General features: G+C 44.3%; 1 protein-coding gene across 1 annotated transcript; it reads left to right on the top strand.

Annotated features, from left to right (window-relative positions):
• Window positions 1–26001: 26001 nt before the first annotated feature.
• C4H15orf40 (chromosome 4 C15orf40 homolog) lies at window positions 26002–55318 on the top strand. Its single transcript, XM_069766087.1, has 4 exons — window positions 26002–26191; window positions 39434–39560; window positions 42462–42589; window positions 54926–55318. The coding sequence occupies exons 1-4, from the start codon at window positions 26084–26086 to the stop codon at window positions 55019–55021; spliced, it is 459 nt and encodes a 152-aa protein (XP_069622188.1). The 5' UTR covers window positions 26002–26083; the 3' UTR covers window positions 55022–55318.
• Window positions 55319–72089: the final 16771 nt, after the last annotated feature.

Raw genomic sequence — 72089 nt, 5'->3', positions numbered from 1 at the left:
GGGCTCCATGCAAGATCTCACCCCATGGGGTAAAAATGATCACAGGAAAGGTGAGCAAAAATCCCAGAACCATAAGGGGGGCCTAGTGAATGACGTGTATAGAGCTGGGACCACCGTAACAAAGGCTACCATCAGTAACACACTACGCCGCCAAGGACTCAGATCCTGCAGTGCCAGACGAGTCCCACTGCTTAAGACATGTCTGGGCTCATCAAAAGTTTGATGGAGAGCATTTGGATTATCCAGAAGAGCATTGGGAGAATGTCATATGGTCTAATGAAACTAAAGTAGAACTGTTTGGTAGAAACAAAACTCGTCATATTTGGAGGAGACAGAATGCTGATGTGCATCCAAAGAACACCATATCTACTGTGCAGCATGGGAGTGGCAACATCATGCTTTGGGGCTGTTTCTCTGCAAAGGGTCCAGGATGACTGATCTCCGTACGTGAAAGAATGAATGGGGCCATGTATCGTGGGATTTTGAGTGCAAACCTCCTTCCAACAGCAAGGGCATTGAAGATGAACCGTGGATGGGTCTTTCAGCATGATAATGATCCCAAGCACACCACCAGGGCAATGAAGGAGTGGCTTTTTAAGAAGCATATGAAGGTCCTGGAGTGGCCTAGCCAGTCTCAAGATCTTAACCCCATAGAAAACCTTTGGAGGGAGTTGAAAGTCTGTGTTGACCAGCGACAGGCCCAAACATCACTGCTCTAGAGGAGATCTACATGGAGGAATTGGCTAACATACCACCCACAGTGTGTGCCAACCTTGTCAAGACTTACAGAAAATGTTTGACCTCTGTCAATGCCAACACGAGATATAAACACGTGGTCAAAATTGTTGGTACCCCTCGTTTAAAAAAAATAAAAATCATGAAAAGGGCCTGGACAACAATGATGTCCAAAGGGACATGTTAAATCAAGGTGTGTCCACTAACTAGCATCACAGGTGTCTACAATCTTGGAATCAGTGAGTGGGCCTGTATATAGGGCTACATATACTCACTGTGCTGTTTGGTGACATGGTGTTTATCACACTAAACATGGACCAGGCGAAACAAAGGAAAGAGTTATCTCAGGAGATTACAAAGAAAATTATAGAGAAAATAGGTAAAAGCTATAAGACCATCTCCAAGGAGCTTGATGTTTCTTTGACTACAGTTGCACATATTATTCAGAAATGTAAGATCCATGGGACTGTTGCCAACCTCCCTGGACGTGGCCGTGGGAGGAAAATTGATGACAAATCAAAGAGACGGAAAATATGAATGGTAACAAAAGAGCCCAGAAAAACTTCTAAACAGATTAAAGGTAAACTTAAAGCTCAAGGAACATCAGTGTCAGATCGCATCATCCGTCGTTGTATGAGCCAAGTGGACTTCATGGGAGATGACCAATGAGGACACCATTGTTGAAAAAAAATCATTAAAAAGCCAGACTGGAATTGGCCAAACTACATGTTGACAAGCCACAAAGCTTCTGGGAGAATGTCCTGTTGACAGATGAGACAAAAATTGAACTTTTTGGCAAGGCACATCAGCTCTATGTACACACACGGAAAAATGAATGATATCAAGAAAAGAACACTGTCCCTACTGTGAAGCATGGAGGAGGCTCTGTTATGTTGTGGGGATGCTTTGCTGCATCTGGCACAGGGTGTCTAGAATCTGTGAAGGGTACAATTAAATATCAAGACTATCAAGGGATTCTAGAAAGAAATGTGCTGCCCAGTGTCAGAAAGCTTGGTCTCAGTCACAGGTCATGGGTCTGGCAACATGATAATGACCCAAAACACACAGCTAAAAACATTCAAGAATGGCTAAGAGGAAAACATTGGACTTTTCTGAAGTGGCCTTCTATGAACCCTGACCTAAATCCTATTGAGCATCTTTGGAAAGAGCTGACACATGTCTTCTGGAAAAAGCAACCGTCAAACACGAGACAACTGAAGCAGTTTGCTCTTGAGGAGTGGGCCAAAATACCTGTTGAGAGGAGCAGAAGTCCATTGACAGTTACAGGAATCGTTTGATTGCAGTGATTGCCAAAAAAGGTTGTGCAACAAAATATTAAGTTAAGGGTACCATCATTTCTGTCCAGACCTATTTCATGAGGCTTATTTTTTTAAATTCTGTGGACGCATGGTTGAAAAACAATAAACTGACTTTCATTTGTTCATTTTCATAGATTTTTTTATTATTACTTGTGTCAGATTCAATTTATTTCTGTGACCGTTGGTTTTTTTTCTGTCATTAAACGAGGGGTACCAACAATTTTGACCACGTGTGTATAACAAAATATTGAGATGAACTTTTGTTAATGACCAAATACTTATTTTCCACCATAATTTGCAATATAAATCTTGCCAAATCAGACAAGGTGATTTTCTGGATTTGTTTTCTCATTTTGACTCTCATAGTTGTGGTCTACCTATGATGTCAAATACAGGCCTCAATCATCTTTTTAAGTGGGAGAACTTGCACAATTGGTGGCTGACTAAATACTTTTTTCCCCACTGTAGCTGATCAGCGGTCATATAATGGGGTAATCCTGGCCTTAGTTTACATGGAATCATTGTTTGTTTCAATTAGGTTAATGAAAATTCTGTTTGTGCCAGTAAAATGTCAGCAGATCTTCATATAATGGGACCGAGGGTAAATGCCATATTTATTGCTGTAAATATTTGTTACTTTGCTACTTACATGCTGTACTGTAAATATATCTCTCACCCCCCACTAGGGCCACTGATGATGGCGACAAGATAACTGCCATTGTGATTTCAGACATGTGATCAGCAGGTGACAAAATGGCTGCATAACTTGGAGAAGAAATTAGCTAGTTTATTTCTGGTTATTATTATTCGTGTCTGTTGCCAAGAGCTATGTGAACTGGATGACAGCTTTCGAGGCTATAAATAAGCCTTAAGACACATGTTTCTTTGTAATACACATACCGGGCCTCATATATAAAAGCTAGTACAGACAAAAAGTGGTGCAGTTGCTCGAAGCAACCAGATTCCAGCTTTAATTTTTAGACTTGCTTTAGAAAAATAATTTAATTTAATTTTCCATAAGGGTTAATAGGCAGACACATTCCAGGCCCTTTTAAGAAAAATGTCTGAATTGCTATCTATAGGTTCTTTCAATATACCCTTGTCATCAAAGGGCATAGAAGATGTCAATTTTAGGGGCTCTATCTCAAAAGCCAGAATCTGACGCCTCTAATAAGTATTTACTTTTAACATTTTTTGCAATACTTTCTATCTTGTTTCTTCCATTCACTGTGAAGTAAAACCTTCATATTTTTATGAATAGGGAAAGATATTTTCTCTCTGCCATTTGGACGTTCAAACATTATATCTTGAATTGAACAAGACTCTTTAACGCCTTCAATTTTCCTAGTCACTGGCTGTTATGAGCTGGGTGTGAGGTGCTCATAAAGGGTTCCAATGTGTCAACATGAAAAATCCAGCTCTCAAATGAGATTGCAAATGTAACATAGTAACATAGTAACATAGTTAGTAAGGCCGAAAAAAAGACATTTGTCCATCCAGTTCAGCCTATATTCCATCATAATAAATCCCCAGATCTACGTCCTTCTACAGAACCTAATAATTGTATGATACAATATTGTTCTGCTCCAGGAAGACATCCAGGCCTCTCTTGAACCCCTCGACTGAGTTCGCCATCACCACCTCCTCAGGCAAGCAATTCCAGATTCTCACTGCCCTAACAGTAAAGAATCCTCTTCTATGTTGGTGGAAAAACCTTCTCTCCACCAGACGCAAAGAATGCCCCCTTGTGCCCGTCACCTTCCTTGGTATAAACAGATCCTCAGCGAGATATTTGTATTGTCCCCTTATATACTTATACATGGTTATTAGATCGCCCCTCAGTCGTCTTTTTTCTAGACTAAATAATCCTAATTTCGCTAATCTATCTGGGTATTGTAGTTCTCCCATCCCCTTTATTAATTTTGTTGCCCTCCTTTGTACTCTCTCTAGTTCCATTATATCCTTCCTGAGCACCGGTGCCCAAAACTGGACACAGTACTCCATGTGCGGTCTAACTAGGGATTTGTACAGAGGCAGTATAATGCTCTCATCATGTGTATCCAGACCTCTTTTAATGCACCCCATGATCCTGTTTGCCTTGGCAGCTGCTGCCTGGCACTGGCTGCTCCAGGTAAGTTTATCATTAACTAGGATCCCCAAGTCCTTCTCCCTGTCAGATTTACCCAGTGGTTTCCCATTCAGTGTGTAATGGTGATATTGATTCCTTCTTCCCATGTGTATAACCTTACATTTATCATTGTTAAACCTCATCTGCCACCTTTCAGCCCAAGTTTCCAACTTATCCAGATCAATGTGTATTTATTTATGTAGTCCAAAGTGTGTAAAAGCACGATAACTTAAAGGGGATCCTCACTAGTTGGACAACCCCTTCCCAATCCCTATATTTCCTCTTTGTAAAATTGTCAAGGTGAAAATATATATCTTTATATATTTTTTGTACTTTTATATATTTTTATGCTGTGAAACAATAAGTTTTTCCCCTTATGCTTGCTAATGCAAATTTAACTGTATTTAACATGGCTGCCAGTATTCACCTTTGCCCTAAATTCTGATTCTGCTGAAGAAGCAAGTTCCACATTCCAGAAGGACAAGTATCATTTCTCTTGAAATGATACTTAAAGCGACGTGGAGAAAGGAAGATTCATCAGATGATGTCAGAGCCAACCAGAAAGACTGAATACTAGATACATTGCTTAAACCCTGCCTATCCCCGCCCTCTGCACACCTTCCCCCAATAGATCATATAATGTTGTGTATTAGAAAATAAAGTCAGTTGCTGTGACGTTGCTACACTATGTAGACACACGAGCATGCAATGAGTTTGAACCAGCCTTTGTCTGACTCATTCTTATCCGGTACCAATGCTTTTATTCTGATTTGGAATGACTGGTGAAGGAAGGGTATTGTCATGACGACCCTGACAATTTGGCGCCCAACGTGGGGCGTGGCCCGCGATCCGAGACCCCCTGGACCCATGCCAGGACGTCCGTGGACGACACCCGTAGTGGCTGACCTCGAGGACTGATCACCCTCTAAACACGGTAAGTGGAGATCACATACTATGTGTGTGTCACACTTGCTAGTGTTTCAGCCATTATTGGTTAGTCTGTGGTCTCCTTGGGTCTGGGGAGTGACCGGTCGAGTGGTGAGACCGAGCGCGATCCTGTGCCACGCTTCGAACCAGCAACTGAGAGACGTCGCATTCTGCGCGTCCTCGTGTACACCACACCTCCTCCACCAGGTCATTGTACTCCATTCAACCACCCTACCCGTGACTATTGCCTAGTAGTGATAGAGTGAAAGGTTGAGGAAGTTTGTGGATTGGGGCGGCTTTGAGAAAGGGATAGGAGACGCAGCCTCTGTGATATTGTACCAACTAGGTAATTAAGACGTCCCGAGAGGGGACCACCTGTTTTTCTGTGGAGGGTTCTCACTAGGAGACCGCCTCCCAACTGTTTAGAATATCGTGACAGGGTAGACTGTTAATCACTGGTGTTCAGGTTAGGGACAGGCTCTTTATTCATAACACGTCGAACGCGAGGCTCCGTGTTGTTTTTTTGTTGGGAACACAGTGTTGTTAGCGCTGTCAGCGATCCTGGGCTGCAGCAGGGCGTAGTATTCTGTGAGTCATGTTGCGTCTCTTGAAGCAGAAGAAGTCCGTGCCCCACAGGTTAGATGAGGATGCTGTGGAAGTCAAGACAATAGTAGAGTCACGGGAGGGGAAGAAAGCAGTCAAGAAAGTTGAGAGGTTGTACAAGCATGTAGGATTGCCTTCGTCAGGGTGATTGCAGCCGTCTACATGGCACCATCTCATAGAGAACAAAAAGGGGCATATTGAAAGATAAAGGACTGTTAGAACAAGCGCAAGCTCATCTGCGAGTTGCGCGAGGTTTAAAGAACGAGGAATGGAAAAAGGTTGATGGAGAGGAAAGATGAAAGGATGCAGAGCCCGTGTTTGGTTATAAAATACCTCAATCATTAGTTTTTCTAGGGTGTTCTGGCATATGAGTTGTGTGAAGGTTTTGTAGAAATTAATTAAGTCTGAGAACTGCTGTATTCCGTTACTCTGTGTGGTTTTCCGAGACACCCGATGGGAGGGGTCAGACAGCTGCGCTGTGCCTTTCTTCTTTTGTGTTGAGGAATGCTGTAAATTCTTATCTCTGTGTTTCTGGTATGGAGGGGGCGAGTCGCTGCGTTCCCTCGGAATTTTCTATCCTTGTGTAGTATGCGCTATAGTACAATGTTGTATTGAATTAGAAAGAATTATTGTAAGTTTAAAGTGAAATGTGTTTTGTTTTAGGAGATTGTTTGGTTATCAGTGTAATTGAAAAATTGGTAAAAGATTCACCTGTTTCAAGTTGAATGGTTGATATATAGCAAATTAAGGATTAACAGAGAAAGTGAATTCGGATCTGTTTTGTTACGTTGAAAAAAAAAAAGGAAAGTTGTCTATTGCTATGACAAAAAAACTGGATGTTTTGTGGTGCAAGAAGGAACTGAGAAAGTGACTGAGATTAATGTGTTGGGAAAGCAAACAATAAGAAATTTGGTACAGGGGGGCTCCCTGTTAGGTCATATGGTCCCTCCCCAGGAAATTAAGTCTCTTCTCCCGACTGTAAGCTCTGTGCCCCTTAACCCCAAGGCACCAATATATCCTAGACTGCCGAGAAGTTCTATGGGCGTCTTATGGTAGTGTTTAAAGATCTGGGGTTTTCACTGTATAATAAAGCCCATTCACACGTTTTTGTGGTAGTTTTGATGTCAGAGTTTTAAATCTGAATTGAAAGAGGCAATAATGTCAGTTAGACCTGACATCGAGAATTCCACTCCGGACATGCATTAAAAGTAGTACAAAGTTTCCAGAAGAACTTAACCCATTCTGTATCAGCAGCTGCGCTCTGTAGCCCCCACCGCAGCTTCAAGGAGCAGGAACGGCAGCTTCAAGGACGCAGCTCCATTCCTTATCAGTGGCCCACTAGACTCCAGCTCCAGCCCCCCTCCCTTACACAAATCTAGTCTCATACTCCAATATCCATTTTAACCTCTCTGGAAATCTCCCTCACCATGTTAATTCTCAGACCAAGACAAGACAGATGGACTTGTAAACATTGCGGTCAGACAAACCCAGACTGCAGAAATACTTGTATAATCTGTGCTGCAACCCAACTTAAGTGAATTACACTGAATCCTGTCCAGACAAGATCACATGTAGTGACATAAGAAGCTGATACAGGATTGTGAAGACACAAAAGAGAATAGTAAAACCAAAAACACTCAGTTTGAAAAAATGTTGCAGTAATCCGCAAGTGCTAGTAAAAGATGTAAAAAACAGGGTATTTGGTTGATACGTTTTTTGCAAAAAATGTATACTAAGCTGCTCTACCAGGTTTCTTGGTGGTGTGTGAACATGATCATACAGACTTGTTCACTGTGCAAGTAGCCCATGTGTTCCTGTTCCTGTTCCTGTTCCTGATACAGGATTGTGTTTAGTGGGTAGTGGGGACATTAACTTTTGGGAGTAAGCTGACAGTAATCCTTTTGGGAAGGAGCTGTAGACCAGCATGTCATGTCACCCCCAACCGGTCATCTAGTTACCCCCACCACCAGAGAACCAACCACATCAGGTAGTGTAAGACAGATACAGGAGTATTATCCCTGGAAGCCCTCTGACTAGCTAGCTACGCTAAAATAATTGGCTGACCCTGAGAACAAACCTTTCCCATTTTACAGACAAAGACAATATGATGGACGTATAAGTGCACCTGGGCAGACCTAGAGAGTTGGTGAGCCAAGATGATGGTCAGATGGTCCTTACGTTATATAACCCCTATGCAGATGAATATAATGAGATGTGTATCTTACACGCCCTTTCCCAATCAGTTTGCAAAAAAATATGGGAGAGTGTGTTTAACCCTGTCAGTTAGAATATCCTTATGTCACGCTGCTTCAGTATGTGGGTAATCTTTTGTTGTGTGCACAGACAGAGCAGGAAGCCATTGTTGCCACTGTTAGTTTTCGCAAGTATCTGGCAGATCTGAACTGTCGGGTTTCGGCCTCGAAACTTCGGTTCTGCCTTGGTCAAGTGATATTTTTGGGTCACTGTCTCCTTCAGAGTGCCAGGCACCTCACAGAAGAAAGAAAAATAGCCGTCAGCTACAAAAGATGAGACTGAACTCCAGCGTTTCCTTGGACTATGTACTTATTGTTGTCAGTGGATACCGGACGCATCCCGCATAATGCTACCTCTCTACAAGGCCCTGAAAGACAGTTCAAGATATGATGATTTTAGCAGACTCCACACAGGATACGCTGTTACTATGGAAGACACTGTAGTGCACGGAGCTGCACTCCCTCCCTCACTGTCAGCACAAGAAGCAGAACTTCAGGATCTGTCTACTGCATGTGTTCTGGCCAAAGACAGGCGGGCTAATATATACGGACTCACAGTATGCATTTGGTATTGCTCATGGTTTCGGAGCCCTATGGACCAATCGAGGGTTTGTTACTACCGCCGGGACTCAGTGAAGAATGCTGAAGCTGTTAAAACCCTCATGGACTCAATCGAATTACCTACTCAGGTGGTCATTATCAAAGTTAAGGAGCACGGTACTATGGAACAGTCCACAGACTGGTGGTAACGCCTTTGCGGATATGCAAGCAAAAGCTGCTGCTCTCCTACCCGTTGAACAGACCATACCAGCTATGGTGACCACATGCTCTCAGTGTAAACAGTTACAAGAAACACTGACTCTACAGGAACCTGATGATCTATGCCAGACTGAGGTTTTCTGCCGGACCCCGCGAGACCGCTTAATGACGATGCAGAGAACGTCTCCAAAGGAAGAAGTGAAGCACTGGAAAGCTGATGGAGCACATATGGACAATGGTCTCTGGAAAAAGGACCAACTTGTGTGTCTCCCTAGGCGGATGTACCCTGCTATTGCCACGTGGGCGCATGGGCCCACACATCGAGGTATCTGTCAGACCTGCAATCCCGGTCAACTTCAACGTGTAACCCCGAAGCACCTTGCTAAGCCCGACTATCCTTTCCAAAGGCTCCAGGTGGACCTCATCACGTTGCCTAAGTCTGGAAGGTATGAATATTGTCTGGTGGTTGTCGATATGTTCTCCAGTTGGCCAGAAGTATTCCCCGTTACCAACGTGACTGCAAAGACCACAGCAAAGAAACTGGTGATGGAAGTCAAATGCAGATATGGTGTTCCAGAAGTTGTTGAAAGTGACCAAGGCCCGGCCTTCTCTTCTCATGTGTATCAGGAGGTTCTGACAATGCTTGGATCCACTGTAGCCCTCCATACTCCATACCATCCACAATCTAGTGGGAAAGTTAAGAGGCTGAACAGCACACTGAAGGGACAATTGACCAAATTGATGCAGGAGACTACGGCTCCATGGCCAGGGCTCTTACACATTCGTACTACCCCTATTGCAAAACATGGCCTTTCCCCATATGAGATATTGTTTGGTGCTAGGCCCTCAGTTGCAAATTTTCAGTCTCAGTAGTTGTCAGAAGAAACTGACCGTGCTGTTCAATATGTTATTCAACTTAGTAAAAATGTTGCTAACACCCATGTTTTAGTTTATTCTTCCCTTCCAGATTCAGCAGAAACCAACACTTGTCACAATTTGAAGCCTGGTGGTCTTATGGTCGTGAAAAGCTATGTCAGTAAAACTTGAAGGAAAGAGCACCTGGATCCACGCTTCACACTGTTAAAGAGACCGGACCAGCGCTTACTCACAGTGGTGATCGAAGGAAAATGTTGCTGTTGTTTTTGGTCCTGAGGCTGGGGGCCATCTTCGCCCCTACTTTTCCGGCCCCTATTGTAAATAAGAATTCTGGTGCCACTATTCTCTGGGTAAATCTAACAGCCCCGGTAAATATCTGGCGATTTGATTTCTGCGATGTAGTCAAGTGCCTCGAGACTCAACGGATGGTAGAGGGAATCATCCAGTATTATATATGTGTTACCAGAGATAACAATTGTACTGGGAAGATATTTTCATAATGTGTTTAATGGTGGATACTATGGGAATTTAGGCTATATACAGCTCCAGGATATTAGCCTCAGACCAACCAAGGCCCCCGTTACCAGTACAGCTAAAATAGGCCCAGGTGAACGTTTGCAAAATGTAGTTAACGAAGTAATCCCCATTCCAGGTCTTAGTTGGCAAGAAGTCTTCTCTATAGAAACACAAACAGCCCCAAGGAAAAATGTATGGTTAGAATGGGTAAGATACAATGTAAGAGTCCAGAATATCTCTGTAGGATGTATTGCTTGTGCTACAGCGAATACATATCTATACACACATGCATTGTTTTTTCCTGATGACAATACCACTGTCTGTGTTATGAATCTGTTGAAGGGTCTAAAGCCCACTGATTGCTCAGATTATGTCCCACTAATTCATGAAGAACCCACACTAAAGGTCCCAGGAGGGATAACCGTATTAGCTGATAATTATATCTGCTATAATTCCCACGACACTACAGGTACACCAGTAGGGGTCTTCGAGACAGGTTTCTGCAAAGAGAACAGTTCCCTAGATACTGATTTGCTAGCTAATCATACACAGTATATGTACGACATTTATTGGTTATGTGGAGATGGTAAGCTCCGTCCTAGGTTGCCTAATGCCTGGACAGGTCAATGCACCCTTGTTAAACTAGCTATGCAGTTCAAGATTTTATCTTGGGATCCGGAGACACCTGATGAATATACCAGAAAGAGGAGAAGTCTCGATCAGCTCCACATGAGTTATGAAGAAGATCCATTGGTATATGTCGATGGCATTGGAGTGCCAAGGGGGGTGCCTGACCAATTTAAAGCCCAGAACCAGATCTATGCTAGCTTTACTTCTTTAATCCACAAGTGCAGATTAATAAAAATGTTGATTGGATCAATTACATGTATTACAGTGAACAAAGGTTTGTCAATTTTACCTGTGATGCTTTCTAAGGTATAGTTGAGGAATTGGGCCCTAACACTAGAATGTCCCTCCAAAACCGACTAGCCTTTGATATGATCTTAGCTGAGAAAGGAGGAGTCTGTGGGATGGTGGGAGAGGAGTGTTGTACCTATATCTCTCAGAACTCTGGGGTAAATGGAAAGACCATGATAGCCCTTAAAAAGATAAATGGGTTAGCAGCAGAATTAAAAACTAATGCTGGAGTAGACACATCATTCTTTTCCGGCTGGTTGGGTGGGCTCAAAGGATTTCTTCAACAAGCTTGTCTAGTACTGATTGCTCTTCTTGTAGTTAGATCGATAATCCTCTGTTGTGTCATTCCCCTGTATAAAAAGGTTATCACTGAGGCAACTCCGACTGGCACCTTCCTCAACCAAGAAGTAGACTCACTAGAGTACGATGGCACTGATCCAGGGGAGATACCTAAGTATGTCCCCCTCAAGAAGTTAGACAATACCCTTTATTCTCAGATGATGCTAAGAGATTTAGTTTAGGGACAGCGGGAGAACTCCATCTGAAGCTAGTGAAGGGTTCAGCTGCCTGGAGGCCTCTCACAAGGGGAGAGCTTCTGAGGTGTCTGGATGAAGAAATCCACCTCCCCTTTCCCCATCACATGGACAGTCTCAAAGGATGTTTCTTTTTAGGGAAAAACTTAGTGTTTAGGGGGGATTGTCAAGGTGAAAATATATATCTTTATATATTTTTTGTACTTTTATATATTTTTATGCTGTGAAACAATAAGTTTTTCCCCTTATGCTTGCTAATGCAAATTTAACTGTATTTAACATGGCTGCCAGTATTCACCTTTGCCCTAAATTCTGATTCTGCTGAAGAAGCAAGTTCCACATTCCAGAAGGACAAGTATCATTTCTCTTGAAATGATACTTAAAGCGATGTGGAGAAAGGAAGATTCATCAGATGATATTAGAGCCAACCAGAAAGACTGAATACTAGATACATTGCTTAAACCCTGCCTATCCCTGCCCTCTGCACACCTTCCCCCAATAGATCATATAATGTTGTGTATTAGAAAATAAAGTCAGTTGCTGTGACGTTGCTACACTATGTAGACACACGAGCATGCAATGAGTTTGAACCAGCCTTTGTCTGACTCATTCTTATCCGGTACCAATGCTTTTATTCTGATTTGGAATGACTGGTGAAGGAAGGGTATTGTCGTGACGACCCCGACAAAATAATGACACATATACTCACCTCCTGTGTCTTTCCAGCAATGTGAGCACTGGCTCTCCCAGGGATTGCATGACATTGCTATGCCTTGTGATCCATGGGGCCAATCAGTGATGGCTTCACTCTCTCCACCTTTGGACAAATCACATACATATGGAAGAAGAGAGAGAGCAGCAGCAGTTCTCACTTCAGCCAGATGTATATGCTTTGTCCAAAGGCGGGGAGAGTGAAGCCGTCGCTGATTGGCTGCTAGGATCACATGGCATAACAATGTCATGCAATGCCTGGGAGAGCCAGTGCTGAAACAGCTGGAAATGCACAAGAGATGAGTATAAGGCCGGCGTCACACTTGAGAGTGTGATGTGAGAAACTCACGTGAGTCTGTTGCATCAATACCCGGCACTGCCGCCGGTTCTCAGTTCCGGAGTGTGCGGCTGCATAGAAATACATGCAACTGCACGCTCCGGTCCGAGTGCCGGGTAATGATGCGCGAGTTTCTCGCATCACACTCGCAAGTGTGACTCCGGCCTAAGTGGTATTATTTTACGAAGGGGAAACATAGGCGTTGAGAAGGGTTTGTCTGAATAGTGGACAACCGCTTTACAAACTTCATTAGGCACACAAATGTAAAATGACAATGAGAGAAAATATAATAGAAAGAAGAAAATATGTAAAATATATCCTTTTTTATGGCATTATAGCTGAAATAATATAGTGTAGTGTAGATGCGGTAAGATACTCACTGATGACCATCTTCTCCAGTTTTCCAGGGTCAGAATGAGGCTTTATAGACTTAAATTGTAATAACAACTTCTGGCTCACACACACAGCCCTGTGTGATTTGACAAGTCGAAATAGAAGTCACATGACCTAGAAAAGGATCAAAGCGGTGCTGGGAATTTGGAAAGACAGCGATTAGTGAGTATATTACTGGACTTATACTACACTGCATGTACATTTAGACAGGTTTAGGCAATAAAAGTTTTTGACGGAGTGCTTCTTTAACCCCTTCATGACCTTGGGATTTTTCGTTTTTCGGTGTTCGTTTTTCACTCCCCTCCTTCCCAGAGCCATAACTTTTTTATTTTTCCGTCAATTTGGCCATGTGAGGGCTTATTTTTTGCGGGACGAGTTGTACTTTTGAACGACATCATTAGTTTTAGCATGTTGTGTACTAGAAAACAGGAAAAAAATTCCAAGTGCGGTGAAATTGCACAAAAAGTGCAATCCCACACCTGTTTTTTGTTTGGCTTTTTTGCTAGGTTCACTAAATGCTAAAACTGACCTGACATTATGATTCTCCAGGTCAGTACGAGTTCATAGACACCTAACATGACTAGGTTATTTTTTACCTAAGTGGTGAAAAAAAATTCCAAACTTTGCTAAAAAAAAAAAAATTTGCGCCATTTTCCGATACCCGTAGCGTCTCCATTTTTCATGATCTGGGGTCGGTTGACGGCTTATTTTTTGCGTGCCGAGATGACGTTTTTAATGATTACATTTTGGTGCTGATACGTTCTTTTGATCGCCCGTTATTGCATTTTAATGCAATGTCGCGGCGACCAAAAAACGTAATTCTGGTGTTTCGCATTTTTTTCTCGCTACGCCGTTTAGTGATCAGGTTAATGCTTTTTTTTAATTGATAGATCGGGCTTTTTTTTAATTGATAGATCGAGCGTTCAAAACAGCTGACATGTCCCGGCTTTGGTGCGGGCTCACCGCGGGGCCCTGCATCAAAGCAGGGGATCTGACCTCGGACATACTATCCCATCCGAGGTCAGAAAGGGGTTAAAAAAAAAGCAAGTGACGTTTTCAAAAATTGAAGAAGATTTCATGTAACTTGTTGATTTGGAGAAATTTCCTCCTGCACGAGAATGAACGGTCCTTGCTGCTTAACAATGGCTCTTGTAAAAGTAATATTTCTGTATCGGTCAGGATTCTGTTGCTTCACTTTGTATAAAATAGGGAAACTTAGCAAACAAGGCAGAAACAGCTCAGGTTGTAGGTCAGCGGTACACAAACATTTCTGGCCCAATGGCCACACTGCCAAATCGCACATCAAAGAGCCACAAAATACCATAAGGCCGAGGTCACACTACTATGGAATATGGACTAGTGTTATGCGAGAAAACATCGCATAGCACTCGGACCAGTGTTAATCTATGGGGCAGCTCACATCACCGTATTTTTTCTCAGGCGTGTTCAGCTTGCATGTAAAATCGACACAGGCTGCGAATGTACACGTATATCATCTGAGACTCGCCAATGCAAGCCTATGGGTGTGAGGAAAAAATTGCACAGCACTCGGACCATGCGAGTGCTGTCCCATTTTTAGAAAAATATTTAGAATTGAGAGTCCTCAGTGGTTGATACCTTTTAATGGCTAACTGAGGTATCAACCACTGAGGACTCTCAATTCTAAATATTTTTCTATCCACTGGCTAACACGGTACCAAGATATATTTCTTTCCTGTCCCATTTTTATGCACCAGTGTCTTTTGAAAAGCCGTTAATTCATGTGCTGTATACAGTAAAATCACACTGACAGGTTAGAATAGAATAGATACATACACATAGAATACATATACAGCTCTGGCAAAAATTAAGAGACCACCACATTAAAACAATGTCATGGGCAACCCAATCTCCAGACCTGAACCCCATTGAAAACCTCTGGAATGTAATCAAGAGGATGATTGATAGTCACAAGCCATCAAACAAAAACGAACTGCTTACATTTATGCTCCAGAAGCAGAGTGAAAGACTGGTGGAAAGCATGCCAAGACGCATGTAAGCTGTGATTAAAAAATCATGGTTATTCCACAAAATATTGGTTTCTGAACTCTTCCTGAGTTAAAACATTAGTATTGTTGTTTCTAAATGATTATGAATTTGTTTCCTTTGCATTATTTTAGGTGTGAAAACACTGTTTGTTTTTTAATTTTGACCATTTCTCCTTTTCAGAAAAAAATACAAAATTTAAGTCAGTAACACACACATATACAGCTCTGGCAAAAATTAAGAGACCACTGCAAAATGTTCAGTTTGTTTGATTTTTCTCTTTATAGGTATATTTTATTTTGTGGAATAACCATGATTTTTAATCACAGCTTTCATGCGTCTTGGTATGCTTTCCACCAGAAAGAAGAAAAATAAGCCAGCTCACCCGTGATGCATAAACCAATTTCCTGGAGCACGGACCTGCTGTGTCCAGGCGTATAAAGTCCAAAAAAGAAAAGAATGTCCAGCTTCACCGAATCCGTAAAAAAGAGTTTTCTTTATTCACAAACTTTGAACATAGAGGATACAGACTTCAGCACGAACCATATGGGTAAGAATCTCAACGCGTTTCTGGAGACTAAGCTCCCTTAATCATGTCATGATGTCATGTCATGTCATGATTAAGGAAGCTTAGTCTCCAGAAACGCGTTGAGATTCTTACCCATATGGTTCGTGCTGAAGTCTGTATCCTCTATGTTCAAAGTTTGTGAATAAAGAAAACTCTTTTTTACGGATTCGGTGAAGCTGGACATTCTTTTCTTTTTTATGCTTTCCACCAATCTTTCACACTGCTTCTGGCGCAAAAATGTAAGCAGTTCTTCTTTGTTTGCTTGTGACTTTCCATCATCCTTTTGATTACATTACATAGATACATATAGTGGGTACGGCAAGTAGTCAGACCCTTTTACATTTTTCACTCTTTGTTTCATTGCAGACATTTGATAAATTCAAAAAATTTAATTTGTTTTCTCATTAATGTATACTCTGCACCCCATCTTGACTGAAAAAAAAACAGAAATTTAGTAATTTTTACAAATTTATTAAAAAAGAAAAACGGAAATATCACATGGTCATAAGTATTCAGACCCTTTGCTCAGTATTGAGTAGAAGCACCCTTTTGAGCTAATACAACCATGAGTCTTCTTGGAAATGATGCAACAAGTTTTTCACACCAGGATTTGAGGATCCTCTGCCATTCTTCCTTCCTTCCTTGCAGATCCTCTCTAGTTCCATCAGGTTGGATGGTGGACAGCCATTTTCAGGTCTCTCCAGAGATGCTCAATTGGGTTTATGTCAACGGCTCTGGCTGGGCCAGTTTAGAATGGTCACAGAGTTGTTCTGAAGCCACTTCTTTGTTATTTTAGCTGTGTGCTTAGGGTCATTGTCTTGTTGGAAGGTGAACCGTTGGCCAAATCTGAGGTCCAGAGTATTCTTGAAGTGGTTTTCATTCAGGATATCTCTGTACTTGGCCGCATTCATATTTCCTTCAATGGCAACCAGTCGTCCTGTCCCTGCAGCTGAAAAACAGTTGATGAGTTGATGGGCAGTTGATCAGTAGTGCCTGGTTTTCTCCACACATACCGCTTAGAATTATCACCAAAAAGGTCTATCTTCGTCTCATCAGACCAGAGAATCTTATTTCTCATAGTCTGGGAGTCCTTCATATGTTTTTAGAAAACTCTCTGCGGCCTTTCATATGTCTTGCATTGAGGAGAGGCTTCCGTCGGGCCACTCTGCCATAAAGGTCCGACTGGTGGAGGGTTCAGTGATAGTTGACTTGGTGGAGCTTTCTCCCATCTCCCTACTTCATCTCTGAAGCTCAGCAATAGTGATCTTGGGGTTCTTCTAGTTAGCAAGTTCTCCTGCTCGCAGTGCCGTCTGATTGGCCATGAACTCGCAGGACCTATGAATTCACTTCACTTATATGACGTTGGCGTGAGCACTGTGGGAAATTTTACCACGGCGCTCACACTGACGTCAGAAAGGTGAAGTGAGTTCACTGGCTGTGAACTCCCGGGACCTGTCAGATGGCACTGTGAGCATGAAAAAGTTCTCCTGCTTACGGTGCCATCTAACAGATCCTGGGAGTTCACAGCCAGTGAACTCACTTCACCTTTCTGATGTCAGTGTGAGCACTGTGCCCTCAGACAATGAATAGCAGTTCACAGAGAGACACTGAGCACACGGTGCTCAGTCCATCTGCTGGATGACAAGCTGTAAGGACGTATCATGGATTCATGCAGCCTGCCATCTAGATGTAGCAGAGTTGGACCCGTCATGGGACAAATGGATTACAAGCATCTCTGCGGAAAGGTGAAGAATACTGTTGTTTGTTTTGTTTAACATCTTTTGCAGATGACGGGTACATCGGGGAATGGGCGAGGTCGTAAGCATGGTTTAATTAAGAATATTAAAGGAGTCTGTGTCCTTATTTCAATTAAAGGACTTTTTTCTGGGTGTCTGTTTTCTAACAATGTCACTATGGGGTTAGTAAAGGAGGTGTCTTATTGACGCCTCTCCATTACTAACCTCTAGGCTTGATGTCACCTGACAATGCAAAGGTGACACCAACCCTCCCAACTATCACCCCACTTGCCACTGCTATAGGGAAAGTGGGAAGAGCGAGGCTAAGTGCCAGAATTAGCGCATCTTAGAAATGCGCATTTTCTGGGATGGCTGAGAGCTGATGTTTTTAGCCTGAGGTTAGCCAGTATCAATGGCCCCTTCCTGGCTATTAATAGAAGCCCGCACATGTCTACATAGTCTTTGCTAGTTATTAATTATGCAGGGACCCTATGTAATTTTTTTAGGGTCCCCCATTTTAATAGCCAGTAAAGGCTATCTGTGAGCTGATATTAATAGCCTGGGAAGCTCCATGGGTATTACCCTCTTCCCAGGCTATAAACATCCAGCTGTCACCTTTTCCTCTGCTGGTTCCAAAAATTGTGCGGGAGCCCACGCCATTTTTCCCCGAAAAATAATCTTTTATTAATTAAATACATGTACAGTAATTTGCACACACACTGTACTAATTGTATTTGTCACTGACATCTATATATCTACCTATTCTATTTGTTTTTACTATACGTAATCCATCCCTTCTATCCTGTCGGCTCCTGCAGTGATTTTACAGAACACGGCAGCTGAATTACTGACTTTTCTTCTATGTAATATAAATACACACATATACATATATATACATATATACATATATATATAGAGAGAGAGAGAGAGAGAGAGAGAGAAAAAAAAAGAGAAAAAAAACCAACCAGCACTCCCAATGTGAACACATGCAAGCTGCATCATATAGATATAAAGAAACACAGCAGCACATATATATGAATCTAGGCCATGTGAAAACACAGACAAATATTCGATATGAATCATACTACTCAAAAATATTTTTTCATAAAAAAAATTTTTCAAAATTTTTTTCATAAAACTTACAGCTATAGATAAAATGAAGATTCTTAGCGCATAAATTGGCCAATTCATGTGTGCCCATCAACCACGGCAAGGTGATCTCCCTCTGATGGGTCCCAACTCTACTGTACATGCCACTCTTGGGCCACCAGCCTACAACTTAGGACAAACATGTCACTCTGGGCTAAACCTACAATTTATGGGCAAGTAGAGATGATTACCGCCACCTGCAAGGTCAATGGGAGGAGTGCAAGATCAGTCTGGATGCAGCCACATCCATACACTAAACAAAGAGAAAAAAAACCAACCAGCACTCCCAATGTGAACACATGCAAGCTGCAAGCTGCATCATATAGATATAAAGAAACACAGCAGCACATGTATATGAATCTAGGCCATGTGAAAACACAGACAAATATTCGATATAAATCATACTACTCAAAAAAATTTTTCAAAAAAATTTTCATAAAATGTACAGTAGAGTTGGGACCCATCAGAGGGAGATCACCTTGCCGTGGTTGATGGGCACACATGAATTGGCCAATTTATGCACTAAGAATCTTCATTTTATCTATAGCTGTAAGTTTTATGAAAAAAATTTTGAAAAATTTTTTTTATGAAAAAATATTTTTGAGTAGTATGATTCATATCGAATATTTGTCTGTGTTTTCACATGGCCTAGATTCATATACATGTGCTGCTGTGTTTCTTTATATCTATATGATGCAGCTTGCATGTGTTCACATTGGGAGTGCTGGTTGGTTTTTTTTCTCTTTGTTTAGTGTATGGATGTGGCTGCATCCAGACTGATCTTGCACTCCTCCCATTGACCTTGCAGGTGGCGGTAATCATCTCTACTTGCCCATAAATTGTAGGTTTAGCCCAGAGTGACATGTTTGTCCTAAGTTGTAGGCTGGTGGCCCAAGAGTGGCATGTACAGTAGAGTTGGGACCCATCAGAGGGAGATCACCTTGCCGTGGTTGATGGGCACACATGAATTGGCCAATTTATGCGCTAAGAATCTTCATTTTATCTATAGCTGTAAGTTTTATGAAAATTTTTTTGAAAAATTTTTTTTATGAAAAAATATTTTTGAGTAGTATGATTCATATCGAATATTTGTCTGTGTTTTCACATGGCCTAGATTCATATACATGTGCTGCTGTGTTTCTTTATATTTATATGATGCAGCTTGCATGTGTTCACATTGGGAGTGCTGGTTGGTTTTTTTTCTCTTTGTTTAGTGTATGGATGTGGCTGCATCCAGACTGATCTTGCACTCCTCCCATTGACCTTGCAGGTGGCGGTAATCATCTCTACTTGCCCATAAATTGTAGGTTTAGCCCAGAGTGACATGTTTGTCCTAAGTTGTAGGCTGGTGGCCCAAGAGTGGCATGTACAGTAGAGTTGGGACCCATCAGAGGGAGATCACCTTGCCGTGGTTGATGGGCACACATGAATTGGCCAATTTATGCGCTAAGAATCTTCATTTTATCTATAGCTGTAAGTTTTATGAAAATTTTTTTATGAAAAAATGTTTTTGAGTAGTATGATTCATATCGAATATTTGTCTGTTTTCACATGGCCTAGATTCATATACATGTGCTGCTGTGTTTCTTTATATCTATATATATATATATATATATATATATATACAGACACAGTACAGACCAAAAGTTTGGACACACCTTCTCATTTAAAGATTTTTCTGTATTTTCATGACTATGAAAATTGTACAAGTAAGAGAAAGCAAACACGGCACTCTGTAGGAGTATGGGTATTGGTGCTCAAGTAGGGTATCCCACCCTTGATAGCAAGTATCCAAAATAACTCGGCACTCAAATATTGATGAAGAGAAGAAAATTCAATTAATTTTGCATCCAGACATGGAACCAGTTTGTTGAACGTTTTCGGTCCAAGGTGGACCTTCCTCAGAACAGTTCAATTTATCTGTAATATTAGGACAACACGTATGGCCAGATGGGAAATCCCTCTGATATTTTTAAGCTGTCGCCAACACTTTGTGCAGTATATAGACCCGGGGATGATAGCGTACTATGTTGCTTTAGTTATCCGGTGGTCAGCACGTTGTGGAGCTCCAGCGCTGGTGGTGTTCTATGTCACCTAGGGAAGCGCGTTTCACAGGTGTGCCCTGTCAGGTTTAATAAGTGGGATTCCCTGCCTTATAAATGGGGTTGGGACCATCAGTTGTGTTGTGCAGAAGTCTGGTGGATACACAGCTGATAGTCCTACTGAATTGACTGTTAGAATTTGTATTATAGCAAGAAAAAATCAGTTAAGTAAAGAAAAATGAGTGGCCATCATTAAGAAATGAAGGTCAGTCAGTCTGAAAAATTGGGAAAACTTTGAAATTGTCCCCAAGTGCAGTGGCAAAAACCATCAAGTGCTACAAAGAAACTGCTCACATGAGGATGCCCCAGGAAAGGGAGACCAAGAGTCACCTCTGCTTCTGAGGATAAGTTTATCCTAGTCACCAGCCTCAGAAATCACAGGTTAACAGAAGCTTGGATTAGAGACCAGGTCAATGCCACACAGAGTTCTAGCAGCAGACACATCTCTACAACAACTGCTAAGAGGAGACTTTGTGCAGTAGGCCTTCATGGTAAAATAGCTGCTAGGAAACCACTGCTAAGGACAGGCAACAAGCAGAAGAGACTTGTTTGGGCTAAAGAACACAAGGAATGGACATTAGACCAGTGGAAATCTGTGTTTTGGTCTGATGAGTCCAAATTTGAGATCTTTGGTTCCAACCACCGTGTCTTTGTGCGACGCAGAAAAGGTGAACGGATGGACTCTACACGCCTGGTTCCCACCGTGAAGCATGGAGGAGGAGGTGTGATGGTGTGGGGGTGCTTTGCTGGTGACACTGTTGGGGATTTATTCAAAATTGAAGGCATACTGAACCAGCATGGCTACCACAGCATCTTGCAGCGGGCATGCTATTCCATCCGCTTTGCGTTTAGTTGAACCATCATTTATTTTTCAACAGGACAATGACCCCAAAGACACCTCCAGGCTGTGTAAGGGCTATTTGACCAAGAAGGAGAGTGATGGGGTGCTACGCCAGATGACCTGGCCTCCACAGTCACCAGACCTGAAGCCAATCAAATTGGTTTGGGGTGAGCTGGACCGCAGAGTGAAGGAAAAAGGGCCAACAAGTACTAAGCATTTCTGGGAACTCCTTCAAGATTGTTGGAAAACCATTCCCGGTGACTACCTCTTGAAGCTCATCAAGAGAATGCCAAGAGTGTGCAAAGCAGTCATCAAAGCAAAAGGTGGCTACTTTGAAGAACCTAGAATATAAGACATATTTTCAGTTGTTTCACACTTTTTTGTTAATTATATAATTCCACATGTGTTGATTCATAGTTTTGATGCCTTCAGTGTGAATGTACAATTTTTATAGTCATAAAAATACAGAAAAAACTTTAAATGAGGTGTGTCCAAACTTTTGGTCTGTACTGTATCTACGAGGTTGAGGGGAGGTCAGTGTTTCAGGCACTCCCCTTATATTTAGATTATTTTCCTTGAGTTGTACATCCTTGAGTTAAGTTGCAACCCTGGGGAGGGGGAGAGTTCGGTTTAGCATTTCCATTAGCCCTAAAGTGGATCATTTTGTAATAATCTTCAAAGAAATGATGGGAACTCAGTCTGTTGTTTAAATGTTTGTTGTAAACTACATTATGATGCCGCTTTATTGTAATCCAAGTTTAATTTTGGAGATTGGTCCTTTGTCAAATGAATTACTAGTAAAAAAAGGCAGATGAATGTTTGTAGTGTGAATATAAAAATAGCTATTTTGAGTCCATAATGAAATATACAGAATGTATACAGACCATTACAGAGCAGCCTTTCTTGTCATATATTTACAGTCAATGCTCATTGTGACACAATCTGAGAACTGTTTACTTATTATCTGAAGCCCTTACACCTCACAAACAGTTTTAAGTTTCTGTTTATTATTGTAAAACATTAGGGTACCGTCACACAGTGGCATTTTGATCGCTACGACGGCACGATTTGTGACGTTCCAGCGATATATCCGTGACGTTCCAGCGATCTCGCTGTGTCTGACACGCTCCTGCGATCAGGGACCCCGTTGAGAATCGTACGTCGTAGCAGATCGTTTGAAACTTTCTTTCGTCGTCTAGTGTCCCGCTGTGGCGGCATGATCGCATGGTGTAACAAAGGTGTGCACGATATTGTATACGATGTGCGCATAGTAACCAACGGCTTCTACATCGCACATACGTCATGAAATTATCGCTCCAGCGTCGTACATTGCAAAGTGTGACAGCAGTCTACGACGCTGGAGCGATATTGTTACGACGCTGGAGCGTCACGGATCGTGCCGTCGTAACGATCAAAATGCCACTGTGTGACGGTACCCCTAAGGTTTATTTAACCTTTGTCTGTTGTGATTTTATCTGACCCTTGTGGGCTTTTTATTTATCTATGGGTTTATGGCCCATTGTCTGATGATTCCATATCTCAGTTTCATCCCACCTTGAAAGCTGGCCACTTGAAGGGCGGGATGAAACCAGAGTTACATAGTGCAAATCACTATAAGACCAGAGAAACATGACTAAGGCCGGGCTCACATTGCGTTAGTGCAGTCCGTTCAATGCATATGTTAAACGGACTGCGTTAACGCAAGTGCCGAAAAAGATGGCGTTTATGCGATTGCGCTAGCGCAGATGCTCTATCAGTGCTAGCGGTGACGGACCCGAAAACACTGCAGACTGCATCTGAGGGTCCATCACAGCATGACGGCACATCGCTAACGCATGCCGATTATTACATGCGTTAGCGATTCGCTACATAATGGCAGTTAATGGGTGCCCTAACGCATCCGTTACATAGCGTTAGTGCCGCTATGTAACGGATGCCGTCAGCGCATTGCCATTAACGCAATGTGAACCCAGCCTAAGACAGAAGCATATACTGGGGTACCTGTACACGTGTAGTGTTGTGATACCTGCATAAGTGGGGACGCCCGTGCACTGTTGTGAATTTTCCAGGGTTTCTCTGTCATGGTGTTGCTTCTCTGATTTTCCAGACGGATGATGTTTAAAAGCCCCTTGGTGATGGATGATGTGAGTATATGTACTTAATCATTTATATGAATGTAATCCTTATATGTACTTAACCTTTGTATCTTAAAATATACAAAAGTGTACGCAATCATACTATTCAATCATACTACTCCTTTAATTTTGTACTTTGAAATAAAATTGCGTTATATCGCAAGTAGTAGCCTTCTTTAAAGCCGTCTCCGAACATTAGTGTTAAAAACTTGGCAATACAAGAAGGATGACATTATATGGAGCTGGTAATTTTTTTGCATCTGTGGTCATGTCCATTAATTTGTTCCTTACGTCAAAGAATTTAAAAGTTACAAAACGTCCCTTGGTACCTTGTCAGGTAAATAGCGAGGTTTCGTAATTCTATATGCATTGACAATAGTATCTCCATCAGGTAAATCTGGAACAAACTGGGTTGTCAATTTCGAGATAGATGTATGCGGCTGAGGGGAGGTCACTCCCCTTATCGCTATACAGTTTTTCCTTGAGTTATTTAGGATTATAGAATTGAAGATTCAACCCGTAATTCTCAAATTTTATTGAAACACATGTATAAATAAATCTAACAAAAAGGAGAAAAATATAAATATCTATATACATACAAACGTGTAACAATGAACTGTAGAAAACATAGAATTAAGCTAAGCTGGAGATAAGTGACGATGAGAGCAAAAAGGCACAGGAGTAACATCACCCTTCCTCCCCATCAACATGCAGCAATTGTGCAGCCCCATGCATGTGACATCAACACCTTCCCTGTGCAACATCACCCCACACAAGTAACATCAGCCCTTCACTGCACAGGCAAGCAGCCCCACACAAATAACAATCCCCAACCCCGAGCAGCAGCCCGGCAAACAGACCCACGCGAATTACATTGCCCGCCTTCACTGTGCAGGCCCCGACACCAGCATGCAGACCCACGTATGTAACATCACCCCCTTCTCCATGCGCACCCAGCCCTACACGACTGACATCAATTATCCTTTTCACCATGGAGCCCCACGTGAGCAACATCACTCCCTTCACCACACAGCCCCCAGCGACTGACATTATCTCCTTGCCCAAATAGCCAGCCCAGCATGCAGCCTCATGAAAGTAACAGTACCACCTTCCCAACGCAGGCCCAAGTAAGTAATGCTTCCCCTCACAGCTGTCCAGCATGCAACATTATCTCCCTCCCTGTGCAACCCCACAATATCCTCCACATCATCATCCTTCTCCGCACAGCTCCTCCTCATCCCCTTCTCTGCACAGCTCCTCCTCATCCCCTTCTCTGCACAGCTCCTCCTCATCCCCTTCTCATCATCCACTTCTTTGCACAGCTCCTCCTCCTCCTCATCCTTCTGCGCACAACTCCTCATCATCTTTCTCCACACAGCTCCTCCTACACTTCTCAGCAGTTACACCTCATCCACTTCTCTGCACACCTCATCATCCTTCTCCGCACTGCTCCTCCTCCTCAGCCTTCTCCACAGAGCTCATCATCATCCCCCTCCACACAGCCCCTCATCATCCTCCCCTCTACACAGCCCCTCATCATCACTTCTCCACTGCCCCTCATCATCCCTTCTCCACTGCCCATCATCATCATCTCTTCTCCACTGCCCCTCATCAACATCATCCCTTCTCCACTACCCCTCATCAACATCCTCCTTTCTACACAGCCCCTCATCATCATCATCCTCCCTTCTACACAGCCCCTCATCATCCTCCCCTCTACACAGCCCGTCATCATCATCCCCCCTCTCCACAGCCCCTCATCATTCCCCCTTCTTCACAGCCCCTCATCATCGTCCCTTCTCCACTGCCCCTCATCAACATCATCCCTTCTCCACTGCCCCTCATCAACATCATCCCTTCTCCACAGCCCCTCATCATCCTCCCCTCTACATAGCCCCTCATCATCATCAACCCTTCTCCACAGCCCCTCATTATCATCCCATTTTCCACAGCCCATCATCAACCCTGTCACCACAGCCCTTCATCATCATCCCCTTCCAGCCTTCTCCACAGCCCCTCATCATCATCATTCCCCCCTTCTCCGTACAGCCCATCATCATTCATTCCCCACCAGCCGTCTTCACCTTCGCCATGCAGCCTCACCCAAGTAACAACCCCTTTCCTGTGCAACTCCCCCCCCACAAATACGCAGCCTCATATATGCAGCACCCATATCCCTGTGCAGCCTTCCTACATGCACCCCTCATATAATAATATCATGATCATCCAAGCTTCTTTGCCCCAAAAACATATCCTCAGCCGCCCGCTCACACTAGTCCTGTGGCCTCGTTCCCATCTCCCCACAGCTTCTTGGTGCGGCTCCTCGGGTCTCAGGATCTCCTGCACACAGCTCTCCAGCAGCCTCAGCTGAGCACATAGCACATAGCACAACGCTGCATTATGGAGGGAAGGAAGCCCCGCCCCTTCATGTGACATCAGCCCCTCACAGAGCACCTGCAAGCTAGACTCTACCCTCTGAGGAAGGAGGGACAGCGCCCCCCAGTGTTCGGGAGCAGATCCATGCTACTGGTGCGCTCACTGCGCTGCACGGCTCTCGGTGTGACCGCTCCTCTCAGGGCCGCGGCTGCCCCAGCTCACACCATGCCGCCCAGGAAGGAAAGCAAAGAGGTGACTCTGCGGCCGGGCCTGCTCCGGGAACAGCGGCTACTCGAGCCCCGCTCCTCCCCGGCTCAGGCAATATACTACGTGACTGTGCAATATACTACGCGACTGGGCAATATACTATGTGCCTGGGCAATGTACTACGTGGGCTGTGCAATATATTACGTGGGCTGTGCAATATACTACGCGACTGGGCAATATACTACGTGGCTGGGCAATATACTACGCGACTGGGCAATATACTACGCGACTGGGGAATATACTACGTGACTGGGCAATATACTACGTGACTGGGCAATATACTACGTGACTGGGCAATATACTACGTGACTGGGCAATATACTACGCGACTGGGCAATATACTACGTGACTGGGCAATGTACTACGCGACTGGGCAATATACTACGCGACTGGGCAATATACTACGTGACTGGGCAATATACTACGCGACTGGGCAATATACTACGCGACTGGGCAATATACTACGCGACTGGGCAATATACTACGCGACTGGGCAATATACTACGCGACTGGGCAATATACTACGCGACTGGGCAATATACTACGCGACTGGGCAATATACTACGCGACTGGGCAATATACTACGCGACTGGGCAATATACTACGCGACTGGGCAATATACTACGCGACTGGGCAATATACTACGCGACTGGGCAATGTACTACGTGACTGGGCAATGTACTACGTGGCTGTGCAATATATTACGTGGCTGTGCAATATACTACGCGACTGGGCAATATACTACGTGACTGGGCAATATACTACGTGGCTGGGCAATATACTACGTCGCTGGGCAATATACTACGTGGCTGGGCAATATACTACGTGGCTGGCCAATATACTACGTGTCTGTGCAATATACTACGTGACTGGGCAATATACTACGTGGCTGGGCAATATACTACGTGGCTGGGCAATATACTACGTGGCTGGGCAATATACTACGTGGCTGGGCAATATACTACGTGGCTGGGCAATATACTACGTGGCTGGGCAATATACTACGTGGCTGGGCAATATACTACGTGGCTGGGCAATATACTACGTGGCTGGGCAATATACTACGTGGCTGTGCAGTATACTACGTGACTGGGCAATATACTACGTGGGCTGTGCAATATACTACTTGACTGGGCAATAAACTACGTGGCTGGGCAATATACTACATACCTGGGCAATATACTACGTGGCTGGGCAATATACTACGTGGCTGGGCAATATACTACGTGGCTGGGCAATATACTACGTGACTGGGCAATATACTACGTGGCTGGGCAATATACTACGTGGCTGGGCAATATACTACGTGGCTGGGCAATATACTACGTGGCTGGGCAATATACTACGTGGCTGGGCAATATACTACGTGGCTGGGCAATATACTACGTGGCTGGGCAATATACTACGTGGCTGGGCAATATACTACGTGGCTGGGCAATATACTACGTGGCTGGGCAATATACTACGCGACTGGGCAATATACTATGTGGCTGGGCAATATACTACGTGGCTGGGCAATGTACTACGTTGACTGTGCAATATACTACGTGGCTGGGCAATATACTACGTGGCTGGGCAATATACTACGCGGCTGGGCAATATACTACGTGACTGGGCAATATACTACGTGACTGGGCAATATACTACGTGGCTGGGCAATATACTATGTGGCTGGGCAATATACTACGCGGCTGGGCAATATACTATGTGGCTGGGCAATATACTATGTGGCTGGGCAATATACTACGCGGCTGGGCAATATACTACGTGGCTGGGCAATATACTACGTGGCTGGGCAATATACTACGCGGCTGGGCAATATACTACGCGGCTGGGCAATATACTATGTGGCTGGGCAATATACTACGCGGCTGGGCAATATACTACGCGGCTGGGCAATATACTACGCGACTGGGCAATATACTATGTGGCTGGGCAATATACTATGTGGCTGGGCAATATACTACGCGGCTGGGCAATATACTACGCGGTGCGTCGCTGTTTGGTCGCTGGAGAGCTGTTACACACAGCTCTCCAGCGACCGTTACCGCCGCTATTAACCCTGTGTGTCCCCAACCTTTTACTATTGATGCTGCCTATGCAGCATCAAGAGTAAAAAAATGTAATGTTAAAAATAATCAAAAAACCTGCTATACTCACCCTCCGTTGTCCGCTGAGCCGCTCGCGCCTGCCGCCATCTTCCGTTCCCAGCGATGCATTGCGAAATTACCCAGAAGACTTAGCGGTCTTGCGAGACCGCTAAGGCATCTGGGTAATTTCGCAATGCATCCTGGGAACGGAAGATGGCGGCAGCCGCGCGCTTATCGCCGGAGCTCCGCTGGATCCCAGGAGGTGAGTATATAACTATTTTTTATTTTAATTATTTTTTAAACAGGGATATGGTGCCCACACTGCTATATACTACATAGGTAGTGTTATATACTCCGTGGGCTGTGCTATATATTACGTGGCCACTGTTATATACTACGTGGCTCTGCTGTATACTACGTGGCTCTGTGCTGTATACTACGTAGCTGGGCAATATACTACGTGACTGGGCAATATACTACGTGGCTCTGCTGTATACTACGTGGCTCTGTGCTGTATACTACATCGCTGGGTAATATACTACGTGTCTGCTGTATACTATGTGTCTGTGCTGTATACTACGTCGCTGTGCAATATACTATGTGGCTGGGCAATATACTACGTAGCTGGGCAATATACTACGTGTCTGTGCTGTATACTACGTCGCTGGGCAATATACTACGTGACTGGGCAATATACTACGCGACTGGGCAATATACTACGCGACTGGGCAATATACTACGCGACTGGGCAATATACTACGCGACTGGGCAATATACTACGCGACTGGGCAATATACTACGCGACTGGGCAATATACTACGCGACTGGGCAATATACTACGCGACTGGGCAATATACTACGCGACTGGGCAATATACTACGTGACTGGGCAATGTACTACGTGGCTGTGCAATATATTACGTGGCTGTGCAATATACTACGCGACTGGGCAATATACTACGTGACTGGGCAATATACTACGTGGCTGGGCAATATACTACGTCGCTGGGCAATATACTACGTGGCTGGGCAATATACTACGTGACTGGCCAATATACTACGTGTCTGTGCAATATACTACGTGACTGGGCAATATACTACGTGGCTGGGCAATATACTACGTGGCTGGGCAATATACTACGTGGCTGGGCAATATACTACGTGGCTGGGCAATATACTACATACCTGGGCAATATACTACGTGGCTGGGCAATATACTACGTGGCTGGGCAATATACTACGTGGCTGGGCAATATACTACGTGGCTGTGCAGTATACTACGTGACTGGGCAATATACTACGTGGGCTGTGCAATATACTACTTGACTGGGCAATAAACTACGTGGCTGGGCAATATACTACATACCTGGGCAATATACTACGTGGCTGGGCAATATACTACGTGGCTGGGCAATATACTACGTGGCTGGGCAATATACTACGTGACTGGGCAATATACTACGTGGCTGGGCAATATACTACGTGGCTGGGCAATATACTACGTGGCTGGGCAATATACTACGTGGCTGGGCAATATACTACGTGGCTGGGCAATATACTACGTGGCTGGGCAATATACTACGTGGCTGGGCAATATACTACGTGGCTGGGCAATATACTACGCGACTGGGCAATATACTACGTGGCTGGGCAATATACTACGTGGCTGGGCAATGTACTACGTTGACTGTGCAATATACTACGTTGACTGTGCAATATACTACGTGGCTGGGCAATATACTACGTGGCTGGGCAATATACTACGCGGCTGGGCAATATACTACGTGACTGGGCAATATACTACGTGACTGGGCAATATACTACGTGGCTGGGCAATATACTATGTGGCTGGGCAATATACTACGCGGCTGGGCAATATACTATGTGGCTGGGCAATATACTACGCGGCTGGGCAATATACTACGTGGCTGGGCAATATACTACGTGGCTGGGCAATATACTACGCGGCTGGGCAATATACTACGCGGCTGGGCAATATACTATGTGGCTGGGCAATATACTACGCGGCTGGGCAATATACTACGCGGCTGGGCAATATACTACGCGACTGGGCAATATACTATGTGGCTGGGCAATATACTACGCGGCTGGGCAATATACTACGCGGTGCGTCGCTGTTTGGTCGCTGGAGAGCTGTTACACACAGCTCTCCAGCGACCGTTACCGCCGCTATTAACCCTGTGTGTCCCCAACCTTTTACTATTGATGCTGCCTATGCAGCATCAAGAGTAAAAAAATGTAATGTTAAAAATAATCAAAAAACCTGCTATACTCACCCTCCGTTGTCCGCTGAGCCGCTCGCGCCTGCCGCCATCTTCCGTTCCCAGCGATGCATTGCGAAATTACCCAGAAGACTTAGCGGTCTCGCGAGACCGCTAAGGCATCTGGGTAATTTCGCAATGCATCCTGGGAACGGAAGATGGCGGCAGCCGCGCGCTTATCGCCGGAGCTCCGCTGGATCCCAGGAGGTGAGTATATAACTATTTTTTATTTTAATTATTTTTTAAACAGGGATATGGTGCCCACACTGCTATATACTACATAGGTAGTGTTATATACTCCGTGGGCTGTGCTATATATTACGTGGCCACTGTTATATACTACGTGGCTCTGCTGTATACTACGTGGCTCTGTGCTGTATACTACGTAGCTGGGCAATATACTACGTGACTGGGCAATATACTACGTGGCTCTGCTGTATACTACGTGGCTCTGTGCTGTATACTACATCGCTGGGTAATATACTACGTGTCTGCTGTATACTATGTGTCTGTGCTGTATACTACGTCGCTGTGCAATATACTATGTGGCTGGGCAATATACTACGTAGCTGGGCAATATACTACGTGTCTGTGCTGTATACTACGTCGCTGGGCAATATACTACGTGGCTGGGCAATATACTACGCGTCTGTGCTGTATACTACGTGGCTGGGCAATATACTACGTGACTGGGCAATATTCTACGTGACTGGGCAATATTCTACGTGGGCTGTGCAATATACTACGTGGACATGCATATTCTAGAATACCCAATGCTTTAGAATCGGGCCACCATCTAGTCTACTATATAATTGTCTAAGGGTCACTTCCGTCTGTCTTTCTGTCACAGATATTCATTGGTCGCGGCCTCTGTCTGTCATGGAATCCAAGTCGCTGATTGGTTTCGCTAGCTGCCTGTCATGGCTTCCGCGACCAATCAGCGACGGCCACAGTCCGATTAGTCCCTCCCTACTCCCCTGCAGTCAGGTGCCCAGCGCCCGCTCCATACTCCCCGCAGTCACCGCTCACACAGGGTTAATGCCAGCGGTAACGGACCGCATTATGCCGCGGGTAACTCATTCCGTTACCGCTGCTATTAACCCTGTGTGACCAAGTTTTTACTATTGATGCTGCCTATGCAGCGTCAATAGTAAAAAGATCTAATGTTAAAAAAAATAAAAAATCATCATATACTCACCCTCCCGCCACTTTCCCCTTCCGGTGCTAAGGATGGTATGCGACAAGGACCTTCCATGACGTCATGGTCATGTGACCGCGACATCATCACACGTCCTGCGCGCCTACGCGAGAAGGACCTGCCATGACGTCACGGTCATGTGACGGCGACGTCATCACACCCTGGGACCGGAAGCTGGCGATAGAACTACAAGGGGCCCTCGGATCAGAAGGTGAGTATATGTTTATTTTTTTTAACCTGTGACATACGTGGCTGGGCAATATACTACGTGGCTCTGTGCTGTATACTACATCACTGGGCAATATACTACGTAACTGGGCAATATACTACGTGGCTGGGCAATATGCTCTGTGCTGTATACTACGTGGCTGGGCAATATACTACGTGGCTGGGCAATATACTACGTGACTGGGCAAGATACTACGTAGCTGGGCAATATAGTACGTGACTGGGCAATATACTACGTGGGCTGTGCAATATGCTACGTGGCTCTGTGCTGTATACTACGTGGCTGGGCAATATACAGTCATGGCCAAAAGTATTCACACCCCTGCAATTCTTTCAGATAATACTCATTTTCTTTCTGAAAATGATTGCAAACACAAATTCTTTGGTATTATTATCTTCATTTAGTTTGTCTTAAATGAAAAAACACAAAAGAGCATGAAGCAAAAAGCAAAACATTGATCATTTCACACAAAACTCCAAAAATGGGTCAGACAAAAGTATTGGCACCCTCAGCCTAATACTTGGTTGAACAACCTTTAGCCAAAATAACTGCGACCAACCACTTCCGGTAACCATCAATGAGTTTCTTACAATGCTCTGCTGGAATTTTAGACCATTCTTCTTTGGCAAACTGCTCCAGGTCCCTGATATTTGAAGGGTGCCTTCTCCAAACTGCCATTTTTAGATCTTTCCACAGGTGTTCTATGAGATTCAGGTCTGGACTCATTGCTGGCCACCTTAGAAGTCTCCAGTGCTTTCTCTCAAACCATTTTCTACAGCTTTCTGAAGTGTCTTTTGGGTCATCGTCCTGCTGGAAGACCCACGACCTCTGAGGGAGACCCAGCTTTCTCACACTGGGCCCTACATTATGCTGCAAAATTTGTTGGTAGTCTTCAGACTTCATAATGCCATGCACACGGTCAAGCAGTCCAGTGCCAGAGGCAGCAAAGCAACCCCAAAACATCAGGGAACCTCCACCATGTTTGACTTTAGGCACCGTGTTCTTTTCTTTGAATGCTTCATTTTTTCTCCTGTAAACTCTATGCTGATGCCTTTGCCCAAAAAGCTCAACTTTTGTCTCATCTGACCAGAGAACATTCTTCCAAAACATTTTAGGCCTTTTCAGGTAAGTTTTGGCAAACTCCAGCCTGGCTTTTTTAAGTTTCGGGGTAAGAAGTGAGGTCTTCCTGTGTCTCCTACCATACAGTCCCTTTTCATTCAGATGCCGATGGATAATACGGGTTGACACTGTTGTACCCTCGGACTGCAGGGCAGATTGAACTTGTTTGTATGTTGGTCGAGGTTCTTTATCCAACATCCGCACAATCTTGCGTTGAAATCTCTTGTCAATTTTTCTTTTCCGTCCACATCTAGGGAGGTTAGCCACAGTTCCATGGGCTGTAAACTTCTTGATGACACTGTGCACGGTAGACACAGGAACATTCAGGTCTTTGGAGATGGACTTGTAGCCTTGAGATTGCTCATGCTTCCTCACAATTTGGTTTCTCAAGTCCTCAGACAGTTCTTTGGTCTTCTTTCTTTTCTCCATGCTCAATGTGGTACACACAAGGACACAGGACAGAGGTTGAGTCAACTTTAATCCATGTCAACTGGCTGCAAGTGTGATTTAGTTATTACCAACACCTGTTAGGTGCCACAGGTAAGTTACAGGTGCTGTTAATTACACAAATTAGAGAAGCATCACAAGATTTTTCGAACAGTGCCAATACTTTTGTCCACCCCCTTTTTTATGTTTGGTGTGGAATTATATCCAATATGGCTTTAGGACAATTCTTTTTGGGTTTTTTCATTTAAGACAAATTAAATGAAGATAATAATAACAAAGAATTTGTGTTTGCAATTATTTTCAGGAAGAAACTGAGTATTATCTGACAGAATTGCAGGGTGTCAATACTTTTGGCCACAACTGTATGTTGAACTGTTTCCATACTAGAATTAAACGAGTCCTGACAGCTAAGGCCGGTTTCACACGTCAGTGGCTCCGGTACGTGAGGTGACAGTTTCCTCACGTACCGGAGACACTGACTCACGTAGACAGATTAAAATCAATGTGTCTCTGCACATGTCAGCGTGTTTTCACGGACCGTGTGTCCGTTTGGAAAACTTGGAGACATGTCAGTGTTTGTGGGAACGCACGGATCACACGGACCCATTAAAGTCAATGGGTCCATGTAAAACACGTACCGCACACGGATGCTGTCCGTGTGCAGTCCGTGTGCCGTGCAGGAGACAGCGCTACTGTAAGCGCTGTCCCCCCAGCTTGTGGTGCTGAAGCCCCATTAATTTCTTCTCTCCAGCAGCGTTCGCTGGAGAGAAGGAATGAAAAATCATTTTTTTTTTTTTTTTTTAAAATAAAGTTCCCAGTAATCTCCCCCCTCCCACCCCCTGTGCGCCCGCCCGCTGGCATTAAAATACTTACCCAGCTCCCTCGATGCTTCCATCCTCTCAGCGTCGCAGCTCTTCCTGTATGAGCGGTCACGTGGTGCCGCACATTACAGTGATGAATATGCGGCTCCACCTCCCATAGGGGTGGAGCCGCATATTCATCACTGTAATAAGCGGCACCACGTGACCGCTCATACAGGAGAAGCTGCCAGCGCTGAGAGGAGAGAGGAGACATCGCGGGAGCTAGGTGAGTATTTCTATGCAAGGGGCCGGGCGGTGCACGGGGGATGGGAGGCGGGAGCTCACCAGCAAACTTTATTTTTAGCAAAAAATAACAAAAACTTGATCTTTCATCTCTTCTCTCCTGTGGGGGAGAAGAGAGGAATGCTGGCTTCAGCACCACGCAGGGGGGTCAGCGCTTAGTGTAGCACTGTCTCTCCTGCACGGTCCATGTGGTCCTCAGGCGGCACACGAATGCCCCACGTGTGCCACACTGATGTGCCACGTGAGCACACGGACACGGATAATTCCGGTACCGATTTTTCCGGTATCAGAATTATCTGGACGTGTGGGACAGGCCTGACAGAGTGCCTGATCCATGGGCACCAGGTGTTTCAAACCATGGCTGCACGATTCAAGCCATATACAGTTATGTGACAAACTGTTTGCCCCCTTCCTGATTTCCTATTCTTTTGCATGTTTGTCACACTTAAATGTTTCAGATCAGCAAACAAATTTAAATATTAGACAAAGATAACACAAGTAATCACAAAGTTCAGTTTTTAAATAAAGGTCTTTATAATTAAGGGAAATATAAATTCAAACCTACAAGACCCTGTGTGAAAAAGTGATTGCCCCCTAAGCCCGATAACTAGTTGGGCCACCCTTAGCAGCAACAACTGCAATCAAGCATTGGCGATAACTGGCAATGAGTCTTTTACAACGCACTGGAGGAATTTTGCGCCACTCATCTTTGCAGAATTGTTTTAATTCAGCCACATTGGAGGGTTTACGATCTTGAACTGCATTTTTAAGGTCATGCCACAGCATCTCAACTGAGTTACGGTCAGGACTTTGACTAGGCCACTCCAAGTCTTAAAGGGCCACTGTCACCCCCTCCAACCGTTATAAGCTAAAAGAGCCACCTTGTGCAGCAAGAATGCTGCATTCTAACAAGGTGGCTCTTAGTTTTTGGTTCATGTATTCCCAAAATAAAGCGTTTTCAAACTTATCCAAAATACCTGTCTTTATCCAGCGAGCCAGGTCCTCACCCCCCTGCTTGAACCACCACTCTGCCGTCACTCAAATATTCAAAGGCTCCGGGCGCCGCCCCCTTCACGCTGTTTTCGCTTGAAATCCGGCGCCTGCGCTGTGTACTACTGTGTGGGGCAGGCGCAAAGAGCTCTGGCCGTCTGACATCACAGCCAGGCTTGCAGACTGCGCCTGTGTGGCCGTCCTGCCTATGAATCCCAGCCCCGCACTGTGCATAATGCATAACACAGTGCGGGGCTGGGATTCCCAAGGTGGGAGGCCGCACAGGCGCAGTCTGCCAGCCTGGTTGGGACGTCAGATGGCCAGAGCTTACTGCGCCTGCACGAGACAGTACAACACAGCGCAGGCACCAGAATTCATGCGAAAACAGCGGAGGGGGCGGCGCCCAGAGCCCCTGAAGATTTGAGTGGCGGTTCAAGCAGGGGGGTGAGGACCTGCCTCCCTGGATAAAGACAGGTATTTTGGATAAGTTTGAAAATGCTTTATTTTGGGAATACGTGAACCAAAAACTAAAAGAGCCACCTTGTTAGAATGCAGCATTACTGCTGCACAAGGTGGCTCTTTTAGTTTATAACGGCTGGAGGGGGTGACAGTGGCCCTTTAATTTTGTTTTTCTTAAAGGGAACCTGTCAGCAGGATTGTGCACAGTAACCTACAGACAGTGTCAGGTCGGCGCCATTATTCTGATTACAATGATACCTTGGTTGATTAAATCCATCTTGTGGTTGTTGTGTAATCATTATTTTTAGTTTTGAGTTAATGATATGTTCGTACTCCAGGGCGGCCTGTGAGGGGTCTTCATGTGGTGCTCTGCCTAGGGATTCACCAGTATGGCTTCTGACAGATCACTGATCTCTCACTGCTCTGCCCACTAGTGTACGTAAAGAATATCTATAATATAACGCTGGGAGCGTCACTCTGTCCGAAGCCTTTATAGACTGCGCAGGCGCAAGCTCCGGCGCAGTCTGGCCCCCACAGAGTGACGCTCCCAGGAGATCGCAGTATGCGTAAACACTGAACGCATACCGCGATCTCCACCGGAGAGTCAGGGACCGCCAGGAGGGTAAGTATATTCACCTTTCCCCGTTCCAGCGCTGCGTGCGGCTCCGTCTCCCGGCTCCTCTGCTGTGACAGTTCAGAGGGCGCGATGACGCGCTTAATGCGCGCCGGCGCCGCCCTCTGACTTACCAGTCACAGGCAGAGGAGCCGGAGTGTGTCTTCAAGAAAATGGCGCCGGAAAGCGCGGACTGCGCAGGCGCCGATTCCTGCTGCCGGAATCGGCGCCTGCGCAGTCCGCGCTTTCCGGCGCCATTTTCTTGAAGATACACTCCGGCTCCTCTGCAGGTGTGTCTTCAAGAAAATGGCGCCGGAAAGCGCAGACTGCGCAGGCGCCGATTCCTGCTGCCGGAATCGGCGCCTGCGCAGTCCGCGCTTTCCGGCGCCATTTTCTTGAAGACACACCTGCAGTGGAGCCGGACGATAGGTGAGTATGGTATTTTTTTTATTTTTTTATATGACAGCAGCATACGGGGGCATACACACTGGAGCGTCTTATGGGGGGCATATCATACAATGGTGGCGCAGGATGGGAGCAGCACATGACAGAAAGGGTGCAGGATGGCAGCAGCACATGACAGAACGGGCCCAGGATGGCAGCAGCACATGACAGAACGGGCGCAGGATGGCAGCAGCACATGACAGAACGGGGGTGCAGGATGGCAGCAGCACATGACAGAACGGGGGTGCAGGATGGCAGCAGCACATGACAGAACGGGCGCAGGATGGCAGCAGCACATGACAGAACGGGCGCAGGATGGCAGCAGCACATGACAGAACGGGCCCAAGATGGCAGCAGCACATGACAGAACGGGCGCAGGATGGCAGCAGCACATGACAGAACGGGGGTGCAGGATGGCAGCAGCACATGACAGAACGGGCGCAGGATGGCAGCAGCACATGACAGAACGGGCGCAGGATGGCAGCAGCACATGACAGAACAGGCCCAGGATGGCAGCAGCACATGACAGAACGGGCGCAGGATGGCAGCAGCACATGACAGAACGGGCGCAGGATGGCAGCAGCACATGACAGAACGGGCGCAGGATGGATGCAGTACATGACAGAACGGGCGCAGGATGGGAGCAGCACATGACAGAACGGGCGCAGGATGGGAGCAGCACATGACAGAACGGGCGCAGGATGGCAGCAGCACATGACAGAACGGGCGCAGGATGGGAGCAGCACATGACAGAACGGGCGCAGGATGGCAGCAGCACATGACAGAACGGGCGCAGGATGGCAGCAGCACATGACCGAACGGGCGCAGGATGGGAGCAGCACATGACAGAACGGGCGCAGGATGGCAGCAGCACATGACAGAACGGGGGCGCAGGATGGGAGCAGCACATGACAGAACGGGGGCGCAGGATGGGAGCAGCACATGACAGGATGGGAGCAGCAAATGACAGAATGGAGGCGCAGGATGGGAGCAGCACATGACAGAACGGGGGCGCAGGATGGGAGTAGCACATGACAGAACGGGGGCGCAGGATGGGAGCAGCACATGACAGGATGGGGGCGCAGGATGGAGCAGCACATGACAGAATGGGGGCGCAGGATGGAGCAGCACATGACAGGATGGGGACGCAGGATGGAGCAGCACATGTCAGAATGGGGGTGCAGGATGGGTGCAGCACATGTCAGGATGGGGATGCAGGATGGAGCAGCTCATGACAGGATGGGGACGCAGGATGGAGCAGCACATACCAGGATGGAGACCATATACCAATATAAATGCTCGCCACCCGGGCGTAGAATGGGTTCAATAGCTAGTTATATATATTGTGAAAAAAAAATCACCTGCAGCAGTCAGGCATCGGCGGGGCCCCTGTTCTGCAGCCTGATCGCATGAGTACTGTGCATTAAATTGTTTTATTTGATGATATTCAAGTATATTCATTAAAAAAAATGCCTTTTCCAAGATGGCGCCACAGGCACCTGCGCAGTAGCAGCTGTCGGCAATTACAAATGATGAAGTTGGTCTGAGTTGGCCATTTATATTCACAGCTATTTTATATCCCTCATCTGTTACGATCGTCCTAAAATAAAGCCTTTCTGTTTCCCATAATGAAGATGCCCAGTGGCTCTGTATATGCTGATTACATGCTGCAGTCATTGTGATTGGCGGACAGATTGGAGCTGGCATTAAACCTCACATTCAGCATGGCGCTGCTTTTGCAGAACATTAACATTTATCAAGCAGTTCACAGTTTGTAATGATTCAGTGGAAATCTGCTATGACCGTCTAGTCAGCTGCGTTACAATCAAGCCCCGATCTGGCCGCCACATGAAGCCCCAACCTTTTACACACCTCAGATCAGCTTTGGGGATATTTCTATCCTATCATTTGTCATACATATAAATTTGAATAATATTGGTCAGATCTGTGTGTCTCAAGGCTCCCTCGTCTCTCCTGTGTTTAGAGAGCGGGATTATTTTGATCATTTGGGGGGGGGGGGGGTAGAGATATTGGGGTGCATGTTTGTGCGTCCTGCACTTCATTATTGATCAGCTGAATAAGGCCAAGTGAATTTTATGTCTTGCAATTACTGGTAAAGTGATGGGGGTGCTCTGTGATGAACGATTAGCATATAAGGGGCCCATACACTGTTCTTACATGTCGGCCCTCTGGTTATTTTCTATTGTATCTGTAAGACTGAAGTTCCTCACACTGATGTAATTGTACCTTACAGAGAAAAGGTCAGAAGAAGGAATCGGCACAGATCGCCCATCCTACTGGTCCAGTGGTAGTAGACAAAAGTGGCTTTGTTTTAATATTTGTACATGCCAAACCAGGCTCTAAACTGAATGCTGTAACAGGTAATGCCTTACGTTTCTGATACTTGATAATGCTTTCTGGATTAGGCCACAGTTGGCATACATGGTAGCGTGGCTTTAGTGAAACTGGAAACTTACTAATTACCAAAATGATTCTAAGTTATCCAGTGTTCTAGGGATGTGGTGCTTGGTTGTAGCATGGACACGTCTTTGCTGATGGAAGCCACCGGTGTAAAGAATCACTATAAAGCACGTTTGTCGCCAGATCCACTAGATCCAATAGTGTAATTACTTTGAAAATCCTTTCCTTTATGAAAGTTTTCATGAAATGAGCCTTTTATGTTGCTTCTGTGTTACACAGTGGATTTTCAAGACAGAAAATACCCTACGGCTAAGTGCACACGTTGCAGAATTGCCGCGGAAATTTCCGCGGCAATTCCGCAACTCCAGCCGCGGGTATATCATATGTGGAATTGGCATGCGTATTCCCGCTAAACACTAGTGTTTTGCAAACGTTTTTAGCTTGCAGAATGCTAGCGTTTTCCTAGCGATCTGTAGCATCGCTTGGAAAACTGACAGATTGGTCACTCTTGTCAATATAGTGTTTAACAAGTGTGACCAACTTTTTACTATTGATGCTGCCTATGCAGCATCAATAGTAAAAAGATAGAACGTTAAAAATAATTAAAAAAATAAAAAATCATGATATTCTCACTTTCCGGCATCCCTGGCAGTCTTCCCGCTCCTCGCGATGCTCCGGTCCCAATAATGCATTGCGGCAATTACCTCAAATGGCGTACGCACGTCATCACAGGTCATTTTCGCAATGCATTATTGGGAACGGAAGCATCTCGAGGAGCAGGAAGACTGCCGGGGATGCCGGAAGGTGAGAATATCATGATTTTGTATTTTAATTCTTTTTTTAACAATTATATGGTTCCCAGGGCCTGGAGGAGAGTCTCCTCTCCTCCACCCTGGGTACCAACCGCACATGATCCGCTTACTTCCCGCATGGTGGGCATAGCCACATGCGGAAAGTAAGCGGATCAATGCATTCCTATGTGTGCGGAATCACCGCGATTCCGCACAGGAATGAACATGCTGCGTTTTTTTCTGGAATCCGATTCCGCCGCGGAAAAAAGCGCAACATGTGCACAAAAATTGTCAATTGCATTCTAATAATAGGGTGCCTAATATATGCGTTTTTATTGCGAAAAAAAAAAAAAACACGAACAATCCTGAACACGTGCACACAGCCTAAGAATATATGCAAACAACATCTTTTTCATGTGGATTCCACCTGGAATTCACCTGAAAGTGTTGCAGAACCCCCACAGTAACAGAACTCCATGCACAATAACGTAAAAATGTGCATGTCTAGTTTTTTGTCACTACTTTTTTTTTTTTAAAACACCTCTGTTATAGGTCACAGCCAAACACTAATATGGTTAAAAAAAAAAAAAGATGTCAATTTATTGCTCATTTGCTAAATTAGCAACTGGACAAATGTATGACCTTAGATTCTCAATGGGGAAGAAAAAAAACACAAGAATTTGAAAATCAACGGAAATGTCAAGCAAAACCTCAACATCCTTCCCTAGAAAACCGAAGATTTTGAAGCAACAGAAGCAGACTACTGATTAAAAAACGTAATGATTAGTGATGAGCGAGTATGCTCGTTACTCGAGTTTCTCCGAGCATGCTCGGGTGGCCTCCGAGTATTTTGGCGTGCTCGGAGATTTAGCTTTCGTCGCCTCAGCTGCATGATTTACGGCTGATTACATGTGGGGATTCCCTAATAAACAAACAGGCAACCCCACATGTATTCAAGCTGTCTAGCAGCCGCAAATCATGTAGCTGCGTCGACACAAACTAAATCTCCGAGCATGCCGAAATACTCGGAGGCCACCCGAGCATGCTCAGAGAAACTCGAGTAACGAGCATACTCGCTCATCAGTAGTAATGATATGTACCAGACTAACTATGCACATACAGAGAACTTCTATCCTGGCAATCACAGATCCTTCATTATTTAACACGTCCCCCCATCCACATTGATTGAAAAACCCTGATCATTTACTATTAACTGCTTCAGAGTTTGGAAAGCATTATGTCGTTAAAAGAAGTAGCATGCAGATTCCTGGTACTTGGACCATACATGTCAGCTGAGTGGTAAAATGAGCCAAAGTCACAGAAAGCCAGGTGAGACTAGGTGCACATTTTGGAAGAGTTTTTCTTTTAGATCAGAGAATTAAATTATTTGCACCATTTTTGTTATTTTTGTTGGTGTCTTGTTAAAAACAACTTACTGGTGAGGGCTGTCTCTAGCACCAGCAAACAACTAGGTGTAATTGTCCTAATAAAACACCTATGTCTGGTTTAAGATGCTTATATATTTTCATAATTTTGGTGAGTTTTCCCTAATTTGTTAGGTTGGAAGATTCATCAATAAATATTATAAGCCATAATCTTATGTAGAACTAGAAACTTCAGGCTAATATTTCCTATCACCCTATTCTAAAAGGGGTGTTCTCAGGTTTGAAAGTTATCTCATATGCAATGGTATAGAGGATATGTTTCCAATTGCTGGAGTCTGACTGCTGTGGCCCCCTGACTATCCTGAGAACGGAGGCTCTGAATAACTGTGGCTGAATGGATCAGTGGTCAATCAAGCGTACTGCTGCGCTTTTCACTCTTAATGAGAGCACTGGAGATTGCCGAGCTCAGCTGATCTTTGGCATTCCCATTAGGATGAATGAAGCCGTACTATTCTCGAGATTGATGGGGCTCCCGACGGTCGGACCCACAGGGTTCGGAAAGTTATCTCCTATCCACAACTTTCAAAGTTGAGAATACCAATTGAATACGTCATGCTCATTTGCATTCACAGATAAAATCTGCATACTCTGTTGATTCATTGACCATGTTATATCTGTACTATAGATGTGACAACAGAGGCTGTTGGAGTTGCTATTGCGGCTCCTCCATCTGATGGAGAAGCAAATGCTGAATTATGCCGCTATCTGTCAAAGGTCCTGGAAATAAAGAAAAGTGAAGTAAATTTGGATAAGGTACCGTAAGTGTTTTGTATTTTTGTTAACCATTTACCAATATGAGTCGTACAGTTATGTTATATATATGTTATATATGTTATCTTCTGACTGACAGCTTCTAGCTGCTGCCTATAGGAGACTGTAATTTTTTTTATACATACATTGCTGTATATGTTACAAGTGATTGGATGATTGCAGATTAAAGTCCCCTTAGGAGAATAACAAATGCAGTGACAAATGGGAGCAACATTTGTGTTAAAAATCTGAAAAAAATATTGTGTGTGTGTGTATGTATATATATATATATATATATATATATATATATATATATATATATATATATATATATATACACATGCAGCTCTGGCAAATATGAAGAGCGCACTGCAAAATTTTCAGTTTGTCTGATTTTTCTCTCTCTATGTATATTTTTGAGTAAAATGTAAATTGTTTTTTTATTCTATAAACTACTGACAAGATAGTCAGTAGACAAGTCTCCGAAGTTCCAAGCAATAAATGTTGTATTTATTTTCTGAAAATGAGAAATGGTCAAAATAACAAAAAAATTAATTGCTTGCAGACCTCAAGTAATGCAAAAAAAAAAAAATTAGTTCATTTCTAAACAACAATACTAATGTTTTAATTCAGAAAGAATTCAGAAATCAATATTTTATTGAATAACCATGATTTTTAATCACAGCTTTCATACGTCTTGGCATGCTTTTCACCAGTCTTTCACACTGCTTTTGAGTGACCTTATGCCACTCCTGGTACAAACATTAAAGCAGTTCTTCTTTATTTGACGGATTGTGACTATCCATTTTCCTCTTGATTACATTCCAGGGGTTTTCAATGGGGTTCAGGTCTGGAAATTGGGTTGGCCATGACAGGGATTCGATGTGGTGGTCCTACATCCACATCTAGCTGCGTGGCATGGCGCATTGTCCTGCTGGAAAAAACAGTCCTCAGAGTTGGGGAACAAGGCACAAATACACAAGTGTACAGGGGTCACTTAACTCAGCCGAGGGCAGAAGTATTGCTGACAAGGATGCAAGCCTCCCGCGGATATAAAAAGCCCTCCCCTGTTCAAAGGGAGGCCACAACATTAACCCCCGAGGCTCCTGCTCAAATCCTACCATAGGATCATGACAGTACCCCCCTCTCGGGGGGGGGGCACTGGACCCCCAGGCCTCCCCGGATGTTTGCCATGAAATGCTCGAACCAGATGGTCAGCATGCACCAAGTGAGCAGGAACCCACGAGCGATCCTCTGGCCCACACCAGTGCACCAGATACTTCAAAGAGCGGCGCACCAGCCAAGAATTCACAATGTGCCCAACCTCATATTCCCTGTGACCTTCCACCAACACCGGAGGGGGTGTCGACCCAGAACCTTCCTTGACTGACCCTAATGGTTTTAAAAGAGATTTATGGAACACATTAGACAATTTAAGTGAGGCTGGAAGACGCAATCTATAGGCTACCGGATCGACTATTTTCACAATCAATAGGGCCTAATTTGGCAGACAGAACGTTCAGGTTGATATTCCGTGTGGAAAGCCAAACCTTCTCTCCAACCTGAAACATGTGACCCGGAGCTCTCTTTCTATCCGCGAACAACACACTTAGATAGGAGAAAAAAAGGATCATCCCCGCGCTGCCGCAAGAAGAATTTCAAAAATTGTAGAGGTTTTCAACGTGGTTTATTCTACGCGTTTCAGGATTCAGATGACCCCTTCATCAGGACATACCACAAATATTGTACAAGAGTCATAGGTATACAGGGTTTAAGTACATGGCAGCATTTGGAAGCGACGTCCAATGGATTAGATAACACCCAGTGTCAGAGTTCAGGCTCATCAGGAAATTCACATAACAAGATTAACAATCATCAGAGAAATACAAATTGATATTTTACACATTTAGCCTTATTTTTGTTTATAGGATAACAAAAATTGAAAAGAGCGAAAAGAAAAAAAAAAAAAAGCACGGTCTCACAGAGCGGAACCGAACTCACATTGGAAAAAATAAAACATTCAGAGGTGAAGGCATTTACTTTGAGCTTCAGGGAAACAAAGAAATTGAGTTCCAGCTCCTAAAACAATGCATTAAGTCTGTACACCATGGACATTTGGATTTTATGCTTGGATTTAATTAATGCATTGTTTTAGGAGCTGGAACTCAATTTCTTTGTTTCCCTGATGATCGTCAAGTTTACCTGCAGCGGAGTTCCGTGCACCTGCGGTGATTACTGGTGAGCTCGCTACGAACTTTTCTCTATATATATTTACTTTGAGCTACTGAGCTGGAGGATAGACTCTTGGAGAGCACAGGTTGCCAGTGTTGAACCATAGTTAAAATACTTTTTTTATTAATAAATATTAAAATAATTTTTTATGTTAAAAGTGGAAATTTGTTTGTCAAATTATTTGGGAGTATGTCATACCACAACAAGAAATAATTAAGAAACGGGGAGTTAAAATGCTGGAGCATACACCAAATGAGGATCACTTCACTAAAAGTGAGAGAAAATGGGCACATCTGATTAAAGGGAACCTGTCACCCCGAAAATCGCGGGTGAGGTAAGCCCACCGGCATCAGGGGCTTATCTGCAGCATTCTGTAATGCTGTAGATAAGCCCCCGATGTTACCTGAAAAAGGAGAAAAAGACGTTATATTATACTCACCCAGGGGTGGTCCCGCTGCTGGTCAGGTCGGATGGGCGTCTCTGGTCCGCTGCGGCGCCTCCCATCTTCATTACAAGACGTCCTCTTCTGATCTTCAGCCACGGCTTCGGCGCAGGTGTACTTTGCTCTGCCCTCTTGAGGGCAGAGGATAGTACTGCAGTGCGCAGGCGCCGGAAAGGTCAGAGGCCCGGCGCCTGCACACTGCAGTACTTTGTCTGCCCTCAACAGGGCAGAGCAAAGTACGCCTGCGCCGGAGCCGTGGCTGAAGATCAGAAGAGGACGTCTTGTAATGAAGATGGGAGGCGCCGCAGCGGACCAGAGACGCCCATCCGACCTGACCAGCAGCGGGACCGCCCCTGGGTGAGTATAATATAACGTCTTTTTCTCCTCTTTCAGGTAACATCGGGGGATTATCTACAGCATTACAGAATGCTGCAGATAAGCCCCTGATGCCGGTGGGCTTACCTCACCCGTGATTTTCAGGGTGACAGGTTCCCTTTAATTCATGGAGAGTCCAGAGGACAAATGCTCCCCCAGTAATATGGAACAAAGCTGACGGGTTCGAGTGCCAGCTAGAGCACAAAAAAAAAAAGGGGGTTCGGCTTCTAGAAAGGCACAGAAAGGTACATTCATTTTAGCAGTTTGCATTACAAGAAATGGCTCAAAAACATCCCTAATAACCAGTTTCGCCGGATTAGAAAAAACTGTACCACTGCTGATGATTTTAAGGAACAATCTAATTTACTGAAGAATAAATTTGCTGTCCAAAAATATCCTTCTTATATTGCCTTCAAAAACTCGGCAAAATTAGACCAGCTCTCATTACTTGTACATAAAGAAAAAAACCCTGTTATGGACAAGCATGCATTGAATTTTATTACACAATATTCTGATGAGCACAAAAAGATTCGTGATCTCCTTCAAAAAAATTAGCATATTTTACTGAACGACCCTATATTGAATAAATTACTTCCAAGGAATCCCTCTATCACATTCCGAAGGGCTCCCACTATCAGGGACCTAATAGCCCCTAGTCGCCTGAAAAAAAATATTAATACTAATGAGGTTACAAATAAGGGCATATTTAAATGCGGTACCAAGAATTGCCTTTGCTGCCTCAGTATTAATCACAGAACTAAGAATATTACTTCTTTCACTACCAAAGAGAGTTTTATGGTCCCCTTTTTCTTGAACTGCAACTCCGATTTTGTGATTTATGTTATTGAATGCCCCTGCGGAAAACAATATGTCGGGAGAACTACACAAGCATTACACCTCCGACTTAATTCGCATCGATATAATATAAAAAATGGTCTCCTTACCCATGGCCTTTCTAGGCACTATACCTTGGTACATAATAAAGATTTTAAAGCCATAAAAATTAGTCCTATTGATCACATCCCAGCACATGTCCCTAATAGAGTCATGAAACTGAACAGAAAAGAGGTTTATTGGATTTACAAGCTAGGCAGCCTGAAACCTCATGGTCTTAATGAAATTACTGAAGTTTCTATCTGATTTTTGCAGGCTTTTAATGTATGTGGGCTGACTATTTTTTCATATGTATGCATATATATAAATATGTGTATGTATTTATATTTTTTATATCTATTTATATATTTTTATATCTATTTATATATTTTTTATTAACATATTTGTAGAACTAAAAATTACCTTAATGATTTTAATACTAAGTTTTAATGGCTGTAAGATTCTGCTTATATTTGTATACTATGTTTATGTGCTTATTCTTTGTCCAATTATTAAGTTTCTGTGCCTTTCTGGGAGCCGAACCCCCTTTTTTTTGTGCTCTAGCTGGCACTCGAACCCGTCAGCTTTGTTCCATATTACTGGGGGAGCATTTGTCCTCTGGACTCTCCATGAATTAATCAGATGTGCCCATTTTCTCTCACTTTTAGTGAAGTGATCCTCATTTGGTGTATGCTCCAGCATTTTAACTCCCCGTTTCTTAATTATTTCTTGTTGTGGTATGACATACTCCCAAATAATTTGACAAACAAATTTCCACTTTTAACATAAAAAATTATTTTAATATTTATTAATAAAAAAAGTATTTTAACTATGGTTCAACACTGGCAACCTGTGATCTCCAAGAGTCTATCCTCCAGCTCAGTAGCTCAAAGTAAATGCCTTCACCTCTGAATGTTTTATTTTTTCCGATGTGAGTTCGGTTCCACTCTGTGAGACCGTGCTTTTTTTTCTCTTTTCAATTTTTGTTATCCTATAAACAAAAATAAGGCTAAATGTGTAAAATATCAATTTGTATTTCTCTGATGATTGTTAATCTTGTTATGCGAATTTCCTGATGAGCCTGAACTCTGACACTGGGTGTTATCTAATCCATTGGGCGTCGCTTCCAAATGCTGCCATGTACTTAAACCCTGTATACCTATGACTCTTGTACAATATTTGTGGTATGTCCTGATGAAGGGGTCACCTGAACCCTGAAACGCGTAGAATAAACCACGTTGAAAACCTCTACAATTTTTGAAATTCTTCTTGCGGCAGCGCGGGGATGATCCTTTTTTTCTCCTATCTAAGTGTGTGCTTCAATCAGGTCCTGCACTGACCTGTGGATCTGCAGCAGCCGCCATTAATATATGTCCTTCCTTCAATCTCACCAGGTGAGTAGTTCTCTTGGTGGGCAACTTTGTGTAACGTTTGCGCTTTTGTGTCTCCCTCTTTTCACTGACTATCCGCGAACAACTTATACTTCCCTTGAGCCCTGGAAATATTATGCCGTACCTCAGCCCACAGATCCCTTAACCCCTGAACAGATCCCTCCGCCCCGGGACAACCGGAATCCAATCGTGAGAGTTCCCCAAAATGAGGATTAAAGCCATAATTGGCCAGAAATTGGGACATACTAGTAGACTGACATACACAGTTGTTAAAGGCGAATTCAGCCAAAGGTAGAGAGTCGTACAATCTCTCGTTCCAATTCAGACGAGATCCCCGCTACCACCACCCCGAGGCGAAGAATGGAGAATGGCGGCTTGGGGGGAGACACAGGCTCAAAACATCGGGACAAGGCATCGACTTTAACGTTTTTAGAACCAGGACGAAAAGTAATAGCAAACTGAAACCGGGATAGAAAAAGCAACCAACGAGCTTGTTTAGGGGTCAATCTTTAAAGAGAAGAAGAGCTTGCAGCCCTCCTTAAAAACTCTATAAACTCTTTTTTATTACTGGAAAACGTATCAGGTAACTTAACAGGGGGTTCGGGAGGGACCAGAGCAACTTCTCTAGCCCCCGCCCCCTAAATTCCCGAGGACAGAGCCCCCTGAACTGTGTCCGTCACCTGCTGTTGGGACTGGACCAGGGCTTGCTGCTTTTGGTTTAGTTTCTGCAGCATCTGAGACAGATGCTTCACCTGCTCAGACAGGGTGTGCATCGAGTCAATACTACACCCTAACCACAGAAGGCTACTGTTACGGTCAGTTATAATGTCAGGAACCTTGTGACAGACTTGTCTAGGTCCGGACAGGAGTCCTGTACTACGCGGAACGGGACAGGTTGACAGCACCAGCAGACACAGAACGGCATGGTCGCAGGCGTGCAGGACCTGCGGCACGTGATTTGCAGGAGGAGGGGCGGGACCAGCTGCCGGAGCTCCTGGAGCGATCAGCGGAGCACCGATGGTACAGTCGGGGGGTGACCGACTGGGGAGCCGACAAGCGTATAAACAGAAGAGTAACCAGGTACAAGCGGGTGTCAGGAAACCGAGCAGGTAACATAAGAGCCGATGGAACAACCGAAAGGGAAGTCAGAAACTAAGCCAGTGTCAGAAAACCAGATAATCCACAGACAGAGCCTAATCAACAGGCGAGTGTGACGTGGGGGACAGGCCAGGTCAAAACGGGACGTAAACTGACAAGGCAGGCACAAACACAAGCGTACAAGGGTCACTTAACTCAGCCGAGGGCAGAAGTATAACTGACAAGGATGCAAGCCTCCTGCAGCTATAAAAAGCCCTACCCTGTCCAAAGGGAGGCCACAACATTAACCCCCGAGGCTCCTGCTCAAATCCTACCATAGGATCATGACAGTATATACTCGAGTATAAGCCGAGGCGCCCAATTTTGCCACAAAAAAATTGGGAAAACTTATTGACTCGAATATAAGCCTAGGGTGGGAAATGCAGCACCTACTGATAAATTTCAAAAATAAAAATAGATACCAATAGAAGTAAAATTAATTGAGACATCAGTAGGTTAAATGTTTTTGAATATCCATATTGAATCAGGAGACCCATAAGATGCTCCATACAAAATACGCTCCATATAATACTCCATAATGGATCAGCATGTTAGGGCATGTTAGGTTAGGCTATGGGTTGAACTAGATGGACTTCCTTCAACCTTAATAACTATGTTACAATGTTACTTTAAAGTTCATGATGGGCCCCATAAGATGCTCCATACAAAAATATGCCCCATATAATGCTCCATAAAGGTTAATGATGGCCCTATAAGATGCTCCATATTAAAATATGCCCCATATAATGCTGCTGCTGTGATTAACCAAAAAAAAAATGATATACTTACCTCTCGTCGCTGCCCGCTGCTCCTCAGCGTCGCCGGCTCTCTGCAATGACTTGTTGAGGCAGAGGGCACCCACTAACTACGTCATCACGCCCTCTGACCTGAACGTCACGGCCAGAGGACAGGTGAATATTGAATGGCTCACCCTCCCCCAGTCCTATTCACCCTCCTGGTGCGGCATATCGGTCCCTGCATCTCGGGCACTGGCATCTCTGTTCATGTCTTCCTTCCTGTGCTGAGCAGTCAGTGATACCGCAAATTAAAGTAATGAGTATGCGCTCCACGCCTATGGGAGTGGAGACGCGTGCATATTCATTACTTTAATGAGTGGTACCACATGACCGCTCAGCACAGGAAGGAAGACGGGAAGAAAGATGCTGGCACCCGAGATGCAGGGACTGATTGATATGCAGCAATGACATGAGGGTGAGTATGATGTCTTCTGCTCCCCCTACCCCGCCGGCAATGACTCGTGTATAAGCCAAGAGGGGAGTTTTCAGCACAAAAAATGTGCTGAAAATCTCGGCTTATACACGAGTATATATGGTTTGTGTGTATGTGTGATGGGGGGCCATATCCATGTTGGGAGGGAGGGAGATGCAGGCACAGGTAATATTCGCTGCTCCCCTGTGAATCAACTCGGGCAGCTTCAGCACGGAGGTGATGGACAGCAGGTGCAGTGAATATTACATGAGGCTAATGACCACTCCAGAGCTGCTCCCCCTCCTCTACAGCACAGCACATCTTACAGATTCGGATTATAAGACGCACCCCCCACTTTCCCGCAAAATTTGGGGGAACAAAAGTGCGTTTTATAATCCAAAAAATACGGTATATTGCTCCAAAAAAATAAAGGGATCACTTAAACAACAGAATATAACTCCAAGTAAATCAAACTTCTGTGAAATCAAACTGTCCACTTAGGAAGCAACACTGTTTGACAATCAATTTCACATGCTGTTGTGCAAATGGAATAGACAACAGATAGAAATTATTGGCAATTATCAAGACACACTCAATAAAGGAGTGGTTCTATAGGTGGGGTCCACAGACCACATCTCAGTACCAATGCTTTTTGGTTGATGGTTTGGTCACTTTCGAATGTTAGTTGTGCTTTCACACGTGGTAGCATGAGACGGACTCTACAACCCACACAAGTGGCTCAGGTAGTGCAGCTCATCCAGGATGGCACATGAATGCGAGCTGTGGCAAGAAGGTTTTCTGTGTCTGTCAACGTAGTGTCCAGAGGCTGGAGGCGCTACCATGAGACAGGCCAGTACACAAGGAGACGTGGAGGGGGCCGTAGGAGGGCAACAACCCAGCAGCAGGACCGCTACCTCAGCCTTTGTGCAAGAATAGGAGCACTGCCAGAGCCCTGCAAAGTGACCTCCAGCAGGCCACAACTTTGCATGTGTGTGCACAAACGGTTAGAAACCGACTCCATGAGGATGGTCTTAGTGCCCGACGTCCACAGATGGGGGTTGTGCTCACAGCCCAACACCGTGCAAGGCCCTTGGCATTTGCCACAGAACACCAGGACTGGCAAATTCGCCACTGGCGCCCTGTGCTCTTCACAGATGAAAGCAGGTTCACACTGAGCACATGTGACAGATGTGACAGAGTCTGGAAACGCCGTGGAGAGCGATCTGCTGCCTGCAACATCCTTCAGCATGACCGATTTGGCAGTGGGTCAGTAATGGTGTGGGGTGGTATTTCTTTGGAGGGCCGCACAGCCCTCCATGTGCTCGCCAGAGGTAGCCTGACTACCATTAGGTACCGAGATGAGATCCTTAGACCCCTTGTGAGACCATATGCTGGTGCGGTTGGCCCTTGGTTCCTCCTAATGCAGGACAATGTCAGACCTCATGTGGCTGGAGTGTGTCAGCAGTTCCTGCAAGATGAAGGCATTGAAGCTATGGACTGGCCCGCCCGTTCCCCAGACCTGAATCCGATTGAACACATCTGGGATATCATGTCTTGCACGTCCACCAACATCACGTTGCACCACAGACTGTCCAGGAGTTGGCGGATGCTTTAGTCCAGGTCTGGGAGGAGATCCCTCAGGAGAGCATCTGCCGCCTAATCAGGAGCATGCCCAGGCTTTGTAGGGATGTAATACAGGCATGTGGAGGCCACACACACTACTGAGGATTATTTCCTTGTCTTGAGGCATTTCCACTGAAGTTCGATCAGCCTGTAACTTCATTTTCCACTTTGATTTGGAGCATCATTCCAACTCCAGACCTCCGTGGGATATTAGTTGTGATTTACATTCATAATTTTTAGGTTTTATTGTTCTCAACACATTCCACTATGTTATGAATAAAGATTTACAACTGGAATATTTCATTCAGTGACATCTAGGATGTGGGATTTTAGCATTCCCTTTATTTTTTTTTTGAGCTGTGTATATACAGGTGCTTCTCACTAAATTAAGATATCAAAAAGTTAATTTATTCAGTTCTTCAATACAGAAGGTGAAACTCATATATTATATAGAGTCATTACAAACAGAGTGATGTATTTCAAGTGTTTATTTCTGTTAATGTTGATGGTTTTGGCTTACAGCCAATGAAAACCCAAAAGTCATTATCTCAGTAGATTAGAATAATTAGCAAAAAACACTTACAAAGGCTTTCTAAGTGTTTAAAAAGGTCCCTTAGTCTGTTTCAGTAGGCTCCACAATCATGGGGAAGACTGCTGACTTGACAGATGTCCAGAAGGCAGTCACTGACACACTCCACAAGGAGGGTAAGCCACAACAGGTCATTGCTAAAGAAGCTGGCTGTTCACCGAGTGCTGTATCCAAGCATATTAATGGAAAGTGGAAGGAAAAAGTCCGGTAGGAAAAGGTGCTCAAGCAACTGGGATAACCACAGCCTTGAAAGGATTGTTAAGGAAAAGCCTTTCAAAAACTGGGTGGAGATTCACAAAGAGTGGACTGCTACTGGAGTCATTGCTTCAAGAGCCACCACACACACCATAAACATTTATATAAAAGTGTCTAATAATGCACTATATTTATTATCCAAAATGAGCCACTATGATAAGTTTGGTGCATCTAATCTTGGCTAATTACATGTGTAATTGCAAATCCATATTAATAAAACTGCTCTATTGCGTTTTATTTTGAGTTGCTGGCCATGATGCTCAGAGCCTGTTAGCGTAGAACAATGAATGTGTTACCTAGTTCATTATGTAATGTGACTTTATTCGCTATCTGTGAAAATTCTAAAGCTGAATGTTGCCTGTACCACTGTCTTTTATAGTATTCTTGTGCCAACTGTTCTCCCAATAGATATATATATATATATATATATATATATATATATATATATATATATATATATATATATACCGTATATACTCGAGTATAAGCCGACCCGAGTATAAGCCGACCCCCCTAATTTTGCCACAAAAAACTGGGAAAACCTATTGACTCGAGTATAAGCCTAGGGTGGAAATGCAGCATTTACCGGTGAATTTCAAAAATAAAAATAGATCATTATTTCCCCATAGCTGTGCCATATAGTGCTCTGCACCGTTCATATTTCCCCATAGGTGTGAACCATATAGTGCTCTGCACCGTTCATTGTGCCCCCTAGCTGTGCCATATACGGTGCTCTGCACCGTTCATTGTGCCCCATAGATGTGCCATATACGGTGCTCTGCACCGTTCACTGTGCCCCATAGCTGTGCCATATACGGTGCTCTGCACCGTTCACTGTGCCCCATAGCTGTGCTGTGCCATATACGGTGCTCTGCACCGTTCACTGTGCCCCATAGCTGTGCCATATACGGTGCTCTGCACCGTTCACTGTGCCCCATACATAGCTGTGCTGTGCCATATACGGTGCTCTGCACCGTTCACTGTGCCCCATACATAGCTGTGCTGTGCCATATACGGTGCTCTGCACCGTTCACTGTGCCCCATAGCTGTGCTCCATATACGGTGCTCTGCACCGTTCACTGTGCCCCATAGCTGTGCTGTGCCATATACGGTGCTCTGCACCGTTCACTGTGCCCCATAGCTGTGCTGTGCCATATACGGTGCTCTGCACCGTTCACTGTGCCCCATAGATGTTCCACATAAATTTGTGCCGCCGCTGCCGCAATAAAGAAAAAAAAACACATACTCACCTCCCTTGATTGCAGCTCCCGGCGTCTCGTTCCGGCGCCTCCATCTTCCCGGCGTCTCTGCTCTGACTGATCAGGCAGAGGGCGCCGCGCACACTGTATGCGTCATCGCGCCCTCTGCCTGAACAGTCAGAGAGCAGAGACGCCGGGAAGATGGAGGCGCCGGCCGGGAAGATGGATCGGCGCCCGGCGGCTGGAACGAGGACAGGTGAATATGCTATACTCACCTAGTCCTGGCGATCCTCGCGCTGTCCCCTCCTGTCTTCGGCGCTGCAGCTTCTTTCTCTATCAGCGGTCACCGGCACCGCTGATTAGAGAAATGAATAAGCGGCTCCGCCCCTATGGGAGGTGGAGCCGCTTATTCATTTCTGTAATGAGCGGTCCCACGTGACCGCTGAAGAGAGGAAGAAACTGCAGCGCCGAAGCCCGTGGGACGGCAGGGACAGCGCGAGGATCGCTGGGACTAGGTAAGTATACCCCAGCGCCCTCACCCCCTCACCTGCCGACCCCACCGCTACCGTGACTCGAGTATAAGCCGAGGGGGGCACTTTCAGCCCAAAAATTTGGGCTGAAAATCTCGGCTTATACTCGAGTATATACGGTATATATATATAGAAAAAAAATTTTGTTTCTCCAGCGGTCAGTCCAGTGGTAGAGGAAAATATACCTTTTATTCATCCATTAAAAAGTTCCAGATTTCTTCAGTGGCGATGTTGCATACATTCAATCCCTTATGGACTATATAGGACTAATATATATATATATATATATATATATATATATATATATATATATATATATATATATATATATATATATATATACATATATATACATAATATATGTATATATACATATATATACACACACACACACACACACTTAACTTCACAAGAAATGCCCTTACTTTGTTAATATTAAGCAATTAAGCAGTTTTTTTTTATCTGTATCTATATATCATTACAGGGTGGCAAAAGTCGGGAGAAAGTAGTGAAGATCTCAGCCGCTATTTCACCAGAAGTTGTTTTAGAAAAACTAAAGAGTGAAGCAGCCAAAAGTTGAGTTAGATTTTCCTTCCGATGGACTTCTCGATTTGCTGAATTATTTTTCATCCGTTACAGAAAATATTTTTTTTATATGACAATGCAAAATAATTGTTTTTTTTAATAAACAGAACTTCAGAAAATCATGTACTCTGCACCACCAAAGCGAGAAAAATAATGTGCTGGTGAAGGATGTCAAGAGTCGGTATCATCCTGTGATAAGTGCATGGTTTGTCCAAATGAAAAGATTATGGGTAGAATTACAAAGTTCTTGTAATTATTTACCTCTAATTAAAAATTCTATCTAAAAAATTAAGGAGATTTTGAATTCTATTGATTATTGTTCGGTGCCTAGCTTACCAGCCACCAATACATACTCTCTGGAGTGGCCAGTTTCCTACACAAGAAGCGCAACATTTACAAGCTTTTTACCGAAACATGGCTGACACCCTCTGACACAGCCTCCCCTGTTGCGCTATATTACGGCGGCCTCCACTTCACCCACACGCCTTGTCCTGGCAACAGACATGGTGGAGGAGTGGGCCTTCCCCTTTCTTCCAACTGTACCTTTAACCCAATCCCACCTCTTTTGAAGTCCACTTTGTCTACATCTACTCTCCCTCCAGCCTCCAAATGGCCGTCATATACCGACCTCCGGGCCCGACCACTGCCTTTATTGACCAATTCTCCACCTGGCTCCTTCACTTTCTGTCTCCTAACATTCCCACCATCATCATGGGTGACTTCAACATCCCCATTGACACCCACCAGTCAGCAGCCTCCAAACTCCTGTCCCTTCCTTCGTCTTTTGGACTTAATCAGTGGTCCTCCTCAGCCACCCACACAGACGTACACACATTAGACCTGGTCTTCACCCGTTTCTGCTCCCTATCTAACTTCACCACCACCCTCTCCCTCTATCTGACCACCATTTACTCACTTTCTCATCACTGTCCTCCACATGTCACCCATGTCCAGCAACATGTGCACCCCCGCAGAAACAATGCTCTTCTAGACCCTCGCACACTCTCTGACTATTCAGTCACTGTCCTCCATAGCCTCACTCCACAACACAGACACTGCCACTAGTTTCTACAATGCCACCCTGTCATGCATAGCAGAGTGCGACGAATCAATAGACAACCCTGGCACAGTAACATCACTAAAAAGCTTCGGCAAGTATCCAGAATTGCAGAACGGCGTTGGAAGAAAATGCATTCACAAGATGATTTCACTGCACTCAAACAAGCAACACTCGCATTCAAATCATCTGTCACCTCTGCTAAACAGGCCTACGTTACATCCCTTGTATCTTCCTTATCCCACAACCCCAAACAGTTGTTCAAAACTTTTAACTCCCTCCTCCGCCCGCCACTGCCCCCTCAGACTTCCTTAATCTTTGCTGAGGACTTTGCCATGCACTTCAAAAATAAGATAGACTAAACAAGGCAAGTCTTTGTTGTCCAACCTCCACAACCCCTTTGTATGCCAGACTAATGCCCTAACCCCATAACTTCACTCTCCAAAATCCACTGAAGGACAGCTTGCTCATCTTATCTCCAAATCACACCTCACCACTTGTGCACCCCACCCCGGGACGATTTTACGGTATGAGGGGCACATTTTATAGGCGTTTATTTCAGCGTGTGCAGGGAGCATAACTAAAAGAGCCACCTTGTCAGAATGCAGTGTTAGTGCTGCACAAGCTGGCTCTTTTAGTTACAAACGCCTGAGGGGGTGACAGGTTCCCTTTAAACCGCACATCCAAGCTCTCGCCACCTCCTGTCGCCTCCAATTCAAAAATATTTCCAGAATCTGTCCTTCCCTCAACCCTCACTACCAAAATGCTTGTGCATGCCCTAATCATCTCCCGCCTCGACTACTGCAACATCCTCCTTTGTGGCCTACCCTCTAACACTCTCGCACCCCTCCAGTCTGTCCTTAATTAATCTCTCTCCTCGCTACACTCCTGCTTCCCCTCTTTGCAAATCCCTTTAACACTGTCTTACAAAGCCATCCATAACCTTTCTCCTCCATATATTTCCGAACTAATCTCTCAATATCTTCCCTCACGTAATCTCTGGTCCTCCCAAGACCTCCTTCTCTCCTCCACGCTTATTTGATCCTCTCCCAATGGCCTCCAAGACTTCTCCTGAATATCCCCCATCATCTGGAATTCTGTGTCCCAACATGTCCAGTTATCCACCACATTTGGATCCTTCAAACGGAACCTGAAAACCCATCTCTTCTAAGAAGCTTACAGCCTGTAATGACCACCTCAACACCATCGGAGCTACCGCAACCCCCGACCTACTGTCTCCTTCCCCACAATCCTTTAGAATGTAAGCCCGCAAGGGCAGGGTCCTCTCCCCTCTGTATCAGTCTGTAATTGTTAGTTTGTTTACTGTAAGTGATATTTGTATTTTGATGTAACCCCGTCTCATGTACAGCACCATGGAATTAATGGTGCTACATAAATTAATAATACTATAGAGCAGTGGTCCCCAACTCCAGGCCTCGAGGGCCGCCAATAGTGCAGGTTTTCAGGATTTCCTTAGTATTGCACAGGGGTTGGAATCATCACCTGTGCAGATGATCACATTACCACCGATGCAATACTAAAGAAATCCTGAAAACCTGCACTGTTGGCGGCCCTCGAGGCCTGGAGTTGAGGACCCCTGCTATAGAGCTTTAAATCTTTAATTTGAAGCTAGCAGAATCCTTTAGTGCCTCTGCACTTCTTCGATACTGCAAAGGCAAAGCTGCCACTGCATGGGCCAGTAGCGTGACAATAATGCTGGGCTGAACTGTCAATCATTCTGCACAGCTCTTGAAAAGTGTTTACCCACAAACAAAGATGTATTGATTTTTAATCAATAGATCTTGGAATAAAAATAATTTCCATAATTGGATGTGTTAATAAAAAAATAAAGTGTTCCTGTGCTGAGATAATCTTATAAATGTGCCCCTGCTGTGTACTGTGTAATGGCTGTGTCTGACCTTACAGGAATATGGTCTGATCATACCACAGCTCCTGGGCAGGGGAGGAAGCAAATGAGTATACAGATATTACAGCATGGGATAGTAGCTGATTCTTTTTGTGAGGAACAATATTCCCTGCCTGTGCTGTAATGTCTGTATACTCTTGTATAATAGCACAATTGCGATACACCTTAAATAAAGTGCTTAAGTAGGGACCCAAGCCTTAATAGTATATCAGATAAACTTGGCACTCAGACGGATACAGACATTTTTAACCCCTTACCGACATCGGACGTACTATACCGTCCGATGTCGGCTCCCCTGCTTTGATGCAGGGCTCCGCGGTGAGCCCGCACCAAAGCCGGGACATATCAGCTGTTTTGAACAGCTGACATGTGCCCGTAATAGGCGCGGGCAGAATCGCGATCTGCCCGCACCTATGAACTAGTTAAATGCCGCTGTCAAACGCAGACAGCGGCATTTGAAGGGACACTGTCACCTGAATTTGGAGGGAACTATCTTCAGCCATGGAGACAGGGTTTTGGGGTTTTTGATTCACCCTTTCCTTACCCGCTGGCTGCATGCTGGCTGCAATATTGGATTGAAGTTCATTTTTTGTCCTCCGTAGTACATGCCTGCACAAGGCAAGATTGCCTTGCGCAGGCGTGTACTATGGAGGACAGAGAATTAACTTCAATCCAATATTGCAGCCAGCATGCAGCCAGCGGGTAAGGAAAGGGTGAATCAAAAACCCCAAAACCCCGCCTCCATGGCTGAAGATTGTTCCCTCCAAATTCAGGTGACAGTGTCCCTTTAACTACCGCTTCCGGCCGGGCGGCCGGAAATGACGTCATCGCCGACCCCCGTCACATGATCGGGGGTCGGCGATGCGTCTCCATTGTAACCATAGAGGTCCTTGAGACCTCTATGGTTACTGATCGCCGGTGGCTGTGAGCGCCACCCTGTGGTCGGCGCTCACAGCACACCTCCATTTCTGCTACATAGCAGCGATCAGCAGATCGCTGCTATGTAGCAGAGGCGATCGTGTTGTGCCTGCTTCTAGCCTCTCATGGAGGCTATTGAAGCATGGCAAAAGTAAAAAAAAAAAAAAGTTGAAAAAAATGTTAAAAAAATATAAAAGTTTAAATCACCCCCCTTTCGCCCCAATCAAAATAAATCAATAAAAAAATATAAAATCTACGCATATTTGGTATCGCCGCGCTCAGAATCGCCCGATCTATCAACTAAAAAAAAGCATTAACCTGATCGCTAAACAACGTAGCGGGAAAAAAATTCGAAACGCCAGAATTATGTTTTTTTGGTCACCGCAACATTGCATTTAAATGCAATAACGGGCGATCAAAAGAACGTATCTGCACCGAAATGCTATCATTAAAAACGTCATCTCGGCACGCAAAAAATAAGCCCTCAACCGACCCCAGATCATGAAAAATGGAGACGCTAGGGGTATCGGAAAATGGCGCAATTTTTTTTTTTTTTTTTTAGCAAAGTTAGGAATTTTTTTTCACCACATAGGTAAAAAATAATCTAGTCATGTTTGGTGTCTATGAACTCGTACTGACCTGGAGAATCATAATGTCAGGCCATTTTAAGCATTTAGTGAACCTAGCAAAAAAGCCAAACAAAAAACAAGTGTGGGACTGCACTTTTTTTGCAATTTCACCGCACTTGGAATTTTTTTCCCGTTTTCTAGTACACGACATGCTAAAATCAATGATGTCGTTCAAAAGTACAACTCGTCCCGCAAAAAAATAAGCCCTCACATGGCCAAATTGACGGAAAAATAAAAAAGTTATGGCTCTGGGAAGGAGGGGAGCGAAAAACAAACACGGAAAAACAAAAAATCCCACGGTCATGAAGGGGTTAAATGGCTTTAATTGCAGAGAAAAGATGTTTCAGGCAAATTAAGACCTTCATCAATGTACTAGAATTAATTGAAAAAAAAAAATTTCATATAAATTCCTAATAGTCATACAACCATAAATAACAACAAAATGTAATACTGTCAAAACTTAAAGATCGTAATTCACACTCAAATTACTCAAAATTTATTTAGAAATCTATATCTGTAAGTGAGAAAATCAGAAAAAGAAAACCATATCACACTGCTTTAAGAAATGGAAGAATGGACACCGGGTCCAGTAGTGTATCATCTGTGAGAGACCACATAAAAACAGATGGTAAGAATGAAAAACGAAAACATAAGTAACCGCTAGAGCTGAAAGGCAGCGAACTTCTAGCATATCAAGATTCCTAAGTGCTGGATGTGTGACAGCGGCGTAAACGTGCTATCCACCGCTGGTTCCTTTGTGCACCAGTTGTCTTAAGGAGCAGTACCACTAAAAGGACAGGTTTCGGGATTAGCGGCAGGTCTAGGCCAATCAGAAGTTTGGCGTATAGCCGGAAGTGACATTACGTGTGACGCGGTAAGGTCCTGTTCTGCGGTAAGGAGCATATAGTGAAGGAGAACTTACAGGAGCAGTCGATCACATGTGCGGCTTGCATGTCAGCCGCCAGAAAGATGTGTTCCACCAAAAATGATGTGGAACTCAGCATGGTAACTATGGTAATGTGAATACTGTAGACAAAAGTGTTGTGAGTTAATGCAATGATGAAGGAGACACTAGTGGGAGAATAGTAATGCCCAAAGTGGATGTGAAGGTCTATGTCTGGCTCTGGAAGAGAGGAGAAAAACATTGTATTAGACAAACAGTATCATACGAAAGGACACTTAAGGAAAAGAATGGAATTAGATAAAAAGATTTTTAAACAGACATGTGAGACCATGTTGATATAGTCAGAAATTCTATAAACAGATCATAGCATGGATAATCATTCACATAAAAGCTTGAAGGTCATATTCCCTATTTAAGCCTTTTGAGCCAGGGAGTTTAATTCGTGGATCCAAAAGGCTTCCCTACATTTTAGGAGACTGATGCGGTCACATCCTCATCTAGGAGGAGGAATATGTTCAATGATTTGAAATTTAAATTGAGTGACGTTATATCCTGCTGTTACAAAGTGATGTGGTAGGAGTAATAGAAGCTTTTTACATCTAATGGTTGATTTGTGTTTGGATATACCATCCTTAATCAGTTGCATAGTCTTCGCCAATGTACAGAAGGAATCACAAGTTGTGTAATCTCTGATGGTATATTTTTTCCAGTATATGAATGATGTAATAGGTTACCCGGTAATACATTACTACATTACATAGTAGTAGTTAAATAGCTTGAAAAAAGGCCCTAGGTCCATCAAGTTCAACCTTTCTCCACCAATTGTACGTTTCAGCACTAATTTAACTATAGCCCGCAATGTTACGTGTATTGAGGAAATCATCCAACCCTTTTTTAAAAGCTGTAATAGTGTCTGCAATTACTACCTCTTGTGGTCGGGCATTCCACATTCTGATTATTCTAACTGTAAAGAACATTTTCCTATTTAACTGTCGGAATTGCCTTTCATCCACCCGTAATGAGTGCCCCCGGTCCTTAGTATGGTCTTTGGAAGGAATAAGTCATGCACCAGTCCTTTGTACTGACACTCGTAAGACTGCCTAGTGTAGTCGAAACGCGTCGACTGGGTCATGTCGACCATGTACATTTCTCTTTTGTATGCACTATAATTTCTTTTGAAAAAGAAAAGCAAAATCCAGTCCTGTTGAGCCAGACTCCAATTCTTTTTATTTTCCTTGATGTGAGGCCAGGGCGAGGCGAGGTGTATGAGTCCCAGGTGGATGAGAATAGAGCAACTGGGTGAGCTGGAATCAAGTCTCTATAATTGTTATAATTTTAAGGGTAGGTTAATTTTAACATTGAGAGATAGAATATCAAAAATAAAATCTAGAAAATCACATTGTATAAATAATATAAATTTATTTGAATTTTGCAGTGAGAAATAAGTATTTAATCCCTCTGGCTAACAAGACTTAATACTTGGTGGCAAAACCCTTTTTGGCAAGCACAGCAGTCAGACGTTTTTTGTAGTTGATGATGAGGTTTGCGCACATGTCAGGAGGAATTTTGGTCCACGCCTCTTTGCAGATCATCTCTAAATCATTAAGATTTTGAGGCTGTCGCTTGGCAACTCAGAGCTTCAACTCCCTCCATAAGGTTTCTATGGGATTAAGGTCTGGAGACTCGCTAGGCCACTCCATGACCTTAAGATGTTTCTTTTTGAGCCAATCCTTTGTTGCCTTGGCTATATGTTTTGGGTCATTATCTTGCTGTGGAAGACCCATCCTCGTCCCACTTTTTATGTCCTGGTGGAGGGAAGGAGGTTATCACTCAGGATTTTACGGTACATGGCTCCATCCATTCTCCCATTGATGCAGTACAGTAGTCTTGTGCCCTTAGCAGAGAAACACCCCCAAAACATAATGTTTCCACCTCCATGCTTGACAGTGGGTACGGTGTTCTTTGGGTCATAGGCAGCCTTTCTCTTCCTCCAAACATGGCGAGTTGAGTTAATGCCAAAGACCTCAATTTTTGTCTCATCTGACCACAGCACCTACCAATCACAGAATCATCCAGGTGTTCATTGGCAAACTTCAGACGGGCCTGCACATGTGCCTTCTTGAGCAGGGGTACTGCAGGATTTTAAACGTTTACGGTGTAATGTGTTATCAATGGTTTTCTTGGTGACTGTGGTCCCAGCCGCCTTGAGATCATTAAAGGGACTCTGTCACCTGAATTTGGCGGGACTGGTTTTGGGTCATATGGGCGGAGTTTTCGGGTGTTTGATTCACCCTTTCCTTACCCGCTGGCTGCATGCTGGCTGCAATATTGGATTGAAGTTCATTCTCTGTCCTCCATAGTACACGCCTGCGCAAAGCAATCTTGCCTTGTGCAGGCATGTACTATGGAGGACAGAGAATGAACTTCAATCCAATATTGCAGCCAGCGGGTAAGGAAAGAGTGAATCAAACACCCGAAAACTCCGCCCATATGACCCAAAACCAGTCCCGCAAAATTCAGGTGACAGGTTCCCTTTAACAAGTCCCACCATGTAGTTTTAGGCTGATCTCTCACCTTCCTCATGATCAAAGATAACCCACGAGGTGAGATTTTGTATAGTGCCCCAGATCTATGTCGATTGACAAACATTTTGCATTTCTTCCATTTTCTTACTATAGCACCAACATTTGTCTCCTTCACACCCAGCATCTTACTTATGGTTGTGTAGCCCATTCCAGCTTTGTGCAGGTCTATAATCTTGTCCCTGACATCCTTATAAAGCTCTTTGGTCTAGCCCATGTTGTAGAGGTTAGAGTCTGACTGATTAATTGAGTCTGTGGACAGGAGTCTTTTATAAAGGTGACTATGTAAGATAGCTGTCTTTAACGCATGTAACGAGTTGATTAGGAACGTCTAACTGGTCAGTAGGAACCAGAACTAATGGTTTGTAGAGGATCAAATACTTATTGTATATAATTTATACAATGTGATTTTCTGTATTTTATTTTTGATATTCTATCTCTCAATGTTAAAATTAACCTACCAATAACCCCTTCATGACCCAGCCTATTTTGACCATAATGACCTGGCCGTTTTTTGCCATTCTGACCAGTGTCCCTTTATGAGGTAATAACTCAGGAACGCTTCAACGAATCCTAGCGGTTCTGAGATTGTTTTTTCGTGATATATTGGGCTTCATGTTAGTGGTAAATTTAGGTCGATAATTTTTGCGTTTATTTGTTAAAAAAATGGAAATTTGGCTAAAATTTTGAAAATTTCCTAATTTTCAAATTTTGAATTTTTATTCTGTTAAACGAGAGGGTTATGTGACACAAAATAGTTAACAAATAACATTACCCACATGTCTACTTTACATCAGCACAATTTTGGAAACAATTTTTTTTTTTGCTAGGAAGTTATAAGGGTTAAAATTTGACCAGCGATTTCTCATTTTTACAACGAAATTTACAAAACCATTTTTTTGGGGACCACCTCACATTTGAAGTCAGTTTGAGGCGTCTATATGACTGAAAATACCCAAAAGTGACACCATTCTAAAAACTGCACCCCTCAAGGTACTCAAAACCAACAATTTTTTTATTTTCCCAAAGGTAAAAAGGGAAACTGGACCCCAAAAGTTATTGTACAATTTGTCCTGAGTACGCCGATACCCCATATGTGGGGGGGAACCACTGTTTGGGCGCACGACAGGGCTCGGAAGGGAAGGAGCGCCATTTGACTTTTTCAATGAAAAATTGGCTCCAATCTTCAGCGGCCACCATGTTGCGTTTAGAGAGCCCCTGTATGCCTAAATATTGGAGCTCCCCCACAAATGACCCCATTTTGGAAACTAGACCCCCCAAGGAGCTTATCTAGATGCATAGTGAGCACTTTGAACCCCCAGGTGCTTCACAAATTGATCCGTAAAAATGAAAAAGTTCTTTTTTTCACAAAAAAATTCTTTTAGCCTCAATTTTTTCATTTTCACATGGGCAACAGGATAAAACGGATCCTAAAATGTGTTGGGCAATTTATCCTGAGTACACCGATATCTCGTGGTCACAAACCACTCTTTGTGCACACGGCAAGGCTCGGAAGGGAAGGAGCGGCATTTGACTTTTCAATGAAAAATTAGCTCCAATCGTTAGCGGACGCCATGTCGCGTTTGGAGAGCCCCTGTGTGCCTGAACATTGGAGCTCCCCCACATGTGACCCCGTTTTGGAAACTAGACCTCCCATGGAACTAATCTAGATGTGCGGTGACCACTTCAAACCCTCAAGTGCTTCACAGAAGTTTATAATGCAGAGCCGTGAAAATAATCATTTTTCTTTCCTCAAAAAATGTTTTAGCAAGCAATTTTTTATTTTCACAAGGGTAACAGAAGAAATTGGACACCAATAGTTGTTGCCCAGTTTGTCCTGAGTACACTGATACCCCATATGTGGGGGTAAACCACTGTTTAGGCACACGTCGGTGCTTGGAAGGGAAGTAGTGACTTTTGAAATGCAGACTTTGATGGAATGGTCTGCGGGCGTCACGTTGCGTTTGCAGAGCCCCTGATGTACCTAAACAGTAGAAACCCCCCACAAGTGACCCCATTTTGGAAACTAGACCCCCCAGGGAACTTATCTAGATATGTGTTGTGCACTTTGAACCCCGAAGTGCTTCACAGAAGTTTACAACGCAGAGCCGTAAAAATAAAAATTCATTTTTCTTTCCTCAAAAATGATGTTTTAGCAAGAAATTTTTGTTGCCCAGTTTGTCCTGAGTACACTGATACCCCATATGTGGGGGTAAACCACTGTTTGGGCACACGTCGGGGCTTGGAAGGGAAGTAGTGACTTTTGAAATGCAGACTTTGATGGAATGGTCTGCGGGCGTCACGTTGCGTTTGCAGAGCCCCTGATGTACCTAAACAGTAGAAACCCCCCACAAGTGACCCCATTTTGGAAACTAGACCCCCCAGGGAACTTATCTAGATATGTGTTGTGCACTTTGAACCCCGAAGTGCTTCACAGAAGTTTACAACGCAGAGCCGTAAAAATAAAAATTCATTTTTCTTTCCTCAAAAATGATGTTTTAGCAAGAAATTTTTTATTTTCACAAGGGTAGCAGGAGAAATTGGACACTAATAGTTGTTGCCCAGTTTGTCCTGAGTATGCTGGTACCCCATATGTGGGGGTAAACCACTGTTTGGGCGCACGTCAGGGCTCGGAAGGGAGGGAGCACCATTTGACTTTTTGAATGCAAGGTTTGGCTGGAATCAATGGTGGCGCCATGTTGCGTTTGGAGACCCCTGATGTGCCTAAACAGTGGAAACCCCTCAATTCTAACTCCAACACTAACCCCAACATACCCGTAACCCTAATCCCAACTCTAGCCATAACCCTAATCACAACCCTAACCCCAACACATCCCTAACCCTAATCCCAACCCTAATCCTAACCCTAATCCCAACCCTAACTCCAACACACCCCTAACCATAACCCTAACCACATTCTAATCTTAACCCTATTTCCAACCCTAGCCCTAATTCCAACCCTAACCCTAAAGGTACCTTCACACATAACGATATTGTTAACGATATCGTTGCTATTTGTGACGTAGCAACGATATCGTTAATGAAATCGTTCTGTGTGACAGCGACCAACGATCAGGCCCCTGCTGGGAGATCGTTGGTCGCTGAAGAAAGTCCAGAACTTTATTTCGTCGCTGGACTCCTGCTGACATCGCTGGATCGGCGTGTGTGACACCGATCCAGCGATGTCTTCACTGGTAACCAGGGTAAACATCGGGTAACTAAGCGCAGGGCCGCGCTTAGTAACCCGATGTTTACCCTGGTTACCATGCTAAAAGTAAAAAAAAAAAAAAACACTACATACTTACCTACCGCTGTCTGTCCTCCAGCGCTGTGCTCTGCACTCCTCCTATACTGGCTGTGAGCCGGAAAGCAGAGCGGTGACGTCACCGCTCTGCTTTCCGGCTCACAGCCAGTACAGGAGGAGAGCAGAGAAGCAGAGCGCAGCGCTGGAGGACAGACAGCGGTAGGTAAGTATCTAGTGTTTGTTTTTTTTTACTTTTAGCATGGTAACCAGGGTAAACATCGGGTTACTAAGCGCGGCCCTGCGCTTAGTTACCCGATGTTTACCCTGGTTACCGGCATCGTTGGTCGCTGGAGGGCGATCTGTGTGACAGCTCTCCAGCGACCAAACAGCGACGCTGCAGCGATTCGGATCGTTGTCGGTATCGCTGCAGCGTTGCTAAATGTGAAGGGGCCTTTAGGCACACGTGGGAAGCGACCGCAGGGGGCTTAAAACCAGCAATTGCAGGGACCTGTGTCTTATTGTCTGGCTACAGCAGATAGAGGAGCAACTGAAGTCTAAGGCCCCAAGGGCTGAAATTTTAATGAATGTAACTTTGGCTAAAGGAGCAGCTGCCTTTGTAGCGGATTCTTCGGCAGACTCCGTAAGGCTGGCGGCTAGGGCGGCAAGTTTATCCAACGCGGCTAGACGTGCTCTCTAGTTGAAGGGGTGCCCGGGTGATTTGCCTTCAAAAAATAGACTGTTCTATACCGTGTGACGGCCATTTCCTCTTCGGTCAAAAATTAGAAGACATTTTAGAGAAAGCAGGAGATAGAAAAAAGGGATTTCCTCGTTTTCTTGTGGACTTTAGAAGGCCTTATTTTCGGAGGGGCAAATTTAGTAGGGGCCGCCCCCCGGGAGATAGAAGGAATTGGGACTCCAGAGACAGGAAGGGATCTGGATATATGTTTAAAGGTCCCTCTACATCGGCAAAAAAGCCCTCCCAATGACGCCAGGCCGGAGGTGGGGGGAAGGCTTTCATCTTTTTTCCCAGCCTGGGTAAACATCTCCCCCAGTCATTGGACTCTAAAGGTCATCAAATACGGCCTAAAAATAGATTTTGTTTTTCCACCGCGACAAACTTTTGTTTTAACCAGAAAAACCCTGGAGGAGCAGCTAGCCTTGGAGACAGAGGTACTGGAGCTGGTATCAAAACGGGTTCTGGTGGAAGTCCCGGGGGAAGAGCAGGGAAAAGGTTTTTACTCCCCTCTTTTTTTTTTTTATACGGAAACCGGACGGGTCTCTGAGAACCATTGTCAATTTAAAAAATCTAAATCGGTCAGTAGTAAACTGCTCCTTCAAAATGGAGTCTGTGAATACGGCGATAAAACTCTTGCTCCCAGGTTGCTTCATGGCAGCCATAGACCTAAAGGACGCCTACTACCACGTCCCAATTCATTAAGACTACCAAAAATTCCTAAGAGTAGCGGTTTATGTCCAAGGTTGTCTCAGGCACTATCAATACGCTGCCCTCCCATTCGGCCTTTCTATAGCGCCAAGAATATTCACCAAGCTAATGTCAGCGGTCATGTCCTTCCTCCGCTCTCAGAACGTGGTTATAGTTCCGTATCTGGACGACTTCCTTATAATAGGGAACTCAGCAGCACATTGCCTGGCACACATAGAAAAAGTCATGTCAACGCTAGAGCGGTTGGGGTGGAAAATAAATCTTACCAAGTCGAGGTTGACACAGGAGCTAGTCCAGTCCTTTCTGGGGTTGGTTCTGGACTCCAGGCGTCAGCTTTGTCTCCTACCAGAAAACAAGCTGGTCAAAATCCAAAATCTTGTGGAGTCAGCAATTCGTCACCCAGTAATGACGTTGAGAAAGGCAATGTCCTTGTTGGGTTCTCTGACGTCCTGTATACCCGCAGTAAAATGGGCACAGTTCCATCTAAGACTGTTACAGTGGGAGGTCCTGTCAGCACAGAAGTGGTTAAAAGGGCATTTAGAAGGGAAGCTATGCTTTTCATTAAAGGTAACGGATTCCCTAAAATGGTGGGCCATAAGAGATCATTTGGCGTCGGGGGTCCAGTGGATAATTCCGATAGAGCAGATCATCACCACAGACGCAAGCGGTACAGGATGGGGGGCTCATATAGGGACTCTCTCAGTTCAGGGATCCTGGTCCCAACTAGAATCTCAGCAAGCATCAAATTTAAGAGAGTTATGGGCTGTAGAGGGAGCTGTAAAACATTTCCTTCCCATCCTTCAAGGTCACCATACCAGGGTCATGTCAGACAATCACGCAGTAGTTGCGTATATCAATCACCAAGGGGGGACGAGATCCCCTTCCCTGATGAAGTCGGCGTCTGTCCTCCTACAGCTAGCAGAGTGTCACCTACTATCCCTCTCGGCTCTCCACATAAAGGGAGTCGAGAATACGAAAGCAGACTACCTAAGTCGCAAGACACTGAGACAAGGAGAGTGGTCTTTAAATCCCCAGGTGTTTCAACAGATAGTGCAGGCTTGGGGCTTACCTGTAACAGATTTATTTGCCACTCTAAACAACAGGAAAGTAGAGACTTTCTGTTCGTTAGACCCGAGAGAGAAACCCTTCGCGGTGGATGCTCTTCAAATACAATGGAATTTCAGTCTCGCGTATGTGTTTCCACCGATAGCGATGATTCGGACAGTGGTAAGGAAGATCAGAATGGAGCCCTCCACTCATCAGGAGGGCGTTAAACTAGAAGAAGAGGGGACGGGAAGAAAAACATTAGACTTGAACAAAGAAGATCCAGGAAAACAAACTCAGAAGGGAGGTAAGAACATTTCTAAAACAATCCACAGCGAGGAGATTGGAACAAAACAAAATCCTCTAAACTGCATGCTTGCAAACGCCAGAAGCCTGACAAACAAGATGGAAGAACTAGAAGCAGAAATATCTACAGGTAACTTTGACATAGTGGGAATAACCGAGACATGGTTAGATGAAAGCTATGACTGGGCAGTTAACTTACAGGGTTACAGTCTGTTTAGAAAGGATCGTAAAAATCGGAGAGGAGGAGGGGTTTGTCTCTATGTAAAGTCTTGTCTAAAGTCCACTTTAAGGGAGGATATTAGCGAAGGAAATGAGGATGTCGAGTCCATATGGGTCGAAATTCATGGAGGGAAAAATGGTAACAAAATTCTCATTGGGGTCTGTTACAAACCCCCAAATATAACAGAAACCATGGAAAGTCTACTTCTAAAGCAGATAGATGAAGCTGCAACCCATAATGAGGTCCTGGTTATGGGGGACTTTAACTACCCGGATATTAACTGGGAAACAGAAACCTGTGAAACCCATAAAGGCAACAGGTTTCTGCTAATAACCAAGAAAAATTATCTTTCACAATTGGTGCAGAATCCAACCAGAGGAGCAGCACTTTTAGACCTAATACTATCTAATAGACCTGACAGAATAACAAATCTGCAGGTGGTCGGGCATCTAGGAAATAGCGACCACAATATTGTACAGTTTCACCTGTCTTTCACTAGGGGGACTTGTCAGGGAGTCACAAAAACACTGAACTTTAGGAAGGCAAAGTTTGACCAGCTTAGAGATGCCCTTAATCTGGTAGACTGGGACAATATCCTCAGAAATAAGAATACAGATAATAAATGGAAAATGTTTAAGAACATCCTAAATAGGCACTGTAAGCGGTTTATACCTTGTGGGAATAAAAGGACTAGAAATAGGAAAAACCCAATGTGGCTAAACAAAGAAGTAAGACAGGCAATTAACAGTAAAAAGAAAGCATTTGCACTACTAAAGCAGGATGGCACCATTGAAGCTCTAAAAAACTATAGGGAGAAAAATACTTTATCTAAAAAACTAATTAAAGCTGCCAAAAAGGAAACAGAGAAGCACATTGCTAAGGAGAGTAAAACTAATCCCAAACTGTTCTTCAACTATATCAATAGTAAAAGAATAAAAACTGAAAATGTAGGCCCCTTAAAAAATAGTGAGGAAAGAATGGTTGTAGATGACGAGGAAAAAGCTAACATATTAAACACCTTCTTCTCCACGGTATTCACGGTGGAAAATGAAATGCTAGGTGAAATCCCAAGAAACAATGAAAACCCTATATTAAGGGTCACCAATCTAACCCAAGAAGAGGTGCGAAACCGGCTAAATAAGATTAAAATAGATAAATCTCCGGGTCCGGATGGCATACACCCACGAGTACTAAGAGAACTAAGTAATGTAATAGATAAACCATTATTTCTTATTTTTAGGGACTCTATAGCGACAGGGTCTGTTCCGCAGGATTGGCGCATAGCAAATGTGGTGCCAATATTCAAAAAGGGCTCTAAAAGTGAACCTGGAAATTATAGGCCAGTAAGTCTAACCTCTATTGTTGGTAAAATATTTGAAGGGTTTCTGAGGGATGTTATTCTGGATTATCTCAATGAGAATAACTGTTTAACTCCATATCAGCATGGGTTTATGAGAAATCGCTCCTGTCAAACCAATCTAATCAGTTTTTATGAAGAGGTAAGCTATAGGCTGGACCACGGTGAGTCATTGGACGTGGTATATCTCGATTTTTCCAAAGCGTTTGATACCGTGCCGCACAAGAGGTTGGTACACAAAATGAGAATGCTTGGTCTGGGGGAAAATGTGTGTAAATGGGTTAGTAACTGGCTTAGTGATAGAAATCAGAGGGTGGTTATAAATGGTATAGTCTCTAACTGGGTCGCTGTGACCAGTGGGGTACCGCAGGGGTCGGTATTGGGACCTGTTCTCTTCAACATATTCATTAATGATCTGGTAGAAGGTTTACACAGTAAAATATCGATATTTGCAGATGATACAAAACTATGTAAAGCAGTTAATACAAGAGAAGATAGTATTCTGCTACAGATGGATCTGGATAAGTTGGAAACTTGGGCTGAAAGGTGGCAGATGAGGTTTAACAATGATAAATGTAAGGTTATACACATGGGAAGAAGGAATCAATGTCACCATTACACACTGAATGGGAAACCACTGGGTAAATCTGACAGGGAGAAGGACTTGGGGATCCTAGTTAATGATAAACTTACCTGGAGCAGCCAGTGCCAGGCAGCAGCTGCCAAGGCAAACAGGATCATGGGGTGCATTAAAAGAGGTCTGGATACACATGATGAGAGCATTATACTGCCTCTGTACAAATCCCTAGTTAGACCGCACATGGAGTACTGTGTCCAGTTTTGGGCACCGGTGCTCAGGAAGGATATAATGGAACTAGAGAGAGTACAAAGGAGGGCAACAAAATTAATAAAGGGGATGGGAGAACTACAATACCCAGATAGATTAGCGAAATTAGGATTATTTAGTCTAGAAAAAAGACGACTGAGGGGCGATCTAATAACCATGTATAAGTATATAAGGGGACAATACAAATATCTCGCTGAGGATCTGTTTATACCAAGGAAGGTGACGGGCACAAGGGGGCATTCTTTGCGTCTGGAGGAGAGAAGGTTTTTCCACCAACATAGAAGAGGATTCTTTACTATTAGGGCAGTGAGAATCTGGAATTGCTTGCCTGAGGAGGTGGTGATGGCGAACTCAGTCGGGGGGTTCAAGAGAGGCCTGGATGTCTTCCTGGAGCAGAACAATATTGTATCATACAATTAGGTTCTGTAGAAGGACGTAGATCTGGGGATTTATTATGATGGAATATAGGCTGAACTGGATGGACAAATGTCTTTTTTCGGCCTTACTAACTATGTTACTATGTTACTATGTTACTATGAGCAGGCGAGAGTAATTTTGATTGCTCCATTTTGGCCAGAAAGACC

Source organism: Ranitomeya imitator, chromosome 4 (assembly GCF_032444005.1).
Source record: "Ranitomeya imitator isolate aRanImi1 chromosome 4, aRanImi1.pri, whole genome shotgun sequence".
Taxonomy (NCBI): domain Eukaryota; kingdom Metazoa; phylum Chordata; class Amphibia; order Anura; family Dendrobatidae; genus Ranitomeya; species Ranitomeya imitator.
Note: the sequence above shows the minus strand (reverse complement) of the source record. Positions and strands in the feature narration are given on the sequence as shown.

Bases quoted from the DNA above. Each gene is read 5' to 3' on its own strand.
- C4H15orf40 (XM_069766087.1), top strand. From the start codon at position 26,084: ATGCTACTGGTGCGCTCACTGCGCTGCACGGCTCTCGGTGTGACCGCT. The intron at 26,192-39,433 runs GTGACTCTGCGG...TGTACCTTACAG, and splicing joins CCAGGAAGGAAAGCAAAGAG to AGAAAAGGTCAGAAGAAGGA. The intron at 39,561-42,461 runs GTAATGCCTTAC...TCTGTACTATAG, and splicing joins TAAACTGAATGCTGTAACAG to ATGTGACAACAGAGGCTGTT.